This window comes from Pholcus phalangioides, unplaced genomic scaffold (assembly GCF_987345545.1).
Source record: "Pholcus phalangioides strain wild (caught in Gottingen) unplaced genomic scaffold, Ppha-v1.0 ptg000010l_1, whole genome shotgun sequence".
Classification (NCBI taxonomy): domain Eukaryota; kingdom Metazoa; phylum Arthropoda; class Arachnida; order Araneae; family Pholcidae; genus Pholcus; species Pholcus phalangioides.
In genome coordinates, this window is record NW_028301603.1 from 10343962 (window position 1) to 10416050 (window position 72089).

General features: G+C 40.6%; 2 protein-coding genes across 3 annotated transcripts; one reads left to right on the plus strand and one right to left on the minus strand.

Annotated features, from left to right (window-relative positions):
• Nucleotides 1-12410: 12410 nt before the first annotated feature.
• LOC149080900 (potassium channel subfamily K member 1-like) lies at nucleotides 12411-30097 on the plus strand. Its single transcript, XM_089237572.1, has 5 exons — nucleotides 12411-13430; nucleotides 26145-26282; nucleotides 27541-27752; nucleotides 27848-28034; nucleotides 29656-30097. The coding sequence occupies exons 1-5, from the start codon at nucleotides 13103-13105 to the stop codon at nucleotides 29865-29867; spliced, it is 1077 nt and encodes a 358-aa protein (XP_089093698.1). The 5' UTR covers nucleotides 12411-13102; the 3' UTR covers nucleotides 29868-30097.
• Nucleotides 30098-30466: 369 nt separating this feature from the next.
• On the minus strand, nucleotides 30467-42111 carry LOC149080901 (translin-like). 2 transcript variants are annotated; one of them, XM_089237573.1, is made up of 7 exons: nucleotides 41976-42111; nucleotides 39154-39230; nucleotides 37375-37468; nucleotides 34514-34610; nucleotides 33743-33858; nucleotides 31598-31671; nucleotides 30467-30784 (listed from the first exon to the last, which is right to left on the minus strand). In XM_089237573.1, coding segments are annotated over exons 1-7 (681 nt in total). In that variant the 5' UTR covers nucleotides 41977-42111; the 3' UTR covers nucleotides 30467-30562. The 2 variants fall into 2 exon arrangements, with proteins under 2 accessions (XP_089093699.1, XP_089093700.1); XM_089237574.1 differs by lacking the exon at nucleotides 41976-42111 and adding an exon at nucleotides 41587-41671.
• Between the last annotated feature and the right edge of the window lie 29978 nt (nucleotides 42112-72089).

A 72089-nucleotide genomic window follows, 5' to 3' on the forward strand; every position in this document is an offset into this window, starting at 1 on the left:
AAGGAGGCTTGGGTAGACAACATCTTTGTGTCAGACCGAAAAGTGTTTATTGTTAATGTAATTGTAATGTGTGTTATTGTAATGAAAAAAATTTTCATGCCGATCCTCAAGATTTCCTTTAGGATTTAGATTGCAGAATCTCCAAAAATAACGGTAAGCAAAACTAAAAATATATAAATTATCTGATAAATTTTTATTTGAGCATTTCAATTCAACTACAGTAGTCTCTCGAGAATTCGGTCGTGCTCTAATCCAGCACGTCCAGTAGTCCAGGATATTTAGGTGGTGTGGTGTCACTTTTCTCCTGATGCCCTAACCCCCTTAACACGTTCTAATATTTCTTAATTGCTGATCAAGTCCTGACTATGTCTTTGCACGAAATTTCATATATTATTTCAATGGGTTTCTTCAAAGTTAATCCAGCAATTTTGGTAAAATCTGGCACACCGTGGTGTAATACGTACCGGATTAGCGAGAGTCTACTGCAGGGGTCTTCAACCTTTGAGGCATAGCAGGCCATATTGAAACATTTTATAAAGTACGCGGGCCACAATGTTATACAGTGGCATTTTTCGTTATTAAACGAAACGGGGGGGGGGCATAATATAGAAGATTTTTATTCACTCTGAATACAAATAATGCAAAGGCAAAGGCCACAACAGGCAGAGTGCCCAACGAGGTGGCTGAAAGAGAAAATAATAATAATCAATATAATAATAGTAAAAATAAAATAGAATATACAAGTACAACGCCACAACAGGCAAATTGCCCAACGAGGCGGCTGACTTAAGAACATCATGAATCCCCGAGCCATTTTTTGGAGGCCCTACCTATTACTGCTACACCCCAAATGCACCCCCCCACCCCACCCCACGGAACCCCCCAATGAATCGGTACATGCGGGAATGTGCGTGTACGTGTAGTGCAACCTGACGTAAAGTTTGTTTCTGTGTAATGTTTGTTATGTGTAGTGCTGCCATCTGCCACCAGTTTTTTTTTCTAACTATGAGTGAAGTGTTATGATTGAATGATTTATCATTGTAGGACTGTTGCTCTCTGTGGCGAGACTTTTTAACAGGGAGATCGGCTCGCATTTGCGCCTTGAAGTTGGGAACCACAGAAAACCAACTTCAGCCGACCACCACTGTGGGGTTCGAACCCGGATCCTCGCATCGCGAGTCCGTCACTATAACCACTCGACCACCACAGCGAATAAACAAATAAAAATAATAATTTCTAAAAAATTTTTTTTTAATAATTTCTTTCATTGACAATAATTTTAATTCATTCTGAAATAATTTCTTCCATTAAAAATATAATTCTTATATTTACTCCGATATAATTTCTTCCCTCTATTGAAGAAATGTTTTTCTATTAAATATTATCAGTATCTTTATATCAAATCAAATATATTATATTTGAGATATTATCAAATCTTTATTAATCAGTAATATTAAATTACTAAAACTATGACGGATCTCCATTTTTGCCGTGTGGCTGAAGGCACCAGGACGGACATCTTAGATTACTAAAAATATGATGCAGAATTTTACTGTGATTTTTTTTTTTTTAATGGGAGTGTGATTATTTTTCATCTAGTACCAGAGAATATCCTTATATTTCCTTATATTATTTTTGTGTTTATGGTTTTGGTGATGCAAAAATAAAAAAAAAAGTTATGATTTTTCATAATATTGTTCATTTTAGTGAACCATCTCGTTCTTATTAGGGCCAAAAGGGTGCAGTGGTGGATAAACGCAAATTTGTGGGTGGGGGCGGTGGTTGTGACCATGTGTTCAATTTTTCAGGACGGTTCTGATTTCTTTTGGAAAAAATTCTGAATTTTCCCCTTTTTTTAAGCAAATTTATTTTCTTGGTTTGTTATTCAGTCAAAAACGTAGAAAACATTTTTCTTTCCATTTAATTTTTCTGATCTCGGGGGGGGGGGGGGTGACAGCCCCTACCTTTAATCCGTCCCTGATAGGGGGGCCTCCAGATCAGGTTGCGCCTGGGGCCTCCCAAAATCATGATCCGCCACTGGCTATGACGGTCTCTGATCAAGTTATTGCGTTCATTGTGCAAAACTAGGTGACTGACACGTGACACACAGGATAAGTCGCTGACAATTGCGTGATAATGCAGACATTGAGCCCTTCTAACAGGAGGATATACTCATGTTGCTATGGCCCACACATCCTGAAGCAGGGCCCCTGGGATGGAAGCATTGGCGAGCCCCTAAGCCAGATTTTTCACGGAGCCCTTCTATAGTAAATTTATACCATGAAAAAAAAAAAATGATGGTAATTGTCCGGCCAAAGAAATACATATGTTGGGTCACCATTGAATACTTTGTCTTTCTGTAATCCAGGCAACACATCAGTTTCTCCGACTGAGGAGGGCCTTGGAGACACCTACAAATACAAATACAAATACAAATACAACGCCACAACAGGCAAAATGCCCAACGAGGTAGCTGAGAAAAAGATGCCCATAAAAATATGGATGTCATATATTTCAAAAATAAGTCTATGTCCCTCTGTAGGTATGGTCTCCAAAACCTTACAGCATACTCCAGTCCAGGACGAACTAAGCCTCGAAAAAGCGGAAGAATGACTTTAGGAGAACGCGAAGAGACCTTTTTGAAAATGAGACCAAGCATTCTATTCGATTTTTTGACCACCGCTGAACAATGTTCAGAAAACCTAAGCCGCCCGTCAATGAGAATTTCCAAATCGGTGACCCTAGTTGCATCCGGGATAGTGACACCATTCAACTCGTAAGAGAACCGTGGGTTGTTCGAACCAAAATGAGCGACCGTACACTTATCAACGCTAAACGTCATGCTCCATTCATTTGCCCATGCTGCAATCCTGTTCAAGTTGTTCTGGAGCAACTCCCTATCGCATTGATTCCCGATTACCCCCATTAGCTTCACATCATCTGCGAATTTGTTTCAACCAAATCTACGACTAGGGTCAACCCAAAATTATGGGATTTTGGACATAGACCACGCGGAAATCTGGCTCAGCACATGACTGTTTTCTCCTTCGATGATTTTGTGAAAAAAAAAAATTAAGGTTTCTCTCTCTGATGCTGCTATTCGTGCAGACCGCAATGGAAAATCATCATTTGTTCCGAACTTTAATTATTTCTTAAAATTTTAACAACTTTCGGACGCACGCGCTGCACGCTCAACCCCAACACATACCTGATATATTTTATATATCTGACTGGTCTTCGAACACTCGAACCTATTGTGGTGGGGAGGGGGGGGGCGGGGTTATACCGAACACCGTTGTTTTCGGTCACTGTTTGAATCTAGAGGAGGGGGGGGGGGGTCTGATTAGTGTTGCAGACTGACGGCGTCCACCGTAAAACTCATTGAGCGGGCAAAATGCCTTTCTAGCTGTGTTATTGCGAGTGGTGTGTAAAAAACAGGTTTTTTTTCGGAACTTTCGTTAGTAAATAGGTACTAATTTGGACAAGAGATAAGTAAAATACATTCGCGTTTAGAATAGTGAGAGCTTGGCAAGGGCGTAGCGGGGAGGGGAGATCTGGTTCCCCCCCCCCCCTCGAAATGTGAGAAAATGACCGAAGAAAGGGAAAAAGATGGCCAAATCCATTGTTCTGTAACTTTGGCTCCTGGGGCGCGGTAGCCCGGTCGATAAAATACTCACCTAAAGTACCGAAGGATGTTTAGAGGTGTCGCGAGTTCGATACCCGGTTCGTCCTTGTCAGGAAACTTTCCTGTTGTCAGGAAACTTTCCTGACACAGGGTACAACAAAAAACGGCGACTTGACCGCAGCAAAAAATTGCTACCGCAGGGAGTTCCCCCCCCCCATCGAGGAGTATAAAAACAAGCCTGCCGTTCGGAATCGGCAATAAATTGTAGGTCCCGGTCTAATTAGCCCTCGTGTGCAGAAAATGACCGTGGTGCGACAAAAATGATCAAATGAACTTTGGTTCCCCCCCCCCCCCCGAACGAAATTTCTGGCTACGCCCCTGGCGCTTGGTACCATTAGATTCTTCTTTAGCTATTTGTTAAGGAGGAAGAAAGTTTGGTTGCTGTGTACTAGGCTGACCATATTTTCTCGAGAGAAATACGGGAAATTGAGATTCCAAATACGGGACATCACTAATTACTGCCAAAAATGACGCCAAAACCAAACAAAGTTGCCAAATATTGTTGAAATTACGGAAAAATCACAATGGCGGGAAATGATGCATTACTAGAAATTGCAGTGGATTAAAATGTATTCCACGAAAAAAACGTTCACCAAGACAAATGTGTGGGAGATTATGTTCTTATTTATAGTTGCGTCACGAATCTATTTTTCCAGTATGGACATTTTTACTAACTCTCTGTGGCCTAACAGCACATAATGCGCTTTGTTTGTTTATACGTGGTTAAAAGAAGGTGAGAAGAGAAAATCTATCTTCCAAGAGAAGAGAACGTGAGTTGGAATGTGGCTTCCGTTCTGTAAGGTTGTCTGTTTTGAGTGTGCTTCGAAATAAAGGCTTCTTCGTTAAGCTCCGTAGTTTCGTGTATAAATTGGACACCCCTCCAATATCAAGAGTCTGGGGATATTCCGCCACCTCACGGAAAAGAGACGCACCTCCGACGCGACGTCCCCTTGTAGTTGTAATTATCATAAAATAATTTATGAGTTGAATAATAATGTCAATCTTTGACTTCAATTGAGAATAAGAATTCAAGTAGGCTTCGTGGGAAATACGGGAAAAAACCGGGACACTTAAGCTAAAAAGTCTGGTATTTTCAAACTAAAAATCTGAAAATACCGGGACTGTCCCGGGAAATACGGGACTTATGGCCACTCTACTGTGTACACATTTTGAGGTTAGATTGAGAAATTGCCACGAGGTGTCGTTCGGGGCAATTTCGAACACTTTGTTCGGTGGATGCACTCGGTGGAGTGCAGAGACTGCAGAAAATTTTATTTGCGATTTTTGTAGGCAGCGTTAGGTTCTAAGCCGGTTCCAACTCTGCTGTGGTCAGGGGCGTAGCCAGAAATTTCGTTCGGGGTGGGGGGCACTTTCATTTTGGGGGGGGGGGGGACCAAAGTGACAGAACAATGGATTTGGCCATCTTTTTCCCTTTTTTCGGTCATTTTCTCACATTTCGGGGGGGGGGGGGGGGACCAGACCCCCAAGTCCCCCCCCCCCTCGCTACGCCCTTGGCTGTGGTGATGATATTTTTTCGCTATTTTTTAAGAACATTGATGCAAATATGTTACCTTAAATTTTTAGAACATGAAAAAGTATTGATATCGATTAAAAATAATTACTAGCTTTATGTTTTGAGCTTATAGTTGCATATTTTCACAGGAACAATTCATTCAAGAGTTGATTATGTCTCATTTAAGTAATCAAATTAATTAATTTCATAAAAAAAGTAAGGGAAGCTACATTCCTTACTTAGCTGACCCCATTCGGAATTGCCCCGACCCACGGGGCACAGTGTAAGGGAAATGCGATATCTCTTTACCTTTTTTTTTTGCAGTATATCCAATGATAGATTGTTGAGGTTATATTAGGTGAAATAGGTGAAATAACTTCTTCAGTGACGTCACGAGCTTCGCGCGGAGGCTTTCTACTATAGATGATGTTGCCCGGGAGGGGGGGGGCTCTCTTATAACAACAAAAAAAAATCCATGAAAACTATAAAGTCAAATGTTTTGGGGTTTTTTAGTAGGCAATGAAGCAGGGTCTATAATCTGGCTCTATAACCTATATTAAATTTTTTCATGCAAATAATTGAGTAATTAGTGTTCGGCATTAGCCCGCTCTCCCCCCTATTCCATGATAATGAGATCTGGTATCAAGACAGACTTTCCGGAGTTTGCTAGGTAAATTCGAACGGTCGTTACTCCCAGATAGTTAGGAGAGAGGTTCTCAGAACATCAACTTTTGCCAGGGGGCAGGGCAACACCATCTATAGTAGACAGATGGTGTTGAGACTGGGTCGCAACCAGCAAGGAGGGGGGTGAAGCAGGCGAGTCTGGTGCTTCTGGTAATGGACTAGAAAGAGCGCACCCTTTAATTGCTCTTTCTACATTTACGGGGATGCCGAAATGCGTGCTCGCCCACGACCTCCTATATAACCAGGTTATCTAGGTGGTCGTGGCTCGCCCCGGTTGACAATTGACAAAGTATCTAGTTGCGACCCTGCTCGGGGCAACACTATCGTGACGTCACTAAAGAAGTTATTTCACCTTCATCCATTGGTTACAGAGGGCCGACGCATGCGATCTCTTTACTTTTTTTGCAGTATATCCAATGATAGATTGTTGAGGTTACATTAGGTGAAATATCTTCTTCAGTGACGTCGCGAGCTTCGCCACGACCTCCTATATAACCTGGTTATTATCTGGTGGTTATCTAGTTGGTGTTGGCTTCGCGCGGAGGCTTTCTACTATAGATGATGTTGCCCGGGGGAGGGCGGCAATGATGCAGTTGAGATAGCACTGGTAGACAGCACCGCAACTGGGGGGGGGGGCAGGCGGGTCTCGTGCCCCGGGCGCTGGTCCTGAGGGGGCGCAAATTTCATTCAGAAACCTCTCCTTCAGCATTACAAGGGGAGGCGTCAAAATGTGCGCTTGCCCTGGGTCACCAAGCATCTAGTTGCGGCCCTGCTGGTAGAAGCAAGAGAGCAATATGCTATCCTCTATCCAGCTGGAAGTAACAGCCTACCAATTTACATAATTACCCTGGAAAATTCATGGGAACAGATCTCATTCTCATGGAGACCTCCCCGGGTGGGCCCATGCGTTACGGCGGCCATGGGGGTCCGAGAACACGTAGTGTGGACCCGACTTTTACATGTACCCACGATAGGGAGGACAGGGCGTGGTGGTTTCATTTTGACCCTGAAGCCTTCGAGCACCAGATAATGTGATTTCTATTCCTGTCGGAATCTATCCTATCTCTCTCTCTCTCTCTCTCTGTTTTATCTCTCTCGGGCGCCCCTTTCTCCCGCACAATCTCGTTTTTTTTGTATATCATTATTATGTGTATTATATTACCCATTATCTCTCAGAGTGGAATCAGCGTCTTTTTTGCAAGCATCGGTCGGAAGAAAACATCTACACCGACATGTCCTCTTCATGTGGATATGTTACAATTTGATGTCGTCAATTCTAAAGACGTCAATTCTAAAGAAATTGCCTAATAAGAGTTGTTGTTGCTGTCGTTCGAGTAACAACCCTGGTGGTAAATATACAAAGGCCGAAAGCGTATCTGTCTGTCATCGATATTGACAAATCGATGAAAATATGGCTGCAGACGCTTTTTGGAATTGAACTGAAAGTGCTCTCTCGACACGAGTGTCATCTCCAGAGATCTCAATAAAACCCCACTGCAACGACCCCAGACAGTTGATAACGTATCTATTTTAGGATGTCGGGAGGGGGAGGGAGGGGGTGTAGGGGCTTCTCGAGAGAAAATCTCAATCCGCGCGGGACCTATTTTGGCCCCCACCCCCGACCACATTTTTTTTGGTCAGCAAAATTTTCTTTGCTTTTTTCAACTCGGATTTGGCACCTCTTCTAGAACAGTGCCCCGTGTAGCCCCGGCCAAACAGCCGCCATTGGATGGGGGTGGGAGCGGTCTTAAGATACCATGGGTCCCCGAGCCAAGTGGTTTTTCTGAGGCCCTACCAGGTATAATTATAGGTAATTTTAACCAAATCTCATTTTTGTGATTCCCCGGGCCGTGACCGAGTAGGCCCATGCGTTAAGACGGCACTGGGTCGGGGATGAGGCATATGAATCAGTATTGATACTAATGAACAACATCTCTGTTCGCACTTTGTTCTGAAATTCTTAAGGGTAGGAACTTTCGACGTGTTCCCCCCAACAGATCGATTACCCTCAGAATAAAAGAAAAGAGTTTACTTGTAGTTGTTAAAAACTTGGGGTAAGGGCAATTGACCTGCACCCGTTCACACGACGCGTGAAAAAAATGACTGCAAGGCTTTGAAACAGCAGCATGCTCTCCCCCGGGCAAATTGATGTTCTAACTCGCCCCCCTTCCCCTTTTCACACCTCTAAACTGTGCTACATACCCCAGGTTTTACACGATTACGGCCAATTTACTGCCGTTTTCAGAAGCCATGTAGTGTCGGAGATATGTGTACCTGACAAATGGGCGGAGATACGGGGGGGGGGCATTGCCCCCACGCCCTGATCTGGAGAAGGTGGAGTCGACTGATCTAATGTAAATATGTATTTATGAATTGACATCATCATCATGCCCCCCAGACTTCCAAGTCTATCTCCGTCTATGAACTGACAGTGTGAGTGCATGTAAAGTAAGGTGCTGTCATCTAACCATCAAATTGTGATTGAAGTGCAATGATTCTCATTTTTCGCACGTGGGTGGTTTTCTTATATGGAAGCTACTATAGGATTTGACGATATAAGAAGATGGTTCATCAAATATTCATTAGTCGCTAGTTTTATGCAAAGGGACGCCAGTTCGCAAGGAAAACAATTAAATTATATTTAATCTGCATACAGTTATGGCTACTTGCACTACTCGCTACGCAGATGGCGAAAAAAAGATGAAGGGGGTATGGGCCGCTACCGCAGAGGCCTCCGGGACCCCATTCGAAAGGTTATTTCAATGTCAATGTCAATGTCTTCCTTTTATGCCTGGCTTCTTGTGCCCCCTCTTCCGTCGACTGTCCCGCGGGAAGTAACAAATTCTGTATAACATCTGCACCATGAACCAAAACTCTGTGTACAGTAACTGGCATGTAAAACCAATTGTAAAGTTTCACATAAAGCTTCACAGTGAGTGTTAGCGAACTCTCTAAACTTCTCGACGTCTATTTCGTATCCACTCGAAGTAGCTTTTGAAATGACGGAAAAACGTTTTATGATGTCCTCGTTGATGCCAGTAATATTCGAAGATACTGCACGACGGTTTTTCGAACAACCTGATGTATTTCCATCGATTGTGGATTCTCAACCCTTGCTTTAGGACAGTGGTTCTCAACCTTTTTTAGCTTATGGCCCACTTTGAACAACATTTTACTTCTCGTGGCACCCTCGTCTTACCTAGGGCTCCCCCCCCCTACCCTCATGAAGGAGCGGAAATGCTTTCTACTTACTGAATTTAGTTTAATCCAAACTAAATTTATAATGGAAAAAAAAATGTATAGATAAGATCAATCAAAGTTGGAAGGAGAGATTGCCACCTTTCTTAAGGGAAAAATTATATGAGAATAATAGGTATGTGCGAAATGCTGGACCATCCAACGAACCTACACAATAAATCGCCCCTACCGACACATCATTGTGGGTCTGCACCTTACCGTGGGCTGGAGCTCAGTGAACTTCCTTCTTTTGTGGGTTCTATGCTTGGCCGTCTCACTATCATGGTTTCCCCCGGGCAAAATTCTGGGGTGTCCCTTTACGTAATCGAAACAGATTATACATATTTACACTCAAAAGTTATAGTAACACATGTGACCATGAAGGACCTCCATGAGCATCATGCCCACATAGGTTTAGATGGCTCCTGTGCTTCATGGACAGCTCTGCTGGATTCTAAAAGTTTGGTCACACTTTTTCCCCCCAACATATTTCACTTGAAAACTTAATTTCTTCATATCTCTCTGCGGGACCCTCTTCGCCACTTGTCATGACTCCCCTTTCATTTGATTTTCATTCGTGCCCCCCCTCCCAGAATATCCCAGGGCCGTAAGGGAGGGAGGCCATATGGCCCCAGGTTGAGAAACACTGCTTTAGGATGTCAATCAACAATCTAGTTTCCTTTCGGAAATGTTCGATTATTTTTGTTTTTCTTCCTTCACGTTCTCTCTCTCTTTTTTGGTACGAGCTTACCGAGCTTTTACCGAGCTCATATTGCTTGGAAGTACAGTCATCTGCCACTCAAACATCTCTACAACCCCTGATAATTAATTGCTCAAAAGAAAATATTGAGGTTGATGAGCTTTGCCTCATTTAATGAGCACACGGCTCCTCTTTTTTTAATCTCTGGCGAACTCTTCCGTTAGATAGCTTGGTAAAATATCGATTTAGCTATAACTATGTATGAATCACTACATAACCCAACACATATTCCCTCTTTTCCTATCCCTGAACACGGATATCCAACAAGACTCTCCTCCAGAAACCAAGGGCGTAGCGGGGGGGGGGGGGGGGGCTTGGGGGTCTGGTCCCCCCCCCGAAATGTGAGAAAATTACCGAAAAAAGGGAAAAAGATGGCCAAATCCATTGTTCTGTCACTTTGGTTCCCCCCCCCCCGAACGAAATTTCTGGCTACGCCCCTGCCAGAAACTATATCCCGACCCCTACAGCGAGAACAAATTTCAAGGAAAAATACGGTTTATACTTCCGGGGCGTTCACATTTGGAATTCTCTGCCATTGAGTGTTCGGAATAAATCCTTAGCGTTGCTCAAAATGACTGTATTTAACCATCTTCTGGATGAAAATCCCTTGGAATGAACAGTGCGCGCCCGCTCGTATGTACTTATGTACAAAAGCACTTGTTGTTATGAGCACCGTGTTAAGGCATGGGCCCACCCGGGCACGGCCCGGGGGCATCAAGAGAAAAAGGGCCTCACAGAAACGAAATATGGTTTAAATTTTCAAGAATTTGCCTGGTAGGACCTCAGAATAATCACTTGGCCCGGGGGCCCATGATGCTCTTAAGACGGCCTTGGTTGTTATCACTGATAAAGGGTTTTATTTCCTCTTCTCTCTCGCCAAAAAACTATTTTCTTTAAATCCTATCTTTTTGTAAATGTTTCTCCCTTTATACCTTCTGTTTTTTTTTTTTTTTACACCTGTTCTCCATAACTAAACTGTTGAAGGGACATTACCGGATTTTCTAATCGGCATGGGGTCTTCCATTCATGTCCTTATCAGTATTCCCTACTTTATCAGTACCTATACTCGTTCCTCTCGCTATCCATGCCGATACCACCACGGCTATACCGCCACACTACAGAACTACAGAAGATTTCCCCTTCCTTAGTGCATATAAACGCTGAACGGGACTGCACAATAGACTCTCAGTCTGACCTAATAGCTCATGATCATTGACATTGGCCACCACATAGTGACGTACCGATGAAGATGATGTCACTCTCCACCATTCAGAAGTATTAAAAAAAACCACCCAGCTGAAAATGCTCCATTTCGAAGACTTTCATCTCACCGAGCATCACGAATCTGCAACCCTCAAGCATTCAACAGGAATTACATCACCTCAACAATGCTATACCAATACCTTCTAGAGCAGAATACTACCAATACCTTCTGCTCTAGAAGGTATTGGCTCTACTCACCGACTGTTCACACAACCAATAGGCCTACCCAACAAGCAGTGAAAGAATCCATGAAATCACAGATCATACAGAAAGGATTCTAAAACGCTAAAACGGATTTTTAAACGTACCCATCAACTAAACCAGGTGACTACTACGAAACCGTACATGCACTTCTTACACATTCCTCAGTGGAATTTCTAACGAATTGGTACATGTATGTATGCGTGGCTTTAACGTATTCATGTTGTCAGAGTTGCGCTTATTTCATGTTCTCACTAGTACTCCCATCTGCCTTCCATATTTTGAACTAAAGCCGGTAAGCGTTTGAATTTTTCGTTATATAAGTATCGTGTTCAAGGTCTGACTGCTCTCTGAGGAGACCTTTTATCAAAATGATATCCCGGCTCGTATTCGCTCCTCGAAGTTGGAAAACCGTAGAAAGTCAACTTCAATCTGCCACCAACGTGGCTCGAACCTGGATCCTGACGATGAACTCAATGTCCAACGCAATGTTCACGCGATCAGCAAAGCCATACGCTACACTCCTCCAAATGTTTTTGTTGCCGCCTATAGAATATCGCACTGTTGTTTAGGCTTCGTTTGCATCTCAACCCCTCGTCTCTGGACAACTAATGTGATTGCGCTCTTATTGAAGATGTCAACCGCGGGTGTGGACGAAACGTCTGGAAGTTCTCTGGACTACGGCACTATTGCCCGGGACCATCTTTTGAGCATGACACCAGCCGTGTGTAAACCTCCATTCTTCTAAATCAAGAATGCAGTATTAATGATTGTAGAATCAGTACTGTATGAACATAGGGGTTGTAAAAGTACCGTATTTCAACCGCCATTTTCACCTTATCAGGATTTCAGCCAATTTAATAATGACCTACCCCCTCTGTCCTTATCAGTATTACGAATCTCAGAGCCGACTCTGACCTAAAAAAAAGAGAAAAGGGTGAAGGAGGAAGGAAAGGACATTTCCAAAATGGCGCCCTCAGAGAGGACAATAAACAGGATCGAAGTTTACGGCTGTTAAAATCCAAATGGCTGCAGATAAAGGTTTCCGAAAAAGAAAGAAGAAAACTATATAATCTTCCGTCACAGCAATCTATGATCACGTGACTCGATTCCCAGCAAGACAGATAGAAGTGGGGAGGAGTCACATCAGTGACGTCACTACACAGCGTGGGGTTTTTAAAAACGACCAGAGTTCGGAGTTTTTAATCTTTTTCTTTTTCGTCAGAACGATTTGCAGAACTCAGAGCCAGTTGTCTACCATTAAGTGGAGTTTTTAATGGTTGTATGTTACTGAAAGATTAACTGCTGTTTGTTCTGCGTTGGCGATTCTCAGACCTGGTAGAAGAATAAAATCTCCTAAAGAGTAACATTTTAACCGTAATAATCCTAAGCACATTCGAGTTCTCTCCTGGAAATGCATAAAGCACCAGATAGAGCTCAATCCTGCCGCGAGTGATATAGCCCTACCAAAACGTAGTCACCACCAATAACAGGAGTTTTCGTGTCTCTTGTATTTGGCAACCACTGGAAAAAGTCAGCACATAAACTGTCAAAGTCTTCTGCAAGGAAAAAGGAAACAACTAAAATTCTAGATGAACTCCCCGTTCACGATGATCATATTGTTCTCGAAATCTGTTTGTTCCAAGCAGCTGCATTGGATATATGGTCAAGTTAGGTGACGAATAACCAGAACAATCCCACAGCTGTTGTTTCTTGACGATATATTGTCGAGTCCTGTTATTTTTTTTACTTTTTTTCCATGATGAATAATTCGCGATATTATCGTTTGTTTGAGAGACAATATTCGGAAGAGAAAAAGAAAACCATGAAGAATTTCGGGACTTTTGTCAATACGGTTGGTGTCGTTGAGGACGAGAAGAAAGGACTGTTAGACTTCTTTTGGAAATGGAATTTCGAGACCTGCAACTGCATGGTCTTCGCCGGCTATACGGTGTGCTACATCGCCTACGTGGCGATCGGCGGGCTGGTCTTCATGTACCTCGAAGGCGGGGTCGAGGAACAGAGCGCCTTCAAGAAGGTCCAGGCTGCGAGGGACAACGTCCTGAAGAAGTTTCCGAATGCCAGCGGTGAGTACCCGTGCATGCATTTCACTGTTATTTTCTGTGTTTTCTGATTCGGAATCAAAGGATCGAATTATGTACACATAGGTTAACCTATTTGGTTGGAAAAGGCACTTAATATTCGAATAACAAATTCGAATAAATTTGCATTTGGTGGCGCTCATCCATCTTGGACGACAGAGGAAATATCTAACGTCAAACTAGGAGACATAAGTTTCGCTGGGTGTCGTTGTTTCTTTGGAAGATACGGAAATGAGAGTTTTTGGATCACGTGATATCCCCCCCCCCCACGCTAAAGGTTTGAGGGATATACCTTTATCCAAGTAACCAACATGGCTACTTACTATGAAGTTCATGGAGGAAACAAATCTAGATTAAAGAAATGAATCAATTTCCTTTTTTTCAAGATGGATGCTAGATATTTAATTTTGTTTCCCTTCAAGTTCAAAATATCGATCTGTTTGCTTTTGAGCTGAAGTAATGCTTCAATTAAATCCGCACAATTTCTACAATGTAATTAATCTATAGGCCATTATGAATGTTGAACAATCCTAAACTATATATCAACTTATTATCCAGTTGAATATGAAAACATTACAGACGTATAAATTTTCATTTTCAACTTGATGAAATATAAATAAATACTTGAAATCAGGAGGGGGAGATGCCACGTGAAGAAAACGTTGAAGGGGGACTGAAAGCATGGCCCCCACAAGGGGGAGGCTGACAGGGCTGCAGCCCTGGGGCCCGGGACTCAAAAATTCTCATAATTTTTTTATTTTTTCACGCCATAAATTACATATAAAGGGGCCCCGTGGAAAGTCTGGTCTGGGGGCCCGCCAAAGGAGTCATCCTAGGGGCCCTGTTCCAGGATGTTGGGACCATGGCTGAAAGCTATATTATACCGGACTATATTATATATTATATATTATACCGGACAACTAGATATGGATGTCAAATTTACATATCTAAAAACTATATCAAAAATACAACAACCCAATATAAAATCATATATCACGAAAGAAAAAAGTACACGTGTTACTAGACGATCATAACAAGATTATGATCGTCTTAAATCTAAATATATATAGACAGCTTCTCGATTTATGTCAATATGTTTATATCGTACTTCTTTTTTGAACACGTGTTAGAATTGATTGATTTCTATAGGGAGCCTCCTGCGCCCGTTTCTCAAAGTGATGCTGATGGTGATTATGACGTCTATGCGGAAAGCCTCATATCTAACACCAAATTAGGGAGCATAAGGTTCGTTAGACTAAGTCGTTGTGTTCCGGTCATTTCGAAAGCCAGGTGGAATACCCAACACAAGAGGGAACATGAGCTTCCTTTGGAGTCGTTGCCTCCTGGCTAGTTCAGAAACCAGTGGCGTCGGAGCCGGGGATGCTGTGGGTGCTCGAGCACCCACGGCAATTTGTGGCTCGGTCTGAGCACCCCCAGAATTGATTGAGTAATCGTAATTTCCAATATAAAGCTCAAGACGATCACCCACAGGTTCGAAACATTTCCTACGCCCCTGTCAGAAACCACAGGAAATATCTAACGCTACACCAGGGGACATAAGTTTTGTCAAGAGGCGAAAACAAGGGAAATAATAAACACCACACTCCAGGTGACATAACTTCTGTTAGAAGTCGTTGTTTCTTGGTCTCTACTGAGAGGGGACCACGGTAAAAATATCAAACGCCACGTGCAATAAAGACACATGAGTTTCGTTAGGAGTCGTTGTCTTGCAGACATTCTCCGAAGCCGGGGGAAATATCTAATGCCACACAGGAGGGAAGGATGATTTTCGTTAGGAGTCGTTGTCGCGGGGCAAGGGCGTAGAGAGGGGGTCCCCCCCGAAATGTGAGAAAATCACTGAAAAAATAGAAAAGATGGCCAAATCTTTTTCTATCACTTTGGTCCGCCCCCCCCCGAAATGAAAGTGGTTCCCCCGGAACGAAATTTCTGGCTACGACCCTGTCTCTGGGCCATCTCGGGACACTAGGAGCAATATCTGGTGCCATTATTAGGGGCATGAGTCAGGAGTCGTTACCTCATCAGCTATCTTAAGCAGGGCCAGATTGACCCATATGAAGGCTTTGAGCACTCAAGTGATTTTGGTGTCCTCCCCGCACTCGTCCCCTTTGCTTTTAACCTTGACCCGGGGTCTTATGACAATTATTAGATCTGTTTAAAATTTTCGAGCTGGTAAGCAGGTATTTTCAAGTGTTGTGGGGAGGTGTTCAGAAAAATCATTTTGCTTGTGTCCTAGGATGAGACGGCTCGGGAGCCCCAAGTGCAGGTGAAGCCTCATGACAATTTTATATGGTTAAAAATTTTGGAAAACGTAAGCATGCAACTTTGTAGGCAGATATTTATAGCTAGATGGAGCCTCTCGGAAAACTTTGTTTAGCCCGAGGGACCTATGATGCTGTTAAGACGGCTCTGGGCTTACTTTATGGAAATTCAGTGAAATCTCAATACAAAAACTGAGCATTAACACGAGTTGTTCGAAATTAGTTTCTCTGCTTTTGTGCCATTTTTTGTGGTACCCCCTTTCTTGCAGCCCTGAGCACGTACTTATTTTGCTTAATGGTAAATCCGGTCCTTTATCTAAGAATTCCTTTGATGTAGATGAGAATGTTTGGCCGCAAAATACGATATTCGTCGCAGGTCAATGGTGGTCATTCTTCCCAGAATTGGTGGCATTGACGAAACGTGGACAACTATAACCAAACCGGTTCTGTGGACATTAATCGATCCTGCAACCTCTACTTCCGTCCATGACGCAACTTGCAGTTGCGTAAGAGAGATGAAATGCAACGTAACCAGCAGATAAATAAATAAATATTACATAGGCCGCTCTTTCTTTCTCTCTCAAAAAAAGTAAACACTTGTTATCTCTTTTTTTTCCGCCATTGACAAGAAGATAGATATGAAATATGTGACACAGATTCCTTCTTTTACGGCCCATGAGCCGTCCGTGAATGGAGGTCCAAGCATATAATAATATTATTTGTGTACACGAGTCATGGCCCTCAACATCCTGGAACGGGGTCCCCCCCCCCACAGGCTGAGAAGTTTAGCGAATCCCCAGACTCTCACGAGCCCTTTTATAGCGGGGGGAAAAAAATATCATGGTAATTGTCCCGGGCTCAAGGGCTGGAGCCCCGTCGGCCCCACCCTTGTGGGGGCCATGACATACGGAAGTTTTTTTGAATTAAAAATCTGAAATATCTGAAAATCTGAAATCTACCGGGTCCAGCGCCCAGGACACGAGACCCACCTGCACCCCCCCCCCCCCGTCAGTTGTGGCCCTGGCCCCATTGGCTCAATTACCAACAGTTACCCAACCTGGGGTTCGTGGTAAAGGGTCGTTCAAGTATTACGTCAGCAAGTTTTTTTAGTCATTTTTGACCCCCCCCCCCCTTGCCGGCACAAGTCAGCAAAACTCTGGTAGAAGAATAACTGACAGAGTGGGGACCATGTTTGGTGTTGGGTAGAAAGAATAACACCCGGGCATCCCAGAACCCAAAAACAATTTAAAGTTCGCTATATAACCACTGTAAGGAAGTCAACCATGATTTTGTGAGTGTTGGCATCATTTTTTGCCCGTGTCAGCAAAATTTCGTCACCAGCTCTGCCCCCCTCCGCCTCCTAACGCATATTGGTGGGATCAGAGACGTACGCAAGGGAGGGGGTATAGAGTATCTCGTGCCCTTCCCCCGATGATAAAATTTTTTTTTTAATTAAAATTTCGGAAGAAAATACCTTTATATGTTACTAGCTATAATACCCGGCGCTGCCCGGGTTTCCTTTAATGAGGCTTTTTGGATCACGTGATATCTCCCTCTTTCTTTGAGGGACATGCAAACCGTATCTAAGTTAACCAATATGGCGACTTCCTGCGCGACTTCATGAAATAAACAAATCTAGATTTGAAGAAACATTGAAACGAATATTTTTTCCCCCTTTTTAAGGGGCGCTAGGTACTTCGATCCCCCCCCCCCCGAACCGTTGCCTGTTTCTGCTTCAAGAAATGCTTAATTAAAGCTTTGGAATTTTTTCGATGTACTTTTTACCGGCCCATAATTAATTTTAAAATATCCTAACCTACATGGACTTATGCAGTTGAATATCAAAAGACAATACGAAGACATTAATTTTCATGCTTGAAAAGATGTAAATAAAAAGTTGAAATCAATGTTATTGCATGAATATCCAACTCAAAAGTACTTCATATTTAATATATCTCTTGGGCTTCGTATATCTCTAAGCGAACTCAATATTTCAAAAATCGAGATTTCAATACAATTTTTAAAATTATTGATGTGACAGAAAACCCCACTAAATTTCCGCATTTCTACAGTAAAATCGGCAATTTTAACACTGATTTCTATGAGGATCACCCTTTTCCTGACCCTCAAACAGATGCTGATGATGATTATGACGTCTATTCAAAAAGCCTCATTACTGGGAGTATTGAAAATGTGGCAAACCATTATAAACCATAAACTGTTATACATATATACATATGCTAACAGGATTAGAGAAGTGACAAACCATTGTAAAGTCATGAAACACGTCTGAAACGCATTGCTAGAGAACCACGGTAACCAAAGTAAACGTTCGGAAAGTGATTGTTGATGCCCAAAAACCATTGTTGCCCTACGGTTTTTTGCCCGTTTGGGGCATTTGCCCTGCTCTGACGAAATTTTAAAGTAGCCTATCGTTCAAGTCGCGTACCATTTGGTATATATGCAAAATTTGGCGACGATCGATCTAAAATTGTAGATTTTTATAGAGAACACACACATACACACAGACAGACAGAAAATCAATTTTATATTTATCATCCGAAAGTCAGATAATCGGAACCCCCCCCCCCTTTTCCCCATCGATGCTGAATACTTGAAAGGTCCCAAACGGAATACCGATGAGAACAGACATACATCTCTCCAATCCTCAGGGTCAGGGTTTTGCTGACTTTAGCTGACAAGGATGGGGGAGGGGTCAAAAATGGCTGAAAACCTGCTTTGGCTCCTAAGGGGTCATCCAAGTATTACATCATCATCGATGGGGGGGGGGGGTTTCGGATTTGCTGACTTTTGATGACAAGGGGGGAAGGTTGCTTACGTCATCAACCACCCTTTTTAAAGATATGAAATGTTCTAAGCTGCTGACGAAATTTTGCTGACAAGGGGGGTGGGGGTCAAAAATGGCTAAAAATCTGCTCTTACGTAATACTCGAATGGCCCCTAAGGAAAACATCTGCGCGATGAATCATTATAATCGAGGGAATAATAACAGTGGGAGAAGCCGACATTCCCCGCCAAGCTTTTATCGTTTGTCGAAGGTTATTTTCGGTGCAGCGGACCTTGTCCGCCACCCGAGGGATCCTTGAACCTCGATAATAATATCGGGGAGGATTCGAGGTGACAGTGCAGGCCAATGTCTGATATGGCCTTTTTCTGTTTGAAAGACAATCGTAAAATGCCCTCACACCTCCATCCGTATTGCCTTAATGGGCTTGGTCGTGGGGTTACATCGTAAACACACATACTAGTTTAAACTCAGTAATCATGAACATCTTCTGCCTCTATATTCAGGATCCCCCCCCACCCTCCTTGTTTGGACTTATTTTATTGTCACTGACCTAATACCGTTTCGTTGAGCTGTGACGCATGTTATTGGTACACCCTATTCTTCGTTGCCAACGCGGAAGATGTCCCATGGGCGGCCCCCAAGCTCAATGACGGAGCCGACTGATCTAATGTATATTGTACATACTTGTATATGAATTCGCATTACCGTTATCATCATACTCTCCAGCTTCCGTGTCTATCTCCGCCTATGGTGGTGAGCATGCATCTACTAACGCCTAGGCACGGCCGTCTTAAGAGTATCAGGGGGCCCCCGGGCCAATTGATTTTTCACACAGAGGCCCTACCAAACAAATTCTCGAATATTTCAACCAGATTTCATTTTTTGTGAGGCCCCTCATCGCTTGAGGCCCCCGGGCCGTGCCTGGATGGGGGCCCATGCCTTAAGACGGCACTGCACCTCAAGAAGCCGATAGGCTCATTAGACTCGGAAAAAAGCTGATTCCAGTGACTGAACCGATGAGCAGATGTCGTCCTAGATTGGGTTAATTCTACTCTACTACTAAACCAGGCATGAACCTCGTCCACATTCCTCTGCGGAATTCCTAACGAATCAGCACACGTTGGGATGTACGTGTTGTGAATATGAAGTGAAGTTCGTTATACTGGGTAATGCTTGTTATATACGTAGTGCTGCCATCTGCCGCCAACTTTTCTAACTATGAGTGAAGTGCAATGATTGAGTAATTGAATCACCGTAGGCCCGTTGTTGTCTATGACGAGGGAGATCGGACTCAAAGTCGGGAACCACAGAAAACCAAATTTCAGCCGACCACCACTGTGCGCGACGGTTGGGGGGGGGAGGGTTCGAACCCCGGTCCTCACGATGCGAGTTCATCACTATGAACACCAGGTTGACACTGCCGATTATGGCAAATTATTTGTCATCGATCATGTCTTATTTGATCTCTCTCTCATGCGAGGTAAATAATTAGCCAATTCACCAAAAAACAACAACAACAACAACTGCAACTTGCGGCTTGTTTACCAAAGCTGGTGTCTCTTCACGTGTGAAATGCATGCAGTGACGTCGGCACCGGGATGGTAGGTGATCGAGCGGTAACTTTTACGGCTTGGGTCTGAGCACCCAGTGAATTTCATTCAGAAAAAAAAAAATCAAAATTTTCTAAGATTACACTATAAAAGTTTTATAAAAGTTCGTTCATAAAACTTGAAAAATGCAACCAATAGGCCGATCAGTTAAGTTCGCTCGAAAGCAACAGATGTGTTTATTGGTTACATTTTTCAAGTTTTATAAAAGAATTTTTATCAAAGTTTTATAGTGTAATACCAGCCTAAGTAAAAATCAAGACGAGCAAACACTTCCGACGAACCCTGTGTATGAATGCATAGCCCAACATCTTTCATGGCACCCCTCCCCCCCCCCCACTCCCCATAGTGAATTAGTAGTGTTAAAAACAAAAAATGATAAGAATCGTATCAGGCTGGAGTCCTGTCAGCCCTCCCCCCTGCCCTGTGGGGGGGGGGGGGCATAGTGCGAAGGAATAATGTTCGATTAATTTAGAAGAATGTTAAGGTTGGATGACGGTAGTATAGGCAGGTTGACGCATGCGTATTATGCTCATATGTCCGGTGATCGGATTCGAATATTAGCAACGCAACTTTTGATGGACGTAACTTTTCTTTCCGAAGTTCATTTCGAAACTCATGTCCAGAAAATATCTTTTTTGATATGTTGCTTGCCGAGAGAAATAACATATTTTCCCGTGAACACTGAGCTACGTAGTAAGCACGGATCCGGGGTGGGGGGGGGGGGGGGTGATTGTGGACTTTCGGACAACAACCGGATAATATGGGGGGGGGGAAATTTGTCTGCCCCGTAAAATACGGGATAACCCGATGCTCCTACACAATAAGTCGCTTCTCCGACCCATTTTGCCATGGATCCTCCCGCCTCCACTCTATTCGCAGCTGAAGATATGTGCCACGGCTTCATTCACTGCTGAATATGCCTGGCTCCACTCCATTGGAAGCTTGAACATGCCTACCTCGGTTTCATTCGTAGCTGAAGAAATCTACTTCGGCTTCTCGTTTACAGCTGAAGATATTTGCATCCACTCATTTCCAGCTGAAGATGCCTGCACTTCACTCCATTCGTAGCTGAAGATATCTGCCTTCGCTCAGGCGTGGATCTAGCGGGGGGGGGGGGGAGCGAAATAACTCACACAATTTGCCATCACATCGTCCTAGATTCTCAACTGCTATGTAAGCTCCTAATTTAGAGAGAGCCATATGGTTGAATGTTCCCTTTTAAAAACAGGTTCGTCATGTTCGACAAAAACTAGCTGTCGGCAGTCTTAACGGCATTGCGGGCAGTCAGGTAAAGCTACGTCTGTTAGGACAGCGTTTCTCAACTACCGGGGCCACGACCTGGTACCGGGCACTGGCATCAGCAAAACTGGGCCGTGAGTGATTCATCGTTTCATTTTTATTCATTTGTTTCCCCTTAGTAGTGTTAATGACTGGGCCTTCTACTCAAAAACGAAAGAAAAGAAAAGAATTCGACCGGGCCGCGGGCTTCCAAAGGTTGAGAACCACCATCCTAGGAGATTTGGGGGTAAAGACGCATCTTCAGCTACGAATGAAGTGAAGTGTAGGCATCTTTAGCTGGAAATTAGTCGATCTAGATATCTTCAGCTGGAAACGGCAAACCGAGGTAGATTTCTTCAGCTACGAATGAAGCCGAGGTAGACATGTTCAGCTTCCAATGGAGTGGACGCAAGCATATTCAGCAGTCAATGAAGCCGAGGCACATATATATATACTCTATTCAGCTGCGAATAGAGTGGAGGCGGGCGGATCTAGGGCAATGTTTCGGAGAAGCGAATTATTGTGTAGGGGTATCGAGACTTGGGTAATCACTTAATCTTTCGAGGTAACAACAATATTTCCTCGGAATCGTCCCAAGTCGGGCAATACAAGAACCGGGATCCAGTCCGAGACAGATTGGGTTGCGTTTTGTTACTATTATTGTTTGTATTTAATGTTTGTTTGTAATACAAACTTGGGCAAACAAACGTTATAAAACACAACACACACTCACTTTGTATCAATGAAAAGACACAATAACTAATAGGTGCTCATGTGGTTATCGGAAACAGATACTTGAAAAATTCTCTGATGCCGCTTCACTTTCAAGTGGGGATGCCGATAACGACAAGAGAGAGAATAAGCAAGCGCATCAAAGCAATGATAATGATAACGTATGTTGAATTTTCCGAACTTTGAATTTGATCCGGTCCGGTCGAGTCGGGTTGGATCCAGTTCTCCACTCCAAGAGTCACCTTTGTTGGCGAGGCATTGTTATCAGATAAAGGGTATTTTCAGTCCTTTCCGATAATCGAAACCAGAAAAATTTATTGAACAATCGGAAGCGACAGAAAGATTTATTTATTTTATTTTTTTCAAGTGCCTTTCTGTCTCGGATGAGCGTCGTGTAACGCATGACATCACCGCGACGCTCAAGGTTAGTGTCAATCAAAGAGATAGGATAGGACACAGGACGTGTCGATCAAATGATCCGTCCGTCAGTGCGTGGTCTTGATTATCTAATATGGCAGGATCGTTGGATGCGAGAGAATTGACATCGCGCGGGGCAACTGCGATGATATTAACGTTTCTTCCCCCACGATCACGTTGATGGAATGTGAGTGTTGTGACGTGTATAGACCATAGGCGGAGATAGACTTGGAAGTCTGGGGAGGGGGGGGGGGGCAAGATGATGATGATGATGTCAATTCGCATATACAGTCAAACCTCGTTAGTGCGACACCCGGTTAACACGTCACTCCGCTTACCAGGTCACTTTTTGGAAGTCCCGATTGTCCTCAGGTAGGAATTGGCACAGCTATGGCTTACTCCGTTTAACGAGTCACTCCGCTTACTAAGTCATATTTTTGCCCTCCCAAGAGTGACTCATTAACGAGGTTTGACTGTACATATATAGATTAGATCAGTCGACTTCACCTTTGACGCTGGGCCCCCCCCCCACATCACCGCCCATGGTATAGACTCTCTGTCTCTTGATATTCCAATGCCAATGCTTCCCCCAAAGTCTTGTCGTTGACCTTGACCGTCTTCACTTAAATTGGCACATCCTACATCAAAGTGATGTCCAATATGGAACGATGAAGTTAATTCTAAGACTATTTCAAGGGGATTATAATATTAGTTTAACGCTCTTCACCAGTATCCTTCAACCTTTTTACAGCTTTTGGGCCGGTGAAAGTAATTGAAAAATCTGTTGATTCAACAGTAGTTGAAAATCAGCGGAAATATGAGAAATAATTTTTTGTGGGCCGGAAAAAATAAACAAATGGGAGAAGTAATTTCAGGACCGATAAAAAATATAAGCAGACATGCCAACATTGGCTTAGAGCCTCTCAGTATTGATGAAAGTTCGTTTAAATACACCACTTCATACAGAACCTGGATGCTTAGGCCACGTGAGGCCCCGGGGGGAGGGAGGCCTCAGAAGAAGGGGAACCTCAGAAAAATTAGTAGTAGTTGAATTTTTCGATAATTTAACAGGTATAGCCTCAGTAAAATCTCTCGGCCCGGGGGACCACGATGCTCTTAAGACGGCCCTGACGCCGAAATCACTTTTTAACTGCTTCTTCTACATCACACGGGTTTGCAAAATATGTGCTGATCCAGCTAACAAAGTAGCTAGTTGACGAGTCTCACGAGGAAAGGGTTCGAAGGTGATGTCTTCAAAAAGTTTTTAAAAAGAATTATCACCGATTCTACTCATTCAAATTTGCACGAAAATATAAAGGAACAAATCCGGCGGAATTGTTATGGGTTACTCAAAAAAGGGGGAAGCCTAAATATTGATATTTTGAGTGCCAATAGTGGCCAAGAAGGAATTTAAAAATCTCGCAACCCTAGAGTGTTCGAGTGACGTCATTCATACAACACATGAACAGGTAATCGAATTTTTTCATAATTTTTTGAGGACGACACCTTAGGACCCCTCTTCTTGCCAGTAATTTATGAATATGGCCAATGTAATGGATTCAATTCAATGCTTTTCTAAATACGCTCCTGTGAGTCGCACGTACGGACGTTTGATAACATTGCCCCGCCCCGAAGTTTTTTATGCATCAGAGCTCCTGCGACTATTGCCTCTTGAATCGACTATAGCCTTTTATCAAGGCACCTTACCTGCGACTATACAAAAAATAATTCAAAAGCTGATTCTCAACCACCAGAGTCTTGTGTAGGCTGACCATATTTTCTATTGAGATTCCAAATACGGGACATCGCTAATTATCGCCAAAAATGACGCCAAAACCGAACAAAGTTGCCAAATGTTGTTGAAATTACTGAAAAATCACAATGGCGGGAAATGAAGCGTTACTGCAAATTGCAGTGGATTAAACTGAATTCCACGAAAAAAAACGTTCTCCAAGACAAATGTGGGAGATTAATATTCTCATTTATAGTTGTAATTATCATAATGTAATTTATGAGTTGAAAAATAATTTCAATCTTTGACTTCGATAAAGAATAAAAATTCAAGTAGGCTTCGTGTGAAATACGGGAAAAACCGAGACACTTTTGCCAAAAAGTCGGGACGGCCAAAAATACAGGGACTGTCACGGGAAATACGGGACGTATGGTCACTCTAGTCTTGTGCGAACCTCTCGTTTGATCGTTTGAAAAGGGTTTCCAGTGTTCGATCTTTTTTCATAACTGTTGGCTGTTGGTGCTGCCATCTAATCTCAAACTCAGAGATGACTCAAGCGGTGATGATAAATACCCCTTTGAACGAGATAACCCATTTTCCCAGAACATGGAAACCCATTTTCCTAAATTAGTCTTGATGGGGAGTAAGGGGGGGGGGGGAGCAAGTAGACGACAAGTAGCAGACATTTCCAGAGTGGATACAAATTTGGCACATGAAAGTGAAAGCTAATATTAAGAACTTTCTTAACGCGTGTGCTCATTCAAGCCCAGCCTGGAGAATCTGAGGTACAGCCATAGGCGAACGAGGGGGGGCGATGCAACCTCCCGTTCAGTAAAAAAAAATGTACTATTGTCATAGGCGTGTACTATAATTGGGCGGAGGTGCAGGGCCATAGTGTGCCTTTTCGGGACTCCGGGGCAGACTTTTCCTTGGAGGCCCTTCTTGAAAAAATCATTATTATGCACAATAAGTGTACATTTTTGGGGGGGGGCCTCTATTCGCTCGGGGCTCGGGGGTCCTGGAGCAGTGCCCCGGTTGCCCCAGCCTAGTTACGGCCCTGCGGGGGGTGAATATTCATCCCTCCGTTCACTACACACACACACCTCAGTGATTCACCCCCCGTTCGCAAAATCTGGATCTGTTTGTGGGTACAGCATAGTTGTTATTCATGTTCATTTCTTCATTCAAAAATAGCGTATGTGCACTACAATTTATATAGAAAATATTAGCGATGAATGTGTCTGTGTGTGCCAAACCTATTATTTTGTTTAATCCCCCCCCCCACATTCCCTTCATTTAGACATTATCAACGTTTTATAGCTTTCTGATCAATAGCTACGGCTGCCGACAATTTATTATGCGCACCCTGTAAATAAAATACACAGGGTGTCCCAGAATTCTACCACCAAAATTAGAGGAATGATCGTAAACGTCAAGACAAACAATTTTTGCAATGGAATCCAGGGTCGCAATCGATAAGTGCATTAACTTTTTTCAGAAGTCGCCAAAATATGGCAACCATGATCACATCACGAGGAGCGTCAGGAGAGTTCCTCCCTCCAATCAACGGACGACAGTGGGGGGGGGGGATCTTTTTTTTCCCTCTCACTCCTAGGGTTACTTCAGAATTCTTTTTTTCCAATCCTTTTTTTCTGGCGCCAGTGGCTTATATGTTGACATGAGCTGACAAAAAACGTAAATTGCGATCTTAGAAAAATTGTCTTGACATGTACTATTATTTCCTCTTATTTTGAAGGTACAGGTCTGGGACATCCTGTGTCATAGATATTCATGTATACTTTGTTCATGACGTGTCATTAAGTGTGTGATTTTTCTCTGAAGGTGAAGCGCTAGACGACTTCCTGTCTGAGTTGTCATCGATCGGCGTAGGTGGTTTGCAACCGGTCGACGACACGGCGGAAGCCAAATGGACCTTCAGCCAGGCCGTTTTCTTCTGCATCACTTTACTTACGACCATAGGTATGGTATTACTGTGTACTACACGTGTATATTCAATACATTCTAATTCAACCTGCCAATTCACCTCCGGAAATAAATAAAAGCTGCTTCTCAGGATGCCCTGGGTGGGGCACTCCTGTGCCTAGCACTCCGTAGTAGGGCCGTCTTAAGAGCAGCATGGACCCCCGGACCAAGGGATTTTTCTGATGCCCTACACTTGACAAATTCTCGAAAAATTAACTACTTCTCATTTTGCTGAGGCCCCCGGGCCGTGCCCGTGTGGGCCCATGCGTTAAGACGGCACTGCTCCGTAGAACCTACGGTGTTTGCATCATGAATGACCTCAAAGCATTATTGCCAGTCGAATGTCCGTTGGGGGCGGGGACTTGGCCTCGCACCTTATACTGTGTGCTTGTCATTCCAATAAATGCGCTTTTTTACCATTCCTGCCCTTTTTTTCTGAATTTCTGTCCCTTTTCTTTTGCCTTGCTTCGAATTCCCCCCTTTCACCCCGATTTCTACGCTCATTGCCCTTTTCATCAATTTCTTTCGCCCTTTTCTGAATTTCTGCCTCTTGCTAATTTGCCCTCCTAATTTGCTTCATTCCTTGCCCTTATGTAAATTTCTGCTCCCTTTTCAGGCATCTGGTGTCCATGATTGGAGCGCATTTAAATTTCTGCTCCCTGTGCCCTTTCGAGCTTCTGTGTCTCTGCTTGGAGCTTGTTCAAATTTCTGCTTACTTTGCCATTTCAGGCATACAGCGTTCCCTGCTTTGAAGCTCATTTAAATTTCTGCTGCCCTTTCGACATCCCTCTGCTACCCATGGCCTTTCGAGCTTCCGGTATACCAGGCTGGAGCTTGTCTGAATTTTTGCTCCCCCCTGCCTTTTCGGGCTTCGGCTTCCTACTTGAAGTACTTTTAGGCAAAGTACAACCTTTCCGGTAGGATGGAATGGTTTTACCCTTCGCTGGATATCCTGTATTCAACTATTATACTTTAGGAGATACTTGTATGCATAAGATGAATAGAATTAACGTAGCCAACGTCCGAACGAAGCCTGATAAGTGAAATGACCAGCGAATTTTCGAACTGGCTAGACTTCAGACATTGGCCGCACGTAATATAAGAGAATGGTCTTGAACTTCGGTGCATACCACAAAAAGGGAATCTTATCAAAGATTGGGCGTTCCATACTTAAGTCGGACACTATGTTAAGCCTATTTCAGTGTACGAAATGTCTTCGCCAATGTCTTCTTAAGTGTATCGATTTTTTTCGAAGGTTACGGCCACGTGGCTCCAGTTTCGCAGGTCGGCAAAGCCGTGTGCATGATCTACACGGCTTTCGGCATCCCGTTCACCCTGGTGCTTCTAGCCGGCCTGGTGCAGAGGATGATGGGCGTCGCCGACATGGTGCAGAGGACGATGTCTTCGTGCATGGACAACATCTTGAAGCCGCTGAGAATCCGACTGCTGTTCCTCACGATGGCTTCGGTACGTTGTGACATTTTCCCATATCTCACGACTGATTGGACGTTGAAAAATACTTATATGAAATCGATTGTAATTGTAGGTTTATTTACTTCCAGGTGACGGTCGGCGTTTTGTTCTTCTTCATACCGGCGTTTTTGTTCAGTTGCGTTGAAGACGGTTGGACTTACCTGGACGGCTTATACTTCTGTTTCATCTCGTTGACTACTGTGGGATTGGGTGATCTGGTTCCTGGAAGAAATACTCGAGTCCATCACATTGGGCTGTATCGCTTTGGGGTGTCCTGTAAGTTGTCCTTTTATTCTTTTCCTAATTGCTGCCACATTTTATTTTCTTTTACACTCGTGAAGGAATGTACGCAGGATCGACCTTTAGGGGGAATGCACGAAAATTTTCTTTCCGAAAAATTCTGAGTTAACACCCTTCAAAAAGCACTTAAATTACACAGAAATTGGTGAATATGATATATAAAAGGGTATTTTCTTTCGATATTTCAATCTTTTCACCATAATATTAATTTTTTTTCTAATTTTTTGTCGGTTTGGGGAGCACCCTACCCTGCGTGCGCCTCTACGCGTATGTACGCTTTAATTCCAAAGTTGAAACAAATGGGCTACATACCATAGGCGGAGATAGACTTGGAAGTCTGGGGGGGGGGGGGGAGGGGGACAAGATGATGATGTCAATTCATATATATACATATATACATTAGATCAGTCGACTCCACCTTTGATGCCCCCCCCCCACATATCTCCGCCCATGCTACATACGGAAGAGAGAAAAAACAGTGGTATGAGTAACACTTGCAGAACTCGCGAGTAACGCTAACACAAACGAAGCAGAAATTAGAGCGAAAAGCCCTGTGGGTGCTCGAGCACCAACTGAATTGATTCAGAAATCAAAATTTCTTACGGAAAGATCAAGACAAGCACCCCCAAGTTCAAAACACTTCCAACGCCCCTGAGAGGAGGAGGAAGAGGACATCGGTTCCTTCCTGTGTCTGCAGGCGCGCATCTAAGGCAATATTTCTGGGAGCACGGTGAATACAAGTCCCGTATTTTCCGGGACAGAACCATCACTTTCTATGGTATTTCTGGCTTTTATGGGGAAGCTGTGATTCCCCCCATATCTGAATTCGGTTGTTTGAGCAAGTGGTATTCGTTTAAATGTGTGTGTCTTAAAAGAGGGGGGGGGGCGATGGAATGTACCGGGTATGATAATAGCTAGAGAAAAAAACAATAAAGGATTCTATCGGTTCACTCAAGAAGGCGCAGGGGCCTTAACAGCATCATGGGCCTGTTCCCCCATCAGTTCGGGCCCAGGGAAGATACGAATTTTTGGGGGGCCCCTGTATGTGGTCTTCTTTGAGGCATAAGCGTACGCAGGGGAAGAAGGTCACGTGGACTGTGCCCGAAATACAAAAGGTAGCCAAATTTGGGGAACTAAAAATCTTTGTGCCCCGTTTGCCTGTGCGAGAAACAGGTCCTGCCCGAGCAAAGTGATATTCTGAGTTCCCTAATTAGCTGAAAGCTTATTAATTTCTATACTTGGTCTTGAAAATCATAGAACAAAATCTCATTATTGAAGCCTCCCCCAGGTCATGCTGAACGGTACTGAAAGGGGGGAGCGATGAGATGTTTTTGTTCTAAGAAGGGGGGGGGGGGCAGTAAAACAAAAACGTTAAGGAGCCTAAATGGTAGTTGAAAAGTGATAGAGGTGACAGTATCAGACATAGCTTCGACATCCCGGCGGATGGTGGAGGAGTCCATTTACAGTGTAAACAAATGATTGTTCCCCAGGCTACCTCTTGTGGGATTGGGGGGTCTTCGGATCCAATTCAAGACTTTCATTATTCAAAGACACAATACAAGACACGCATTGATTGATTTCATTGTTTTCGATACAGGTTACTTGCTGGTTGGAGTGACAGCGCTGATGTTCCTGATGGCGCTGCTGACCCAGCTTCAGGAATGCGTCTTCAGGCGCCAGAGGAAAGTGAAGAGAGCACCTTATGCTTGGAGGCCACAAAACTACGGGTCCATATTACCAGAGCAGACGGTGCTCATCACTGAAATGGCGCCTTCCAAAATACAGAGAGGAACTCGCCAATATAAATAACATACATCTCTCATAAGTAATTAATTAATATCTGAGAGCAGTAATTGATATTTTTTCAAGTATTATCATGTTCATTTCATTCATTTAATTCCGTAACAATATATTTCATGCATGATTTTTGTGATACATCGTTTGTGAATCAAGTATGTAATTGTATTCGTGGCCGTTCCTCTCCGTCTGTTAATAAAATATGTAGAAATGAATGAATAAAAAAATTTTTATATAAATTTTTTTCCGTTTATTTCTCTTCCATGCACAATGCATTTTCGGGGAAAAATAACAATTTTAGTCATCCAAGCATGACCGGATATTGGAATCAAAGTAACAGCTCTCTAGAAAGCGTATACATCTTCTGTAGTGTGGCTGAAGCAGCTGCGCCTTCAATTTTTTTGAGCAATGAGCACTTTTTACAAGGTTTCTTGGCATGTATAAATCCTTTTTACGCGCAAACTTGGAGAATGAGCACCCATATTGCTATTTGATGCTTCCCTCACAAAGTTTTGACACTCTCTGGATATACAGACAGAAATGACCACCCATACAGGCCATCTTGTAAAGGTGGACACATAACATCTCAGTCAATTTGAAACACCAACATGTAAGAAATTAATCTTAATTTAATGTAATATCAAATCCATTATAAACACAAAAATTTGTTTGAATACATAAAAGATTTCTGGAATCGAAGTAAGTAACTATATGCAGGCATTTTGTGGTTTGAGCCCTCGGATAGACAAATCGTAAACCACGTCCATGACTCGTTTCGTACTCGACCTAAGGTACTCCGTTTTTTTACGCATAGACTCAGACCTGCTGCAGAACGACAGGAAGTGACTCTGGAGTTTGTTCATGAACCGTGAGATCTCGAAGGGTTTCTCATAATCACCGAAGGTGGCGCAGCACACTGCAAGGCGAGGCTGCAACAAGAAAATGTATAAATAACAGTCAATACAAAAAGTTTCATAATTTTTATTACTTAGAGATAGACAATGATATGCAGGGCAGAATTATGACATGAGGGGAGGAGCCCCTGGGCAAAACAAATGCCAGAGAGTCTCAACAGACTTTCGATTTTTTGGTTATTCAGCGAATATATTCTATTTAATTTATTATTCCATGGCCAAATGCTCCACTCATTCATGAAGAAATTCCATGGCCCTGATGTATAAAAATTTTGTACCCTATTCTCTCTCTCTCACTCATGTCTGCCCATGTGGGAGCTGTCGTAAATGAAAAAAAAGGGTAGTGTTGTCATCATGAACCTATCAAGAGATGCCCAGACCAGTAGGTCTTCGCCTGAGTGGGCGTGGTGATAAGATGCTCGGCTACCTACCATCCTGAAGGTTGCTCAAGGAAAGAATATAGATAAGGTATTTTCTCTAAAGAGGTTGAGATGACTACCGATAGATGATGCTTCACATTCCTCCCAAGTCATAAATGGTGTAGCATAATGGCATTTTGAGAAATTGCGTTCTCATATGTCTGACATATACTGCGTTTGATTAAAATTCAAGCTGTGTCTGGCTGTACAATCTATTTTAGTCATCACCTCACTCATTTGAATTTAGTGTGCGCATTGAGAAACTCGAATAGTGAAAATGGTGCAGCAATAAAAAAAAAGTGACAATTGACAAAGAATACTACATGCGGTTAAAGCAAACAAATCATCCCATTTTACTGATGAGCCAAAAGATTTTCTTCGTTAAAATTAACATAAATAAAATACTTACCATCTCTTCGGCCAACTGAAACCACCCAAATAGAAGGTCCTCCACATCCAGATGGAAATTCTCCATCTCATTTACTGTAAAACAGAAAACAAGTGACTTTTGTGCAACATCACAATGGTTTGATAAAAAAATATCTTGCGATTTGACCATCTTAACACATAATTAGTAAGTCGTGGAGCTTATATCAGCCCCGAATGAAGTCATATGGAATTAACTGAATATGCTGCTGCAACTGCAGGCCTGTACTCAACAATAGTAATCTTAGAATTGTAATTTAAATGAATAATTGATGTCTAGTCTCACACTTTAAATGAAAACAAAATTCTTGAAATTATGCAAACAATATTCGCAATTTTGATTTCGACACATTTCTTCATGTTTTGAAATATAATTTATGTAAATACAGTAGAACCTTGACATGCAAGTAACTTAACTACCCTGATAACTTCATATTTATTTTCAAGGTTGGCATAATACCAAATTCAATGGGGAGAAACCTCTTTAACTCGACAGTAGATAGCTAAACCCTGCTTAAATAGACTATGATTTACATCTCGTGTTATCACAAATAATTTTTCATAATTGCCCATGGACAATTGCCCATGGTTAATAAATTTTCATGACATTTCTCTCATATTTTAATAATTCTTCATTCTTTTTTTTGTCATTTATTGGCCGAAAATACTTCCTCATATATTGATGGAAGGAGGTAATTTTCAACTTTTTAGAGTCTGGAAAATCAACCTGTGGACTACGAAAGCACAGATAAACGCGAGTGTAAAATTTTTTAGCGAGAGATGATTGAATAGGCTAAAAAATAGATGGTTTTCTAGATCAATATTTTTTAGTTTAAAAAAAATGAAAGTTTTCCAAACTTTCAGCAGTTGCATTGGTAATTCGCAAATAACAGATATTTTGATACACTTATGCTTTTTTCACCATAATTCGAGATTATTTGGAACCTTCTATAGAAAATTGTAGTTAATTTTTTTTGTTAATTTTTGATGAAGGAAAATGTGTAATTCTTCAACTCTATTGATATATATATATAAGTACATGACAGAAATGATTGAAAATTGAAAGGGTGAGAATGAAACCTTGCTAACTTGATATTCACTTAAGTCGATATGTTGATTGATACTTTTGGGCAGTTGAGTTAGAGATTCACTGTATAGCTATTTGTCGCTTTTCCCACAACTTCTGTGATAAATTGTTTTATTTCTCTTCAATTAAGCCAAAATTTGTGCACACCTGGTGTAAAAAGTGCTTGTCTTTGCCGATTCCAATATGAACATAAGTATAAGTAGTGTTTAGATTCAACATAACACATCTGGCAGAATACATAGGAATTATCCCTCTTATGTTACCATCCCTGATAATATGGCATAGCGCCATGGTCTGTCAACATCTGATTAATGTGAAAATCTGCACATAAGGTGTAGTAGTTTTAGTGACAGTAAGAGATATTCCCTCATTCTACCAATAACGTTTTATTTTACATATTGTGTGATTGGACTCGCTCCCTAGCTTTTTTTATGACCCTAAAGACTTCTCTTATAGTGGCATGAGTGAATACGGGCTCCTCAAACGGGTGGGGGGGGGGGGGGGCAGCAAACAACAGAGAGTATGCATAGTGAATGGAGGGGGGGGGGACAATCACCCCCTATCACCAAGTAGAGAATTTTTGTGCCTCCACTGGTTTTTAAAAAGCTTGTCTCTGTTTCGATTTCACCAGTGATCTTATACATATGAGGGTTAATCAGACCAGAACTGTTACAGTTTCAAAGAGATAATGCGCTCTCTCTCTCTCTGTTAAGGGCTTTCTTTTAATGTCTCTCACGGAGAAGTTTTGGCAACTTAATGTGATGGCAACGTGCTGTGCAATCACCTTGGTGCCACCTCTCAGACAGATCACAGGTAACACATCTGAACATCTTCTAGCACAGTAAGGTGTCATTCATCAGGTCAGCTAAACTCAAATTCTAAGTGAAACATTTCTATTCTTGTGTCTGAGAAATACCATTGATTTGAAAGTTTTATGATTTTGATGTCATCGTCGATATCATCCTTATTATCAAATATTTAGTGGGGGTAATCAATGACATACTTAAAAAAATTAAATTAAGTAAAACAAACGCAACTAACTTCCTAAAAACTCTGTTGCTTCTTCTTTGCTGAGAATGTCGCCAGATTCTAAGAAAATTATGTATGAAGCGAGAAATATGATGCGATGAATCGAGAACTTCCACAGGTCATTGTACCTGTAGATGATAATATTAATAGAATTATTTTCACTACGTCAAGACACAAAGAACAACATTGTTAAAAAAGAAAACTAATTTAATGTTGAAACTAGGCAGGTGCTCTGAGCTGCATGAAACCCAGGTGCAGGTTGACACTCCTGGAGCCTAGAGCTAACCTTTCCACAAATGAAGTACCCACCAAGGGTCTCCTTAAACTCGTGCATCTGTGTAGTGAGAGCCCTAGCTGAAACCATTTTAAAATTGTGTCTATGCACACACATGTGGAATGCTTTGTCATAGAATGATTTGCTAAGATTTTGCATAATGTGAATGAAATGAAAGGATATTCATGAGACAAGAAACAACTATTCATGAGGATTTGAATGCAATCGGTAGACTTATGTTAAATAACTTCAAGACATGCCTCCAGGATGGTGTACGTGGGAAAGCTGCGATGATACTGTCGCAATCATTATGAACCCCAACTCTTTGTATTGCAAGTACTTCTTTCAATATTATATATACACACAAGTAGTATCAAAGTTCAGAAATTTGGTCCATTGAGATGCCAATAATATATGGTGTTGACAGACTCATTAAATATCAAAATAGAAATTATGTTAATATCACAACTGTCTTGAACTAGACAAATGCTTAAAATAGAGAAACTCACCTGTAGTATTCCCCAGAAGGAATCTGTTCTGATAAGGTGCGTATCTGTTCGCAAATCGTGGGAAACATACTTCTTGCTTTCAGGCATACTTCTGGTACTACAAAGACAAAAAGGTGAAGAATAATGCTGTGAAATTGACAAAACAACAAAAATGTATTCAATTCATTTAATATCAATTCATCCTTAGCACTTACAAGAGAAACTTGCACACTAGTAACTAATATACTGCATTTAAACCTTTAAGCGGCAAGATATCTCGCCTCCATAAAAACCTCTTATTTTAGTATTGACAAGTCCAGATATTTTGTAAAAATGATTTCTCAATGGAATACATTTTTCCATCCCCTTTACTTTGCACCTGCAGAAAATTGGAAGAAAGCCTACTTAATTGAAGCATTTATTTCAGAAACCCCATAAGTGCAGAACTTCTAATTTTGAGATAATCAAGGAAAATATTCTAACTTGACTAACAAGCAGGTATGTTTTTACGAAAAAATTCCTGAATGTTCCTGAAGGAAATATTTTTGAATGAAATGAGGATGGTTCTATACATATAATGGAAACGTGATATATTCATTAAGGTTAAAAAGGGGGGGGGGGGTAAAAAAAATTGTAGCCTCTGCAGTTATGGGATTTCTGAAATAAAATAAATTTGCATCACGTTTTTTACCATTTTTATTAATGAGTCCAGTTAGGGGTAAAAATCAAAAAAGCTGACTTTTTAATAACATTCAATTTTATTTTGGTGAATCACAGATTTTTGTAGAAATAAAATAATCATGTGTATAATATCATTCTGCATAGTCGGAATCTTCTCTTATTTCAACTTCAGATGTCCGCCAACTCAAAATCACATGGCAGAATTTAGCATAGTTTGTGGTATATTCAACAAGCTTTGCAGATTATCTTTTTTTTCCTTTGTTGATTGAGGTTTTTCCAGCCGGGTAGGCTTTCGTAGCTGGCAGTTCTAGAAGGCGAGTCTTTCTTCAAATAAATGTTGATGTGGTCAAGCCATTAATGAACGTCTTGGCCTTTACATTGCCCATAGTACTCCATGAACGTCCCCAAGAACTTCTTGGGTGCCAAGTTTGAAACACTCGACGGAACATTTGCAATTGATTTTGTGAGAAAGAGTTTTTCCGAGTGATTGTCTTACCTTTGTAAGTGGCACATTCTTTGCCCTAAACTCGTGATTTGTATATGATATCACATTCGTAAGTGCCTGGATTAATGATACCTTTTCTTCTTTTCATCAGAGTTTCAATGTCTGAACAAAATATAAGATCAATGTGCCCCCAGAGTCTTGTCAGCCTTTCCCATGAGTGGGGTTGGGCATGGTTTTAAAAGCACCATGATCCTGCGGGAAAAAAGATTCTCCGGGCATGTCTATCTATTAGACTTGAAGTGAAGTCAACCCCAATTCAAAATCTTATTTCATGTATTGGACCTTATTTTATTTTGCATTTCTCATTAATGTAATGCTCCTTATCCACCTGCACTACCCAGTATTCCGATGTATTAAGATGGCCCTGCTTTCTAGAACCTATTCAGGAAGGTTTTTTATTGGCAGATAAGAATTCCAAGACTTTTATGTGCGAGCTCTCTAAACTCAATTTCGGCGGATGTATAGAGAAAAACTGAGTAAATATTTGGGCCTAACCCCAATCACATCTCTCTCATAATATTATAGAGGGCCCCAAAATTGTTTTTGCACCGGGCCGCTAAATGACTACGTCTGGCCCTGGTTCTTTCTTTGAAAGAGATATCCAAAAATCAATGAACCATACAGCACATATAAGCATTCAAGTGTTTGCTTGTTTTTTTTTTTAATCAGCAAAATTGATGAAAACTTCCATTTCACAAAGGTAGGTGGATGCCAATGGTAGAATTGTTTGCAAAGCTGTCTTTACTAGTTTTGGAAATGGTCCTAGTTCTATGAATGATAATTGAATGAAAATATTATCTTTTTGAAGTGCATTTATTCAAATGGAATCTCAAAATTCCTGATTTACAAGAATTCTGAAGTGCTTGGTTTTCCAACAAAAACAAATTAATTTAGAACTGCTAACCAAAAACGAAACCTTTACGTTTAAAATAGCATATAACAGATAGAAATTGTGATCTCTTAATACAAGGTACATACAAAAATTTCAAGTGACACATTTCTGTGGGCAAAAACTTGAAAAATTAAGTATCAAAATATAGCTATGAATCATATTTTTTTACATCACTGAAAAATTCAATTTCTCTCATCATTTCAATCTTCCTGAACAATTACCAAAAAGTTAAGTTTTTTTTCCCATCTCGCACCTTGGTAATAATCAAGGTTGGCTCTAAATCAGAGGGGGTGAGGCTTTAGTAAAAGAGTGAAGAGTAAGGAAAAAATTGAAGCACTCTAGATATATTTGCATTATGACAGCACAGCCAATTAGGAGCTGGTACTGTGACATCATAAAACTTGCATTCACGTGCGAAATTTACTCTAGTGTGACCAAGGGGGGTGTGGCATTGTGAGGGGTAGGGAAAGGTAGTAAACTTTGTCAGACACAAACTGTCCAAACCACCCCCACCCAACTTCTTTTTCTTACATGGCAGAATGTCTATTGACACACTCTCCCCACCAACACAACCCATCTGCTTCTAATAACTTCATCACACGATTAGTTATACTATGGATTGGGTTGTAGGGAAAAATAAAGTGTATTTCTTTTCGTGATGAATTTCCTTTCCTTTACGAAAATTCACTCCCGTGGCTAAAGAAGTTTTATTTCAAAAAACAGAGTCGGTCTGTCAGAGGTCATATCAGTTTTGACAATACTACATTTCCGGAATGTGTTGTTGAGGGTTAATAAACAACTCACTTGTTTTTAAGCCTTCTTCCGTGTATATTCCTTGCAATACTACATGCACTTCTCGCATAGAATCCTCAATTCCAGATACTATATTCTTAATGCTCTGAAAGGAAACATAGAAGCTATAAAAATGGCCTGAGTGATGCGGTATAATGATACATAGTATCAAAACAATAATAAAAATTTTGTTTAAAAAAATTGTATTTTTTATATATTTTTATGCATTGAGATTCATTTACAGTATAGGTGTGCAAACTGCGACAATTATGCCACTAAGTGACTCCTTCTTTCCACTACTGACCTATTCATTCACATTCCTCAGCGACAGTTCAGAATTCAATTCTATGCAGTGTATCAAAGAATTTTCAAGACGCTAGATCTCAGTCTACAGTGGTGCCATCAATGTAATCGAGCACGAGTGATAAACCTCAACTGTCTGTTGGCGCAGTGCCAAAACTTCTGAGCATTTTTTAAACCAACTCAAATGATACTGATGTTCATTGAAGAAGTATAATTTCTTCATATTGGGTTATTAAGATGGAACAAAGAGCTGTCGTGTTAATTTAATGTAAAACCTGGTAAAAAAAAAAACCTACTAATTAATGAAAAAAGATTACGGCTAGTTTTGTTGAAGTAGATCAAATGTTTTTCAGTGGCACAAAGGTTTTTTTTGGACGAAAGAGATATGCTAGAAGATATCATACTTCTGGTATGATAAACACACCAGAAGTTTATCTAGAACATCTGAGATTATTGAAAAAGTCAGCGATTTCATGGCAAACAATCACTGTGTGTCACTGAGAATGATGGAGGAGTCGTTAAACATTAACAAATAAACAATTTCAACTGAAGATCTTTTAGGGAAAACAAAAGTCTGCATTAAATTTCTCTACACCTTTTAACCAGTCAGCTGGTTACGACGGCATATGATGTCATGCCAATTTTTAATGTAATTATTTCAATTTTTAAAAACTTAGTAACTATTTCAATTATATTTTTTCTTTTTTGATGATTTAAAAATACAGTTAAGAACACGAGAGTCCGTTTCAATGTTTTCATAAAAAATTTCAATCAAGAAAATATATTTTATTAGCTTCAAACTTTTAAAAAAAGGGGGGGGGGGTAAGAAATTAATTGGCCAGCTGACTAGCTATCCAATGAATATGAATCAATGAGAAGTGCACATTGCAGCGACATCATTTCAGCTGCTGAAAATGATCCAAGCTTCTTGAAATTGATTGTTACAGCTCATGAAACATGGCGTTTTGAGTATGATCCTAAAACAACCCTACAAAGTGCGGAAAGGAAGTCAAGAAAACCTTACCACACAAGCCAAAAAAAACAAGCTTAGAAATGTGCTTTGGAGGCGCAAAGTGAACTGGAACAGGCATCCTCGAATCATTATTAAATTGCTGTAACGAGTTTATTGAAGCAGGAGGAGCTTATTTTGAATAAAAAAACCCAAAACAAATAATGATTTCTTGTTTCTATATTCCATTTTACAGACAATCTTAAAAATTCTTTGACACACCTGCGCAATTTGTTCCAGAGAGATGCGATGAATCTTCCGGAATGGAAATGGGCTGTGACTATTGAGTGCGAGAAAGGACATTTAAATGAAAATTTTTGGAAACATTGTTCCATATTTTGAAAAAAAACACAAAGAACTATTTTGCTTATTGCAATTGGACGAGACATCTCGTCCGTGATCTGCAAGGTGCTTTTAAAAATTTCTACACTCCTCTCGAGTCTGAAACAGCAAAAGTGAAATAAAGATTGAATGCATACTTCTCGCAACTGATAATGCTTCATTACATCTTCCTTTGTTTCCAAAAAAACCTTTGAGAGCTTTTCCAACGAAGCCACTAGAAATACACAAAAGACAAAAAAAAAACTTTATTCAGGAAAACGTCAGAATTAAAAGTTGAATCAATAGATTGGTTGGTACTTATTGGTTTTCCTCAGTAAACGTTCTCTTGGCGGCATAAAATTAACCTCGTAGTGACAAAAGTTAAAACGGGGCTACTGTGTTTATTTTTTCATAGCCAAGAATAAGTTAACCAGCATATTAAATAGTGTTTGAGCCTCCGGCGACAGGACCCCCAGGTTGGGATCTTTGCTTTGACACCCCCCCCCCACCCCCCCAAGTAGTGAGATTCTTCACTGGCCTTTTAATAGGGAATTTATAATGTGAAAAAACTTTGTTGTTTTATTTTTTGGTTGAATGTGAATAAAGTAAGAATCATCTCAGGCTGGAGTCCTGTCAGACTCCACCTTCACGGGAACCATGTCTAAATGTAACAACTGTGGCAATTAATGCATAATTATATTTGTGCCTTAAGCTACCATCAGCAATATGAATATTACTATTTCCTCTCTGCCAGATACTTAGCTTGTACTTAGGTGGAACGCCCAGTAGAGCGAGAACAATTTCTATGACAAAAGATTGTCCTGTATGATATGACTTAGCCACGTCTCATCTTATGGTTAGAAGACTATACCTAACAGTCTGAGTTTATCATTTAGTCTCTAGAATTATGTATGAATTTTTTAGTACTGCCATCTATATTCAAAATTTTGTGCACCCGAGTGCTTGTCTACAACTGTGAAGGTTACCACCAGGTCCAGTCCAGAATATAATACAGATAAAACATTTTTCCTTAACAAGCTTCAGGTGACTACTAATAGATGATGCCTTCATTTCCAACCCTAACTCGTTAACAGCAATAAATTTCACATAAGGATATGGTTGGGGTTAATATATGGTGAAGTATATTTGTAAGTTCGCTGTGATGGTAGTCATGGTGACAGACTCGCATCTTAAGGACCCGGGTCGGAACACCACCAGTATCACAGTGGTGGTAGACTGAAGTTGGGTTTCCTATGGTTCTCAAATTTGAGCCACAAATGAGAGCCAATCTCCCCATTAAAAAGTCTCGCTAAAGAGCAACAGGTCTACAACGTTACAAATATTCAATCATTACACTTCACTCATAGTTCAAAAAACAGATGGTAGATGTCAGCCCTATAACAAGCATTACACAGAAACAAGCTTCACGTTAGGTCATCGATAATTTTTATCGCACCATGGTCATTTTCTGCACACAAGGGCTAATTAGACCGGGACCTACCATTTATTACCCATTCCGAACAGCAGGCTAGTTTTATACTCATCGAGAGGTTGGTGCGCTAACCCCTCGATGGGGGACTCCCTGCAGTAGTAATTTTTTCTGTGATCATGTCACCATTTTTTGTTGTACCCGTGTCCATTTACCATTTTTGTCACACCACTGTCATTTTCTACACCCACCCGTGTCAGGAAAGTTTTCTGACAAAGACGAACTGGGTATCAAACTCGCGACACCTCTAAACATCCTTTGGTACTTTAGGCGAGTATCTTACAGACTGGGCTACCACACTCCGTTTCACGTTAGGTTCATGACACGTACAGGCACATTCCAACATGACTCATTCATTTGAAATTCCACAGAGGAATATGGACAAGTTGTCTGTGCAGGTGTGGATCTAAAGGTTAACTTTTTTGAAAGTGTAATGATTTAATATTTGTACCATTGCAGATCTGTAGAAATCCATAGTAACTGCTTAACTGGCCCTAATTTCCATGTGTAGAGGCGAGTTATTTCCTCAGGGCCTCCCAAATTGGAACAATACATATTTTCAGTATTAGTTATAATAATTTATAACACATTTGGTTAGTTGTATAGACAAATACATTTCAATCTAGCCTCACGATGGGGGAGGGGGTGCTAATCCTTGCTTTGCGCCAGGTTCCCCCCGTCGAAGTCGATATCGTCATATAAGAACTGACCACGTTCCTTGTTTATATCGCAGGGGTTCTTAAGCATTTGTGGTTCATAGGTGCCTTGTGCCAATAAGATTGAGTCCACGGACACTCAATACTAATTAATTGAATGCCACCGACCCCTTTACAGCTAATAATATTCAGCATGCAACATAAACAAGATTATGTACATTATTACTTTCTCATCGCGAAGCTCATGGATTTTCCCTGGAATCTCTATAAGGGCCCCAGGGGTCCGCGGTTAAGAGCCCCTGATCGTCACAGTGAAAGTGAGAATTCAGCTGCATGAGACGAGACTAAAATCATAACTTGGAAATGCTAAAGTAATATTTTTCTTAAGCCGGGTTTTCCTAGGAGTAGGTTTCCTGTGCCGCGCGCAACGTGATTCGTCCACTCACCAGTAAGAAAAGCAGCATGACTGTTTTCCTACAGAGCGCAATACGCCTGACGACAGCGCTTTACGTCGAGCGTTATTGGCCGACTGCTTCTGGAGGAGTCAAATGCGTCGTGCTCCGCGCGTTTTGCCGATATTCTCTCCACTCTTGTGTGCTTTCTTTTCCTTCCCTTCAAACCGGAGCATGCAGACGACAGAGTAGCTGATGCCAAAGCCATATACTTTATATAGCCGCCCTGATCTGATGCGCCTCGCTAGGAAAACACAAACGCTTAGCGTGATTATGTAACACGTTTCTCTCGGCGCGAAATAGTCTATTCCGGTTCACGCTGCTCAACAAACCTATTCCTAGGAAAACCCGGGTTTATATTTATATTATTATCCATAACGTACTCTCTTTCGGGTTCGGGTCTTAAAGATAAAATGGCCAAAACATAAAAGCAATTTCGCCCCCTTCAGTCAAGAAACGGCAACAACAACTGCCTGCAATGTTTGTAAACAATGATTGGAAGTGACTTCCGTAGCGTCTTACGCCTTCGACTTTCCAGCACCTCCAGTGGGAAGTTTTTTTTTTTTTTTGATTGAACTTGAAAATGCGACTATTTGGTTAATTTCTAAAGTCATCAGTGTGAATTCTAGTTGGAACATGAATATTTCTGTTCGGCTGTTTGAAGCTGGCTGTCAAGCATTTTATGCTAAAAGTCTCTGGCAGCAAAAGATGACTATGGCTCATAAGTCACAAAAAGTGGCGTGACTCGATTCAAGGCCAACGAAGCTAGAGATCACGTGACTTTATCCGTTCGATCTTAGGGTATGGCCGAATCAGGGCCGCAACTAGGGGGAGATGGCAGGCGGATCTCCTGTCCCGGGCGCTAGACCCGAGAGGGCGCGAATTTCATTCTGAAACCTTTCTTACATCATTACAAGGGGACGTCAAAATGCGTGCTCGCCCCGTTTGACCAAGCAAATACTGTAGTTGCGGCCCTGTATAGCATAGTTTCCCAACCTTTTTCGTCCCATCGGCCCCTTCTTCGGAAATTTTTTCTCCCATCGCTCCCTAACGCAATCTAACCCATAGGATCCTATGTTATACCCGTAGCTTCAACCGCCTCCCTGGAACTTTCCATCTCCCCCCCCCCAAGGGGGCGTTAACGCCCACGTTGGGAATCATTGGTCTATAGCCATTACCTCATAGAGATACATTTGTATCTCTAGGAGGTAATGCTATAGCCCAGTAGTTCTCAGCCATGGGCGGAGATACAGCGTCAAAAGTGGAGTGGGCAGATCTAATGTATATGTGTGTATATGAATTGACATCATCATCATCGTGCCCCCCAGCAATTTGAGTCGAAGGCCCGGTCAAACACACGATCAACGGAAAATGAATGAGGAAAAATGAAACGGCTAATCACTCGCCTCCCGGCATTAATGATATCAGGACCTGGTACCGGGTTGCGGCACAGTGGTTGAGAAACACTGCTATAGCCGACTTGGTGTCTTTGATCACGTGACACATTCTGTCTGACGCGCAGGTAATGAACGTAGGGAATATATTTATATTCGTAGGAGATAGACTCATATCCAGGGACATAACTAGGCTGGTGCAACAGGGGCACTTCCCCAGTGTTCCCCAGTCGAATAGGGGGCAAAAAAAATTTGACAAAATCACGTTTGCCCCCCGTGGCAAAAATTCTAGTTAAAAACTTTTTAGGGTCCTGCATTAAGGCACCATCCGCTGTAAACATGTGTAAATGACGTTTCCAAGGGTGCGAGCTCAACACATAGAAGCGTATTTACAAGGGGTGAGGGGGCTAGCGTGCTTATCGCCCAAAGCGGCAAGATTCGCAAAGGCGGCAGATTTGAGGATGAGCAAAATTAGGAGAATGGAAGACCAGTGGCAAAATCTGTATAGCCCCCGTAGGCCTTAAAAGTCATAAATCCAATTCTGCTTACGTCCAGCGAGGGGCTTGTTCAGTGATAAGTGTGAGTAAAAAGGGTGACCTACGGTGCAAGCATGTGAGTCATAGACGTACTCAAGGGCACGTGAGGCCCATTACCCTCCCCAGGGAGGGGTGCAAACCAAAAATTAGGGAGAAATTAATATTTTGGTGGAAAAATTAAAATATCGGATGGAGAGAAATACACTTTATATGCTACATTAACCGATTTTTGTTAATGTAAATGCTTTTTTGAGGGGTGGTAACTCAAAATTTCTCGGGAAGAAAATTTTTCTGCCTCCCCCCCCCCCACCCCATCCCAAGGTTTTTGTGCTTCATCCAAAGGTCGATTCTGCGTACGCCCCTGATGTGAGTGAGTGACCAAAAGAGTGACCTAGAGAGCAGGAGAACAGGTCAGTGAAAAGAGTGACCTACAACGTATACAAGCATGCGAGTGACCAAGGGGTTTGTGTGCAAGCATGTGCGAAAGACCAAAAGAATGTCCTACAATAAGTGCAAACATGTGAGTGACCAAAACAGTGTACAATGACCAAAAGAATGACCTAGATGACAAGGGAAAAGACCAGTGAGAGATTAAAATAGTGACCTGGTAAGTGTGTAAACATGGGAGTGACTTAGAGAGAGCAAGGGACCAGGTAAGTGAGCAAACAAAATAGTGTCCAAGAGTGATATAGTGACCGAAAGACCAGATCACTGAGCTACCAAAACAGTGACCTAGAGTGAGTAAGCATGAGAATGAGCAAAAACAGTGTGCAAGCATGTGAGTGACCAAAAGAGTAGTCCAGACAGCGAGGGACCAGGTCAGTGAGCAACGTAAAGACAGTGGTTTCCAAACTGGGGCAATATGGCTTGCTTGTGGTCCTGGGATATTCGAAGGGGGCGACGGATGAAAATCAGATAAAAGGTGACCACAGAGAGCGGTGAAGAAATAAAAACATTAATTAAAATGTAAAGAACGGGAATGTTGAAAAATATCCACAGTCGATTCCCGTTTAAACGAATAACATTACAGCGAAAAATCTCGTTTTAACGAAGACTTTTCTAATTACTGCAGATAAGTTTATATAGAAACAATGTAAAAATCTGGAATTCCTTTATAACGAAATTTCGTTATTACGAAGTGGTTTCTCCGGTCTCTTGGAGTTCGTTATAATGGGACGACTGTATTAAAATTCCATATATAAAAACGTGAACACACAAAGAAAAATAATGAAAGAATCATTATTGATGGCAATTTGAAATTAATGAACAATTGAAAAACGATTGGAAATTCAGATTTTTCTGATAAATTATTCATTGATTGATGATAATTAATGACAATTCAGAAGTAAAGGGAAACTATTCCGTAATTAAAAAGAAACTAAGAGATGGATTTACATAAATTAATCAAAATTGAAGATGAGTAAAAATTAATCAAAATTCAGAAATAATGATAATTAAAAGTTTCTAAAACAATCACACAATTAGTGAAAATTCGGTTTATCAATGAAAACTCCGGAACCAACGAATCCTGTAATGAATTCCGAAATTAAAATAATTCCATAATGAATGAAAATTTGGATCTGATGAAAAAAAAAATCAAAACTAATGAAAAAACATTAATGTTTAATAAAAATTGAAAAAGAATTGAAATAATTCAGGAATTGATTAAAGCAATAAGTGATAATATATCGTGTTTATAATGAACAATATTTCATAAGAGAAATACGAACTTCATCAAAATGACTGTTTTTGAAAAATCCCCTATCGCAGCGGTTCTCAACAGGTGCTCCGTGCGCACTTCCCAGGGGCTCCGCGGCCACTCGAGAATAATAAAATAAATCAATAAATTTGATAAACAAACACAAAAAAGAGGCCTAAAGGGTACCGCCTCATAAATAATAGTCAAACCTCGTTAATGAGTCACTCTTGGGAGCTCAAAAATATGACTTAGCAAGCGGAGTGACTCGTTAAGCGGAGTAAGACATAGCTGTGCCAATTCCTGCCTGAGAATAATTGGGACTTCCAAAAAGTGATCCGGTAAGCGGAGTGACGTGTTAACCGGGTGACGCACTATGTATACTAAAAAGCAGGCCCGTCATTTAGGGGGGGGGGGTCAGGGGGGCCCTCCTGGCTTTTGAAAATACACTAAAAATGGTGTGTGTGTATATATATATATATATATACGCATACATTGAGTACATGTTCTTTGCGCCCCCCCCCCCGGAAAAAGTTGAAATGACGGCCCTGCGAGTGAAACAGGGCTCCGCGAGTCAGAAAAGGTTGAGAACCGCTGCCCTACCGAATACGTAGAATCGTCACGTGGGACAAGAAAATCTGCGGCTCAGCAGCAGCGCCAACGAGTGCGCGTGTACACGCGATTAGCGAAGTGTTGCCTCCTGTTCAATGTCCCGATTTGCGCTGTCCTTTGGCGGCTCAATTTGCGCTTATGGCCGTACACACACAGCCATTGTTTCAGAAAATACTATGAAATCAACAGAGTATTTACAGGAGGTGGTGCTTCAATGGGCTATAGCCCAATGCAGCGAATTCGAGGAATGAGGTTTGTCAAGAAAATTATTAGAATGTGAGAAGGGCGTAAAGTTTGTTTTGCCCACAGGCAGCAAAACCATATATACGCCTCTGCCTAGAGAGTGGGGGGGGGGGGGGATTGGTTAGTGAGGTGAGTGACCAAACAAGTGATCTTTGCAAGCATGTGAGTGACCAAAAGAGTGAGTCAGTGTGCAAACATGGGAATTAAGTGTGAACACAAAACAGTATGAAAACATGTTTTAATAACTAAAAGAGTGACCTAGAGTGAGTAAACATCGGTCTGACTAAAAAGAGTGAGTGATCTAGAGAGCGAGGTACCAGGCTAGTGAACGACTAAAAGAGTGAACAAGAGAGTGTGTAACTATGAAAATGACCAAAAGATTGACTTATTAGAGTGGCAGAGTTGTACAGTCGAATCCCGTTATAACGAACGCCAAGAGACCTAAGGAATCACTTCGTTACAACGAAATTTCGTTATAAATTAATTCTAGGTTACCTAGCATTGTTCCCATGTAAACTTATTTCCGAACACTTATTTCCGAATAAGTTTAAGGGGGATTAGAAAAGTGTTCGTTAAAACGAGATTTTCGCTATAACGGTATTCGACTGTATTTACAGAGGGGGAGGGGGGGGGGGCAATAGCCTATTACTGTAAATTTGTGGAAGGAGTGGTCAAGAAAATTAGACTTGAATGGGAGGAGGGCGGCAAAATTTGTGTAGCCCACAGGTGGCTAAATTCATAAATCCGCTTCTGACTATGATGAGAGAAATTAAGTATTTAATTAACATTATATAGCTGATCCCTTTTCAAACACTGCAACAGTAATACAGAACTGAAGATTGTCTTTATAAGAATGAGAATTTAGCAATAATGTTAAAGTGCTACTATGTTTAATAGATAAATATCAAAATCATGTGTAAGTGCATTTAAAAAAATTTCATGATAGTGACATGATACATTAATGCACATAAAAATAATTTCTTATGTGAAGCGAGTCATAATTCGGTAAAGTTCGTACAGAATAAGACAAGGTGCTCGGAGGTCTTGTGCTATAAGTGGTGTTGACAAGGGTGTGGGCAAAGTTGCATTAAAGCCCCGTTCACATGGCAAATGTGCAAATATTGCGATAGCATTGGGAGTTCTAGCACCAGCTTGACTTTTTTCCTTCGCAAGGAAAGAAATGGAGGGCAGTCATTGGTGAAAATTCTTGAAGCGGGTTTGGGTGTGGATGACAGGGCTCGGGTACGATTTACATCATCTTTTTTTTTTTCACGCTATAAATTATATATACAACTACACAAAGGAATCTCGAAAAATCCTTCCAGGGACACGCCAAAGATCCCATCTTAGGGCTACACATGGTCCCTCATCCTGCTGTAAGGCCCCCTTGGCTGGGTATTTGGCGATTCCCCCCCCCCCCCCAGACCAGATTTTCACGGGCCTTCCTATAAGTAAATTTGTAGCGAGAAAAACAATAAAGAAAATAAGAATCAGGTGTCCCCGGGCTGGAACCCTGCCAGCCCCCTCTTGTGGGAATTATGATCACACAGTCAAGTATCTTCAGTTAAAAATGTATGGCCGATAGCTCGGCAAACTGGTACACGCCAGCTGGGATTGTACGTGAACAAACCCGTCAACAGCTCGATGTCGTTGGAGTCGAGCACCGGCAGCTTCTCGTGCATATCTTGAGGTCTCCACTTCGGGAAGTCCTTGCTGTTTTACTTCAATGAAAAGACACCGGGCCACGCTTCATCTTCCGGAGTGCCCAACACGCAAAAGATCACGTAAAACTGAGCGATATCGGAGTCCCCGGCGAACAGAGGCGCCTTGGTCAACATTTCGGCGAAGATGCACCCAAAGCTCTACACATCCACGTTCGTGCCGTACATGGGCGGTCTCCAGCAGGTTCTTCAGGATTCAGGACCTTGTCCATGTATTCGAAGACGAGGTAGAGCTTGTGGTTGCCGAAGATGACGTCGTTCAGCCGGACGATGTTCGGGTGGTCGAACTCCCGGAGAAGAGATATCTCGCGGATGGTAGTACTCGGCAAGCCCTTGTTCGGGTAATCGAGCTTGATGCTCTTAAGGGCGACGGTCTCGCCGCTGCTTTTCTCCAAGGCCTTGTAGACTACTCCGTTCGCCGATTTTCGAGATCTTCTTGTAGAAGTTGATGTCTCTCAAAGGGGCGGTCTTCTTTCGAGATCTGTTATAATCCATCTCCACTTGATAATTAATGATAATTATATCTAATTATTATCATTTAACCTTCGAGTTATCTGTGAAAAATGAGAAGACAAATAATCAAGTCGCACACGACTTACGAGCGAACGTTAAACTGGATGATTAATGGATCTTCCCGTTTAAAACTACGTATACATTTGTACAAAAAAAGCAGACGACACTAGATTTTCCCGCCAAAAATAATTGAAAATAAAGGATAGGCAAGTTTTTTTTAACTTTACTTCTGATGCTTGTTTTGAATAATTCCAATAATTTTTTGTTTTTATACTTACAAAAAATAAAAATTAAAAATGATTTCGATTGATCAAACAAAATTTATCAATTTCTGTCAAATTTTATTCTGTGATTCTAGTACTCAATAATAACGTTTGTTGCTAGTATTTTGTTTTGATCTTCCTCCTTCCTGTATTGTGTACAAGTTGTCATCTGGATGGTGAAAGTGTTATCTATTCTAATGAGGTAATAAATTACTGTATTAGGATTCGCGTCATGGTCTTGAATAGGCTGACCATATTTTTTCGGGAAATTGCCAATTATCGCCGAAAATGATATCAAAGGTGAAATTAGTACTCAAATCACAGGAAAATCGCCGATCGCGAGAAATGAAGGGCAACTGCAAATCCAAGCATTGGATTTGAATGAATTAAGGGAATAGGATTTAAATGTACTTTACTCCCCGTTAGCGGACACTCTCGATAGCGGGCAGTAAAATCAGACAAACTTCAATTTTATTTAAAACTCTAATTTATTAATTTTAGTTCATAAATCGAGAATTTATCATATTGAACGGTGACTATATGTATAATCCCAAGCTTGTGTTGGTAAATATGATTATTCGGCTATCAATTACTTTATTAACTGAACCAGGAACTATGGTTCAGGATGGTGATTCCGAATGACAATGTAGTTTTGCTTGCACATGTTAATATATGTGGAGAAAGCCAACATTACAAGACTGATAATGTTGTAACGAATATTTTTATCTTCTTCCTTCTTATTTTAATTTAACTTAATTTTTATTGCAAAATACGTGTAGTGCACGTATCATGTACGGGTAAATATGATTAATTGGTTTAATGAAGGGAAGGAAGGTTAAAAAATTTTTCCATATGTATCAGACTTTCCAACTTTATTTGGGAATTATGCATAATCGCAGATGAAAGTGATAAAAAAAAAAAATGCAGTGAAATTTCAAATCAAACTTTTTTTATTGAGACAATTAGTAATTTATATTGTATAATTGGTAATATCATATTGTATAATTGGTAATATCATATTGTATAATTGGTAATATCATATTGTATAATTGGTAATATCATATTGTATAATTGGTAATATCATATTGTATAATTGGTAATATCATATTGTATAATTGGTAATACCATATTGTATAATTGGTAATATCATATTGTATAATCACCGCACCGGTGTTCACTTTTACACACACACACTGTAACATATACATTTTAACATTAAACATTTATAGGAACTAATTGCGACCAAAGCATAAAGGTCGTACAAATGTGAAAGTTGTATAAACGAGGTTTCACTGCACATCACACATTCCCATTAGCGGACACTTCCCGTTAGCGGTCAAAATTTTTGGTCCCATCGGTGTCCGTTATCGAGAGGTTCTACTGTATTGCTAAAATCCCTGTAAAAGTGATCAATTAACCAGATTAATGAGCAGCCAAAAGGATAACCTGGATATAGTTTGTGCAGAATTAATGTGCAAGCATGTGAGTGGCCATAAAAGTTCGTAAGCACGAGGCCGAACACATAGTGAGGTGTTCACGAGGTACAGGAGTGCATGGTAGATGCTAACGACGAAAACAATTGTATTGTTTTGTTCTACACCGCACATACTCGAAAAGCGAAGAAAGATGCCACTAACGAGGTGGGCAGTCGAACAAACATATTGTGTCACTTGGATGTGCTGACTTTCGCTAACTGCTGATTGGCCCGTTTCTCCCTTTTTCTCTCTCCCTCTTCTGAGGAGGAATCGTCATCATCATCACTCCCTTACATTTCAGAACCCCTCCGTCCATTTTCCTCCGTGTTCCTCCTCTTTTGCTATGAACGGATGTCTCTTCCTTTACCCCAACGTGCATTTTTTTCTTCTTTTAGTCGAAATTCTCGTACCTCTTAGCTCTATTATAACCGCAACTCGAGAATGACCTAAAGAACAAGTGAGCAGATCGATCATCATAGATAGAAAAAGCTACCTGAAACCATGGTGTGGGGGCTGAAAATATTTGGGAGGAAGGGGAGGTCAGAACGCCATATTATTGGCGTAGGATCCTATGGAGATGGTGGCAAATATATAATTGAGGGGGGGGGGTGGTGGTTCTGTGGGTGGATACAAGTTTTTACTAGTGGCGATCAAAAGTGACCCAAAGTTTGCAAGCATGTGAGTGACCTTATGAGCGTGGTACCAGGTCGGTGATCTGTTATCATTGCGAAAATTCCAGATTTTTACATTGTTCCTACGTACACTTGTGGGGATTAAAAAATGTTTCGTTAAAATGGAATTTTCGACATAACGGTATTTGTTAAAACGGGAACCGACTGTATATGAAAATGTGACACCCCCCCCCCTCCCACACATGATTTTTTTTATTTCGAAAATGTTCCGAGATTAATTTACACGTACATCAGGCCTACGTGATTTCCAATTTAAATAAAATGAAAATGCCGCTGCTGCTATCTGGTGATGAAAATTAAAACTCGGGTCCAATGGCTGGGAACAAGTTTGACTTAATATCGGCTTGTATGAGACCTGATGGTATGTGTACAGCCGTCTAGCGATGAGTTGGTGAAACTGCAGACGAGTTTCCAAATATGACAAATGTGAAAAAAAAATGGACACACAATATACAATAATACAGGACTTTTGGCTAATGCGAATGGACGATAGGTTCTTTGTTTTTGACGTCTCTTCATGCCCCGACGGAAGAACTGAACTTTCTATCAGGTTCAGTGCGTGGACTTTGCACGTAGGGAACTGTACAGAATGAAAATTTCTGCTGTCGTCTACTTTATCCTTGGTTCTTTGTGTTGAACCTTTCCTTATGCCCCGAAGAAAGAACTGAACTCACCCTTCAGTTCAGTTGTGGGTTTTGCTCGTAGGGAATGAAAATTTCTGCTTCTTGATCCGAATTTTATTATCACCGCTTGAGTCGTGTTTTTAATTTCAAGAGTAGATGGCAGCACAAATATAGTCAAAAACCTCTCTTTCTCAAAAAACTCGATACCTCGACAAATGAAAATTTTTTTTTAAATTTCTGTACTAAATCAATGCATTTTTACCTCTTTGTGTCGAAGTAATTTTCGAAAAACTCTCTACCTCTCGAAGGCCAAGCCAAATGATGTAAAAAGAAAACACGTAAATTCCCCTTTCTTTCGCGCAAATAAGGCTTTTCTCCGGAGGTGAAAGAAACTGATAAGAAAAGGAAGAAAAAAGAAACTTTTTCTCTTTCAAAAACGCGATCCTCACGTATTCCCAAGAGATCCGTATGATCTGTAAACGGAATTTGTTAGTGTCAGTAGACATCCATGCCCGAACCGGGATTCGGACCCAGACCTGCACAATCAGAAGGTGGCTCCGTAATCACTACTGTCAGGTGGTGAACTTTGAAGAAAATCTTAATGAAGAGATGGGGGAAAAAAAATTTATAATGCAATGAGCACAGTTTCCATCGAAAAGGGACATTTTTTGAGTTTTTATTTTCTTGCTTTAAGAGTTTAATTATGTGACAAACTTTAATTTCCCAGTCTATTCTTCCCAGTATGTTGGCAATAAATTCTTCTCTGCTCCGTGTGTAAAGGTAAAGTACTGAAGAAATGTTAGATAGGTTTTTAATGGCATAGCTTTTCTTTTTTACACAGCTTCGAGCATAGGTGTACGCAGAATTTTCTCGAGCGGGGGGGGGGGTTACTCTTTTCCTGCAAAATAACACTATAATCTTAGCTTAAGGAGAGAGGGGGGGGGGTTAGAACCCCAAACTCCCCCGCCCCCCAATTTGCGTACGCCAATGGCTTCGAGTATGATTTCCTTTTTTCAAGAGTGAAGCTGACGGACAAGCACCCGTAATATATCTTAAATGCAAGAATTAATCACTGTACGTACAGCTGTGGATAATTAGAGCCGTGGTGCTCATTGAGAACAGTTCTGCCTGACGAAAAAAGCGAGAAAAATAGATATAAAATTAAATGAAAATGGACTATAAAAAATTGTTTATAGGATCAGTGATGAAAATGTCTCGAAGTAGAAATTAAGCTTTCAAAATAGATGGAACATGGTGCAAATGTCAAGCATAAATATCAAGTTAGAATAAGCAAAATGACACTTGAATTTGCCTACCTCTTAACATGGCTAAATTTAAATTAATTGTTCTCACTATAAATTTGGGCCAAACTCCTCTGCCGACTTTACAGCGGATAAAGACGCGTACCTTAAAAAAAAAATTTCGGATTTTTCATCTGAAAATTATCTTTATAATATAGGTATTTTCTGTAAATATAAACTTTTACAATAAAGGAAAAAATTTTTTGTTCTAAACTTGATAGTTATATGAACAGTGTTTCATTAAATAATGATGCAATTTTTATACAAGTGTTCAAATATGATCACGGCTGCACATTTCAGTATCAGAAAATGGCGATTCGAAAAAAATTTCAGTTGATAAAAATACTGCATAGATAAAAAACAAAAGATAAATTAATGTAACAAATAAAATTATCACTTTTTTGTTTGTAATGAAAAGCTGCACCTATCGAGAATTGCTTCCTTGATATTTCTTTTCGGTCATGGTACTGTTTGAGAAGATTTTTAATTAATACTTTCCATTTCTTATATTTTTGTAAACCTTTTGCTAATTTTCCCACCGTTTTTCAAAACATGAATTTCTATAAAATGAATATCTGTAATAACCTTAAGAAAACAGAATATATACAAATACAAATACATACAAATACAAATACAACGCTACAACAGGCAAAATGCCCAACGAGGTGGCTGAGAAAAAGATGCCCATAACAAATATGGATGTTATATATTGGTACATTTGGATTGAGATGAAAAAAAAAAAACTCATTATACCGTGAATGTAACGATTCTTCAGAACGCACCACCAATGAATGGTGGTGCGTTCTGAAGACGCACGGGGAGTTGCCCATAATGCTAGTGAAAATCTAGAGTCCTCTGCTATGTTATCGACCACCGTACGGTCTGAAAATTTCTCAATATTTTTTTCCTGTGGGTTGGTCCGACATAAGGTCTTCTGCGAACGCGTCAGGAACATCATCTTTCGAGAATGGGCAAGCCGAAACACAAGTGAAGCCACTGAGACTTCTCAGAATTACCATCTTTATAATCCACACTAAGTACACATTCTTAAATTTTTCGGTACCACGCTTGGATGAGATGAAACATACAATTAGTGATGCTACAGTTGGGGCCACACTTCCCTCGCAGCTTTGTGTACAGAAGTTTCAAGAACAGCGTCAACTTCAGGGGGGGCATGAAATGGTTTCTGAATAACTCAGTTATCATTTTGAAGCCATTCACATAAGTTAGACTCATTTTATCTGGAAGCAGAAAAAATAGTAATGGTGTATAACGGTTATATATTCTCAACAACATGGACAGTGAATGGCTGACTAAAAAAATTTTGGGCAATAAGCAAAAGTACTGTCAACCAAAATTTTACTTTGTTTGCTAAAAGCAGTTCAAACTTGAATTTGCGGGAAGACAAATAATGTGACGATCTCTCGGTCATTGATCTGCAGCAAAGTTTCACCTTGAAATGATGTTACGTCAAGATTTTCTAATGCACTGCATTTCATCTAAGCTTTTCTACAACGTGGGTAGATTTTCTTCGCCTTGTCTCTCGATATAGATATATATTTTGATTATACAATATACTCCATCTTTCACGTTGATATTTTCGGAAGGGCGAGAAGCACTAATTTCTTTGATGATTCGTGATGGTTTTTCAAAGAGATTTCCCTCCACTTTTCTTTTGACCGCATTCGATATTATTTACCTCTGAAGATGATTTTCGGGTTCAAGTTGTGAGTCAATTTTGAGTTGAAAATTATTGTACCATTTTCATCGTGTACAGCTTTGCAGCGCACTCCTTATTTGTGCATCTCCATTTGATGCCTTCATTCGTCATTTTGTGACCTTTATGAAACTTAAAGTTTGAATAGGAAATTATTTTTTCCCTTGTTTGCTGTGGAAATGAACTTCATATATTCACTAAAAATAAGAGCAGTAAAATCACAAACTTAATTACGTACATCTATGGGCAGTGTTTCTCAACCTTTTCTGAAGACAAGGACCAGTAAAATGTCTGAAAAAAATTTGACGGACTACTTTTGTCCCGTATTACGGGACATTCCTGTAATTTTCGTTGTTAAGATTTTTTTTTTTATGCATTCGTCCCCAGCGATAGTTATTTCAGTTTTCGATATTTTAAAATCGTGAATATACACACTACATTTTCATAATATAAATTATATTATGATAATTTTATGTCATAAGTTATAAACTTCACGTCACATATTTGTCAGGTTTAACGTTTTCAACGAAATTTTTTTTGGAATTTTAATTTCGATTATGCCTACTTCTGATACCGTTTTTGATGATAATTGGTGATGCCATGTATTATAAGGATTTTTATTTATGAAATATCAGTAGCCAATATTATCAAAATTAGTGCTTCTCGCCCTTATCAAATGTCACATATTATAAATAGGAGAATGAGGGATTAATGACGCCCGCGTCCAAATAAAGATAATCTGACTTAACAATGATTTAGATAAAGGGTTTACCCTGTAATTCTTAGAAGTCGGGGGTGAGCGCAATCTACCTGTCGTTTGGAAATTGGGGTGAGCACAATCGACCTACACCCGGTGGGATATTAAAATAAGAAGCAAACCTTTGCTGCATTTATTTACTGTTTCCTCTGAAATACTTGATCATGTGTAGTGGGGACCGACCTTGCATTCGGGGGGGGGGGGAGAGGACTGGTAATCATTGGCTAGCCAAGACACTACCACAGTCCATGAATTGCATCGATAACTAAATAGAAAGGAATTATTTAGAAGAGTTGATCAACTTTGCCCAAGAATCCACTAGTCTCGCTGACCGAGTTTCCCACTTGGGTTGAATACCAAATCTTAACGCTCGGTTGCTCAGCGGAAGAAGTACGTCTGTTCACTTCAAACGTCGTGGTCAGAATGAAGCTGTGAGCCTGCGTGAGATACTAATCTCAAAAAAAGGAATTATTACTTGAATTTACTCAAATGGTTGTTTTTAAGCAACCATCTTGCCATTGGCTGATCAACATTTCTGGAATTTAGAGAAACCATGATGAAGAAGACGAGAGCTCAATATACTCAGTACTTCTCACCAACTAGCAACAGCGATCTACAGCACTCAATTAATTAATGCTTAACTTGAACCAGTAATTAGAAATAAGCTTGAAACCCAAGCTATCACTAATTACTGGAATTCAGTGTATGTAATCATGCGAAAAATAATCCCCACGCGTACATAGCAGAGTTCACTACAGCAGTGTCAGAATGGCGGTGATCAAACTCCCCCCTTGTATATTGTCGAAAGGCATTCCAATCAGAGGCGTGCGCAGGCTCGACATTTGGAAAGGGTGCAAAAGGCTTGCTTTGTAGGTGGGTCGCAATGGATTTTTTAAAGAGAAATTTTGATTTATTAGCCTTAAGATGTCACTAAAATTAACAAAAATCGATTGCAATAACATATATTGAGGTATTTTCTTCCGATATTTTAATTTTTTTTTAATATTTCTCGTATCAAAAGCCATTGATCGTCTGGGAAGGGGAGGTGCATGGGGGCTCGTACTACCCTCCGTACGGCTTTGATTCCAATATGCGTTAGGAGAGGGGGTAGAGATAAGGAAAATTTTCAAAACTTCTGTGATTTCATGCTCATTCATATATACATTCACTATAAAAAGTGGTAAAATATGCACTTATGCACTTGCATATAAGCTGGGCTCTAGTAATAATATACGGTTCACATAATAAAAATGTTTCTCAATATGGAAATTTAGTTGGTGGACTCCATTCCCTTGAACTCAGACAGGACTTAGAACCAGGGGAATATCTCAAGCAGTGCGCACCACTGCGAGAATTCCACATCTCCCTAGATGTGAGCGTCGATCTCCTCTGGAAAAGCAAGTCATCCACTGGAAAAATGTACTCACCTTCTAAGGCATCACCGCCCGAGGGGTACCGCGATTCCGGACAACTCGCTCCCCAGTCTGGTCCATCGCTATAAAACCCTGTGTCTCCTCCGCTAGTGTAAAATAAATCGCGTGGCAATTAGCTTATAGAACTTCTTGACACTTTACACTAACATCCTTGAGAGTTCTCGACTTGCAATGGCTATCACATGTGGCGTGGTGGTGGTTGTATGCGTTATATATGTGCAAGTGAGTGTATGTGTGAGCGCGCGCTTTTCATGTGTGCATGTTTTTATGTGACTAGACCAAATACACGAATTCCACCAAGGTTAAATGAAAGTCTGCAACGAACGCTCACTGCTCTCGTCTTTTATGGGCAATTACGCCCATTGTTGGTAAATTGGAAAGATAGCTTTCATTGTTAGCACTTAGACAGACCACCTCCTATATTCTTAATAGTTCATTGTCACTTTTTCCTACTCTGTCGACGGAAAATTCATCTTTAGGGAATTTTGGCGAATTCCTTGCATTCAATTCGGATAGTGATAGTAATAGTGATAGGAACCGAGAGACACCTAGGCTCTGCCACACTCGGTGATATAAGCACATTTTCCCTGGAGACTCGGGTGCCTCCGGGCAACCAAACCATTTATTGAGCTTGAGAAAAATATATTACAAACATGGGCAGGTACCATTGCGTACATCGCCGGTGAACAAGTATAAAATTTATGATCGAAAAATGGTGATTCACGCAAATAAATCACAATTATAAATCACAGGTTATAATAAATCACGAAATCGTCGTAATAATCGTCATAATCGAGAATAGTTCTTGATAAAATTTGATCTTCTTCTCTTCAGGGATTTTCATTGAATTAGTTACTGTCACAAAACGGTCAATCTGCTGCTGGGTTGATCTAATCAGTGCCGCCTTAACGCATGGGCCCACCCGGGCACAGCCCGAGGGCCTCACAAAAATGAGATTTGGTTGAAATTTACTAGAATTTACCTGGTAGCCTTTGGTTTAAATTTTCTAGAATTTACCTGGTAGGGCCTTTGGTTTAAATTTTTTAGAATTTACCTGGTAGGGCCTTTGGTTTAAATTTTCTAGAGTTTACCTGGTAGGGCCTTTGGTTTAAATTTTCTAGAATTTACCTGGTAATTTTAGCACCGTGTGGTTTGATTTCCAAAGACATTCGTCAGCAATTGCTGACTGTATCCAGCTTCTCGATAAGTCCGCATGGATCATACTATTCTCAACTACTCTGGCTCCTCTTCTTCTTCCTCTTCTGTATGATATCTCTGATGTATGATATCGGTCTCTGGGTGTATTTGATGTCTTATTCTAGTATATCTCCTAACAGGCATAGATGGCTCTCTATCTGGTTCTGGTTCAGGGGTTGTAACTCTGATATCTTCAGGGTGCTGCTCTAGAAAGCGGACTAGTCTACGTATTTTACTTTTCGAATCATCCCGCTTCAGAATGCACTCAAGCCAAGGTATTCGCAGATGTTCAGCTGGCTCTCTAAAGTGGAAAGCCGTTGTCTTAGGGCATAGAGTTGAGTAGTGAAGAGGCGTGCCTATAGCCGCACATGCACATTTATCACTGAGGATTGATTTTGAACTTATGAAGGTTAGCTGGAAAGGGACGATGGCCCGTTACGAACATTATCATCTCACGTGACCATTTATGGTTCCGAGGCATTACATGTCACAGGATGCTGTAGGTTGATCGACCGGACTCTGTGTGGTCATCCCACCTCTGTTGTCATTTATTCATTAGATCCTGCCATAGAATTGCTTTGGCGTGTGATGCGGGAAGCAGCAAATAACCTCTAATGATTCCAGCTTCGGTAGCTTCTAAGTGGTATCCACCAATGCATTGCCCCATTGGCCTATATGTGCTTTTACCCAGGAGAGGCTTATTCTGGTATGCAGGGAAGCTTTCTTATTGTCCTAGCCATTTTATGACGACTGAGGATTAGAGACCGCCTGTATGCTGGAGTGACTGTCAGATCTAGTTAGGGCAGCTTCATCATGTAAAGAAGCATCTAAAAGACGTTGTAAATGTCAAAAAGCTCAACCTAAACACCGAGTTATCACACTTTAGCTTGACCGACCATCGGGCTATTACTTGTTTACCTTTAGTCTAAACATATGCAGCTCCAGTCCCTTTCTCCGACTTTGATCCATCCGTGTAGTATGTAAGTGTGGATATCGGGTCTATTTGAAAGCTGTACCCGAGGCGATGCATACCAAATTGACGCTCCGTAAGCCATAGTTCGCTCTGCCACCGCCATATAGAGGATTCTGTGCATTTCTTGATTAATGCCCCCACTTTGCTCCGACCATAAGTCGCATCCTCTGCAAGGTAGTAGCAACTTTATCCTTCATTTTCTGGATATGGGCTCCCATTTAAGGTCTAGATTAATTAATTAATCCCTTAATTTCAATGCTATTTGAAAGCTAACAACTCGAAATTTATTTTTTTAAATATTCATTGCGACCCCAGCCTTTAAGCCATATATGGAAATCCCTTGGCCGCGCACCAAATGTGGCCCACAGGAGGGGGGGGGGCATCTAATGTGGCCTGCCCCCAAACCTAATTTTGTAAAAATAAACTGAGCGTTACATTTACAGCGGTACGCTTAAGTGGCCCATGGCCCAATTCCAGAGCATTTAAGCGGTCCGTGGCACATTTTCAGATGACTCAAGTAGACCGGTGGCGCATTTAATTTAAATATAGCTTAAGTAGGCCCGTGGCACATTCACTGAATAGTTAAGCGATCCGTGGAACATTTAAAGATCCCTTGAATCATGTGGTTTAGACCACTTAAGCGGCCCCCCCCCCCAGTGCGGTTCTACGTCACTCATGTAAAACGCGGCACATTCCCAAATTACTTAAGTGATCCGCAGCATAATTACGGATCACTTGAGTTATGTGCGGCATTGTTCTAGAGCACTTAAGCGGCTCGGACGTATTTTCAAATCACTTGGATCCGCTAAACATTTAGAGATCACCAAGGTGGCCCTCTTGGGGACTTATCAATAGGTAGAATGTTAGTTCAGGTGTCCACAAACTAGTGAAAGGTTTTCCTCGTTTTTAGCGCGTTGAGTTAGATACCATTAAGAATATTTCATGTTTTTATAAATGGTGGTTGATGACGTATAAGCATCATACAAATCCTTCCCCGTCGGAACCCCCGACCCCACCGATGCTGACGTAATACTTGAATGACACCAAATGAAAATGCACTTTTATATTCACCCTGGGTGACGGAGCAGAACTCGCGAGTGGAATATATAAGTTTCCGTATCATAAATGTTTTATTTTTTAAGGTGAAGCTCAGACACCATATTTGGAGACCGAGAAAGGAGGACGTCTGTGCGCGCATCCTTAGTGACGACGTTAATGGCGCCACTATTCCGACCAATGTGAAAATGACCGCAACACAATAATTTTTCACAACTCTAAAACAGAACCACTAAAAAAAAAGCAGAAACAAAACAAAAAATTTTGGGAATTTCAACGGCTATTTGTGAATGCGTGTGGGGCAAAAAAACACAAGAACACTCATATCAATGAAGAAATAAATGTTCCAAGGTGGAGAAAAGAAAAATTTCCACCGAAAGAATGAAAACATGACAATTTTCCGGAAACCTGAAAAGGAGGACAAACACTTGAATTTTAAGAAACGTAGGGAGATGCTTGAAATGACATAAAAAACAAGGACATCCTCCATGGTTAGTAACCCTAATTGAATGGGAATTCCCATTCATATAGTTGGTGCTGCCACCTACGCTCAAAATTAGAGGTAACTACTTTGATCAGTTCAAAGAGCAGAATTTTTCACTCAGTAGGGTTTCTTATGAGCAAAAACTCGCAAGCTGAGCTGGGTAAAAAATTAACTTTTTTTTTTTTTTTTGTTTGCACCAAAATCAAAGAACCAGGGGAAGAACAGAACACAATTGAAGTATAAATTTCCACTTTTTGATTCATACCATTTGTGCTGACATCTACTGCCTAAATTAAAGACGATGAAAGCGGTGAAAATGAAATTCGGATCGAGGAGCAGAAATTTTCATTCAGTGAGGTTCCCTACGAGCATAGCCCACAAGCTCAACTGAATGGCAAGTCCAGTTCTTTTTTCGGGGAATAAGGAAACCTCCAAAATAACGAACATAGGATAAAGCAGACGACTGCAGAAATTTTCATTCTGCACAGTTCCCCACGAGCAAATCCCACAAACTGAACGGAATGGCAAGTTCAGTTTTAGGGGCACCCATCTTTAGCAGACGACAGCAGAAATTTTCATTCAATACGGTTTCCTACGAGCAAAGCCCATAAATTGAACCGAATCGCAGGTTCAGTTCTTTCCTCGGGACATAAGAAGACGTCAAAAACGAAGAACCTCTCCATTAAAGTGACCATACATCCCGTATCTCCCGGGACAGTCCAGGGCCGTCTCTATTCTGCCGGTGGAATAGAAACGGCCTAGAGTCATTTCGCTCGCCAATCCCAATATGACGAAGGAATTCCGTTACGTTAGACCACATTCATCTCATTTGTTGAGCGGACAGTCAATCCATGAGCTTCTGCTTATTATAAAGAGCTCACACCATCGAGCTTATATTATTGGAGCGAGCAACCAGCCGCCGCGACGGCAGAGAAAACGAATGCAAGGAAATCACGTGACTCGTTGAATAATACAGTTCCTGCCTGACGATTTCCCCATTGAAATGTACAGTTCGGTCTCTAAATATACCGTTTTAAAAATTAAAAAAAAAAAAAAATAGAGATATTATCTATTTTTCATTCATACTGGAATAATTTCTTTCATCAATTCTGGAATTTTCTTTCATCAATTCTGGAATTTTCTTTCAATAATTCTGGAATTATCTCCTTTACTAATTAACATTTTCTTCATTAATTATTTATTAATGCTGAAATTATTTCTTTTATTAATGCTGGAATAATTTCTTTCATAAATGCTGGAATTATTTATTTCATTAATTCCGGTATTATTTATTTCATTAATTCCGGTATTATTTATTTCATTAATTCCGGTATTATTTATTTCATTAATTCCGGTATTATTTATTTCATTAATTCCGGTATTATCTCTTTCATTGAGTCTTGAATTATCTCTTTCATTGAGTCTTGAATTATCTCTTTCATTAATTCTGGAATTATCACTTTCATTAGTTTGTGGCGATGCTGTCGGCAAGAGTGTGTAGGTGTTGGTTTCGAATAGCATAAATCTGCCAACACCTCGTTATGTGCGCGCGCCTTTTCTTAGCCTCTCTTCCGCTTTTTGGCAGAGAAGGCTTTGGTTTCTTGCAGAGTAGAGATGTCTTTTGACTGTGTGTCCGTGTATTATTATTTCGTATATATGTGTTAACGTGCCGTGTGTTTCTTCTAATTAATAAACCGTATATTTAACCGTATCTAGAATTGAACAGTCTTAGTGGAGTCAAATAAAATTTAACTATGGATAAATAGCTACTTCAATTTAAATGTCATTATCACCTCCGGCAACTACATATGGTGTCCACAAACTGGTGACTCAGGACTATCGGATTCGTTACAACGAATCATGAATACCTCTCTGCAATGTGGATTTTAATTTCAGTTTCGTGGTGAGTGAATATTTCTCTCTTTCGTAGGACTATTGCCGTCTTCATTCTTTCGCTATGGCAAATCCGCAAGCAACTGCTAGTCAGACTGAACTTTCCCTTTCGGGAACCGAAGTCTCACGTGTTTCATTCCGTGCGCCTCCATTTTGGGAAGCCGACGTTGATTTATGGTTCCTTCAAGTGGAATCCCAGTTTATCACGGCAGGCATTACCGCGGATAAGACGAAGTTTCATTCGGTGATTTCCGTTCTCGACACAAAAATCTTGTCTTACGTGAGTGATTTAGTACGTAATCCTCCCTCACACGATTTATATGAGACTCTAAAGAAACGTATTCTTTCCCGATTTGCTCAATCTGAAACTGCTCGCTTGAAATCTCTTTTTCATGAGTGCGAGCTAGGCGACAAAAAACCGTCCCAGCTACTTTGTGAGATGCGAAACTTGTCGAATAACACAATCAGTGATGATGTTTTGAGCACATTATGGCAGCAAAGATTACCCGTCAGTGTTCAACAAATTTTGTCGATTTGTCGGGATCCTCTTGACTCTTTAGCTCAGATAGCTGATCGCATATTAGAAGCTTCGAGTTTCAACGCTGTCGTTTCTCAGGTGTCTCAACCTCCTCTGCCTTCTTCAGAGTTGCATGAGCTTAAAAAAGAAATTGCATCGCTCGCTACACGAGTCGAAGAGCTCTCTCGTTCTCGAAACCAATACAGAGGTCGGTCGCGAAACAATTCGAAAACTCGTGAGCGGAAAAAATCTTCAGATCGCTCCGATCGACGCAAATTGTGCTGGTATCATGCTCGATATGGTGAAAAAGCACATCGTTGCATTTCACCTTGCCAACACTCGGAAAACTAGTGGGCAATCCTGTTACAGCGGCGGCCGGAGATTGCCACTTTCAAAGTCGCTTATTCATTTGTGATAGAAAATCGAAAATTCGTTTTCTTGTTGACAGTGGTGCAGCTGTGAGCTGTTTTCCTAAATCACTTGCCAAAGTTTCCAAGCCTGACGACCTTTCGTTATATGCGGCTAATGGCACTAAAATTCACACATATGGAACTAAGCATTTTGAACTTGATCTCGGACTGAGGAGAATATTCTCATTCAATTTCTTAGTGGCCGACGTCACAAGTCCTATTTTGGGTGCCGATTTCTTGGAGAGATTCGGTTTACTTGTTGATGTCAAGAATCGCCGGTTGGTTGATAATTTGACAACTCTATACTCTCTTGGTGTCGTTACCACTGGTCCTTCTCTCGGTCTAACTACAGTTTCTGGTGCCACTACATACCATAAAATTTTGACCAAGTTCCCAAATCTCACTGGTTCGGTCTTAAATTCTCAACCCAAACCACATGCCATTATCCACTTCATCGAAACATCAGGGCCTCCCGTCTTCGCAAAGGCTAGACGTCTTTCTCCTGAAAAACTTTTTGCCGTCAAGAAAGAATTTAACTTGCTTTTGAAGCAAGGCATCATTCGTCCTAGCAAAAGCCCTTGGGCTAGTCCTATCCACCTAGTCCCAAAAAAGACAGGTGGTTGGCGCATATGTTGTGATTTTCGTCGGTTGAATGCCGTAACTACTCCTGATCGTTATCCTATTCCCAATATTCAAGACTTTTCTTTCGGTCTGGCTGGAAAAAGAATATTTTCTAAACTCGATCTTGTAAAGGCATACCACCAGATTCCTGTGAAAGAAAGTGATATTCCCAAGACGGCTGTGATTACACCGCACGGTCTCTTTGAGTATGTTTTCATGACCTTTGGGCTCAGGAACGCCGCACAAACATTTCAACGATTCGTTGACAGCATCCTCTCGGATCTCGACTTCTGCTATGTTTACTTAGACGACATTCTTGTTGCGTCAGCTGATGAGAAGTCGCATGAACAAGATCTCGATGTGTTGTTCAAGAGACTAAGCGAATACGGTTTAGTTCTCAATCCTGACAAATGCCAATTTGGACTCAAAGAAATTCAGTTTTTAGGTCATCTTGTGTCAGAAAAGGGCATTTCCCCGTTGCCGGATCGTGTTACCGCACTTTTGGACTATCCATTGCCCAACACAATCGATGAGCTGCGACGTTTTCTGGCACTAATAAATTTTTATCATCGTTTCATGAAAAACGCTGCCTCTACGCAAGCATGTTTACATGATCTAGTTAAAGGCAAACAAAAACGGGATAAAACAAAAATCGTCTGGTCTGAGGAAGCAAAATCTGCATTCGAGTCATGCAAGGAAATGATTTCCAATGCTGCTCTATTGGCTCATCCTATTTCAAGTGCGCATCTCCTTCTAGCTGTCGACGCGTCTGATTTCGCGATTGGCGGAGTTTTGAATCAAGCAGTTAATGATCAAACTCAGCCATTAGGATTCTTCTCGCGTAAGCTAACTTCAGCTGAACGCAGATACAGTGCGTACGATCGAGAATTGCTAGCGATATATTCAGCAATTAAATATTTTCGACATATGCTGGAGGGATCTGACTTCGAAATTCTCACAGACCACAAACCATTGGTCTATGCATTTTCCCAAAAAAGTGAAAAATGTTCACCTAGGCAGATTCGTCATCTAGAATTCATTAGTCAATTTTCAACCCGTATCAAGCACATTTCAGGCGATCGAAATGCAGTAGCCGATGCATTTTCAAGAATATCGGAAATTGAAATACCTCCTAGTATCGATTTCGCCGAGATGGCTCGCGCTCAGGATGAGGAAGAATTGCGATTACTTCGTGAAATGGACTCAGGTCTCGAGTTAAAACCAATGACTTTCGGTTCTCCTGAAGCCACTCTACAGTGTGATGTTTCCACTGGTTCAATTAGACCTTACGTACCGTCAACGTTTCGCCGCGCTATTTTTGATGCAGTGCACAACCTCTCCCACCCTGGTGCCAAAGCTACTACTGAAATGGTTCGCAGACGATTCATCTGGAAATTTTTAGAAAGGGACTGCAAAGAGTGGTGCAAAACTTGCATCCATTGCCAGCGATCCAAAGTTGGTCGTCACACACATTCTCCTATTGGTGCATTCGGATTACCTTCCGCAAGGTTCTCGCATGTCCATATTGACATCGTGGGTCCACTTCCACCAAGTAAAGGAAATCGCTACGTTGTGACTTGCAGTGACCGATTCACCAGATGGCCGGAAGCTATTCCTGTACCCGATCAGACTGCTGAAACTGTGGCATTCGCTTTCCTGTCGAATTGGATCTCCCGTTTTGGCGTTCCAGAACGCATTACTACGGACAGGGGTTCTCAGTTTGAATCTGAACTCTTCCGATCTCTTGCGAAGTTGCTGGGTGTGGACAGGGTGCGTACTACCGCTTACCACCCACAAAGCAATGGAGCCATCGAGAGATTCCACAGGGACTTGAAAGCTGCCATCATGTGTCACGCCACTGAAAGATGGGTTGACGTTCTTCCTACCATTCTACTCGGGATACGCTCAAGTTTCAAACCTGATTTTGGTGCTACGCCGGCGGACATGGTCTACGGAACATCTCTGAGGTTACCAGGAGACTTCTTCAAAGATTCCGGTAAGCACACCTCAAAATCTGATTATGTCACGAACTTGCGTATGACTATGTCAAAGCTTCGTCCTTCGCCTTTGTCCAATCATTCCTCAAAAAACATTTTTGTGCACAAGGACTTGGCCAGATCCACACACGTTTTTGTGAGGGTTGACACTGTAAGGCGTTCGCTACAGCAGCCTTACCAAGGACCTTATGAAGTTTTGAATAGGACTGATAAATTTTTTACTTTGCGTATCAATAATGAATCTAAGTGTATTTCTATTGATCGTTTAAAACCTGCATTTTTGTTTAATTCTCTCGAATGCAAAGAATCTAATGTTCGCAAATCATCTATATGTAATGCCCCAGCCTCGCCACAGGGCTTCGTCACGAGGTCCGGACGGAAAGTCCGTTTTGTAACACCTTATCAAGCTTAACGTCCTTCGGACTCGTGGGGGAGTACTGTGGCGATGCTGTCGGCAAGAGTGTGTAGGTGTTGGTTTCGAATAGCATAAATCTGCCAACACCTCGTTATGTGCGCGCGCCTTTTCTTAGCCTCTCTTCCGCTTTTTGGCAGAGAAGGCTTTGGTTTCTTGCAGAGTAGAGATGTCTTTTGACTGTGTGTCCGTGTATTATTATTTCGTATATATGTGTTAACGTGCCGTGTGTTTCTTCTAATTAATAAACCGTATATTTAACCGTATCTAGAATTGAACAGTCTTAGTGGAGTCAAATAAAATTTAACTATGGATAAATAGCTACTTCAATTTAAATGTCATTATCACCTCCGGCAACTACATATGGTGTCCACAAGTTCTGGAATTATCACTTTTTCCTCAATGCTGATATTATCTTTTTCATTAATGCTGGAATTATCTTTCATTAATGCTGGAATTATATTTCATTAATGGGGGAATTATCACTTTCATTTATTTTGGAACTGAAATTATCTTTCATTAATTCCGAATTATCTTTCATTAATGGCAGAATTATCTCTTTCATTAATTCTGGAATTGTGTTTCATTAATTCCGAATTATCTTTCATTAATGGTAGAATTATCTCTTTCATTAATTCTGGAATTGTGTTTCATTAATTCTGGAATTATCTTTCATTAATGGTATACTTGTAGAATTATCTTTCATTAATGGTATACTTGTAGAATTATCTTTCATTAATGGTATACTTGTAGAATTATCTTTCATTAATGGTAGAATTATCACTTTCATTTATTTTGAATCTGAAATTATCTCTTTCATTAATTCTAGAATTTTTCTTTTATTAATTCTGGGATTATCTCTTTCATTAATTTTAGAATTATCTTTCATTAACGCTGGAATTATCACTTTCATTAATTCTGGAATTATCTTTCTTTAATTCTGAAATTATGTTTCTTTAATTCTGAAATTATCTTTCTTTAATTCTGGAATTATCTTTCCTTAATTCTGGAATTATCTTTCCTTAATTCTGGAATTATCTTTCCTTAATTCTGGAATTATCTTTCGTTAATGCTGGAATTACCGCTTTCATTAATTGTGGAATTATCAATTTTTTTCACTCATTTTGGAATTATCTCTTTTTCCTTAATTCTGGAATTATCTCTTTCCGTAATTCTGGAATTATCTCTTTCCTTAATTCTGGAATTATTTCTTTCCTTAATTCTGGAATTATTTCTTTCCTTAATTCTGGAATAATCTTTCATTAATGCTAAGATTATCTCTTTCATTAATTCTGGAATTATCTCAACGATGCTGAAATTATTTCTTCCATTTATTGTTTTAAAATCCTATTTATGCCATAAGATATAATAACTGGGGGAGGGAATTGTATGTGTTTTCACCGAGTCACGTGATCTTCCGACGAATGATGTTGCGGATGACGTTCTCAGCACTACCAGGGCGAAGACCACAAACGCCACACTCCCTCCCTCCAGTAATGTAAGCTCGATGGTTCACACCGATCCGCAGCGCCTGCGACATCAAGTTTCGTCAATCGTGGAATTTACCTTAAAGTGAGTATACATTCGATTATATCACTCTTTTGTTTTTCAATGGTTGTTTACGCCACTGATTGATTAAATCTCATATGAAGTGGGTGAAAACACATACAATTCCCTCCCCCCCACCCCAGTTATTTTCTTATGGCATAAATAGGATTTTAAAACAATAAATGGAAGAAATAATTTCAGCATCGTTGAGATAATTCCAGAATTAATGAAAGAGATAATTCCAGAATTAAGGAAAAAGAGATAATTCCAGAATTAATGAAAGAGATAATTCCAGAATTAATGAAAGAGATAATTCCAGAATTAAGGAAAAAGAGATAATTCCAGAATTAAGGAAAAAGAGATTATTCCACAATTAATGAAAGCGGTAATTCCAGCATTAACGAAAGATAATTTTAGCATTAACGAAAGATAAGTTTAGCATTAATGAAAGACAATTCCAGAATTAAGGACAAACAATTCCAGAATTAAGGAAAGACATAATTCCAAGATTAATGAGGAGATAATTCCAAGATTAATGAGGAGATAATTCCAGCATTAACGAAAGATAATTCCAGAATTAATGAAAGTGATAATTCCATCGTTAATAAAAGTGATAATTCCAGAATTAATGAAAGTGATAATTCCATCGTTAATAAAAGTGATAATTCCAGAATTAATGAAAGTGATAATTCCATCGTTAATAAAAGTGATAATTCCATCGTTAATGAAAGTGATAATTCCATCGTTAATGAAAGTGATAATTCCATCGTAAATGAAAGTGATAATTCCTTCGTAAATGAAAGTGATAATTCCATCGTAAATGAAAGTGATAATTCCATCGTAAATGAAAGATAATTCTAAAATTAATGAAAGATAATTCTAAAATTAATGAAAGATAATTCTAAAATTAATGAAAGATAATTCTAAAATTAATGAAAGATAATTCTAAAATTAATGAAAGATAATTCTAAAATTAATGAAAGATAATTCTAAAATTAATGAAAGATAATTCTAAAATTAATGAAAGATAATTCTAAAATTAATGAAAGATAATTCTAAAATTAATGAAAGATAATTCTAAAATTAATGAAAGATAATTCTAAAATTAATGAAAGATAATTCTAAAATTAATGAAAGAGATAATTTCAGATTCAAAATAAATCAAAGTGATAATTTCAGATTCAAAATAAATCAAAGTGATAATTTCAGATTGAAAATAAATACACTATTGTAAGAGATGAAAAAAAATGAAAAGTTTCTGAAATAACGTGGGGGGGGGGGGGGGAGGCAACTTTTGAACAGGGACAACCAAATTTCTGGAGATTTTCATCAACACTTATACAAATACAAATACAAATACAACGCCACAACAGGCAAAATGCCCAACGAGGTGGCTGATAAAAAGATGCCCATAAAAATATGGTTGTCATATGTTTCAAAAATACAGCAACCCAATTAAAAATGCAATTAACACAAATTACAAACAATATATACACAAATATATACACAAATATATACACACAATATATACACTTATTTAAAGATTTTTAAAAAGTAGGTCCCTCCCAAACTAGGGTCTTCCACCCCCAAGGCATCCCCCCAAAAATTATTTTGGCTTCAAGAACCCGTAATCTGAGTCAACTCTGAACGGGTCAAATTTCACAAGCATAAGAAATGACATCCAGACGTGTCATTTTTTGAAAATTTGGGTTGAGCTGTGCCATCAATAGGGATACGCTAATTTCGTTTTCGTATTTACGAAATTTACGAAATAAATGCGAGATTTGTCAACTTTGACGAATAAATGCTGAAATTGATTTTTTTACTACTTTTTCGCGAAATACAAGTAATTTACACTTTCTCAAGTGGAAAATCGTAATTTTGCTCAGTACTTGTGAGCGTGCTTGAAAGGGAAACCACAAGCACTTTCCCCTTTGACGTTGTGTAATAAATATAGTCGAGTTCGGTTATAACATATCCCCTAGGTGATTCGAGAAGTGTATGTAATAACCGACGTGTATGTTATAGGGAGGTGTTGAAATTAGATTACGTAGCAATGACATATATATGCACTATTGAGATTGTCTTGGACAAAATAAGCTTATGCAACACATAATTGAAATATAATATAGCATGAATATAGTTTTTGATTGGTATCTGGAAATTTTGGAAATTTATTTAATAAACGAGATAATACACTGAAGAGCCAAAAAAACTGGTTTACCTGCCTAATATCGTGTAAGGCCCCCGCGAGCACGCAGAAGTGCCGCAACACGACGTGGCATGGACTCGACTAATGTCTGAAGTAGTGCTGGAGGTAATTGACACCATGAATCCTGCAGGGTCAGAAGAGTGTTCCTGGAGCAACTTTGTAGCAATTCTGGACGTGCAGGGTGTCGCATTGTCCTGCTGAAATTGTCCAAATCCGTCGGAATGCACAATGGACATGAATGGGCGCAGGTGATCAGACAGGATGCTTACGTACCTGTCACCTGTCAGAGTCGTATCTAGACGTATAAAGGGGTCCCATATCACGCCAACTGCACACGCCTCATACCATCACAGAGCCTCCACCAGCTTGAACAGTCCCCCGTTGACATGTAGGGTCCACGGATTCATGAGGTTGTCTCCATACCCGTACACGTCCATCAGCTCGAAGCGATTGCAACCGAGACTCGTCAGACCAGGCAACGTGTTTCCAGTCCTCAACAGTCCGACAAGTGTCGGTGTTGTCGGGCCCAGGCGAGGCGTAAAGCTTTGTGTCGTGCAGTCATCAAGGATACACGAGTGGGCCTTCGGCTCCGAAAGCCCATATCGATGATGTTTCGTTGAATGGTTCGCACGCTGACACTTGTTGATGGCCCAGCATTGAAATCTGCAGCAATTTGCGGAAGGGTTGTACGTCTGTCCCGTTCTTGCATGATCTTTTTCCGGCCGCAGCGATGTCGTAGATTCAATTTTTTACCGGATTCCCGATATTCACGGTACACTCGTGAAATGGTCGTACGTGAAAATCCAAATTTCATCGCTACCTCGGAGATGCTATGTCCCATCTCTCGTGCGCCGACTATAACACCACGTTCAAACTCACTTAAATCTCGATAACCTGCCATTGTAGCAGTAGTAACCGATCTAACAACTATGCTAGACACTTGTTGTGTTATATAGGCGTTGCCGACCGCAGCGCCGTACTCCGATTGGTTCCATATCTCTTTATTTGCATACGCATGCCTGTACCAGTCTTTTTGGCTCTTCAGTTTATCATACAACAACATGCAGATATTTTTTGAAATGTTAATGAGATTTTTTTGAGTTTATGCTAATAGTTTTTCCCTTTGAAGAATTGTATTGTACAATTAAAAAATTCAGAAAAAATTGTTCTACTGATGTTCATGAATTCACCAATCAATAATACACTTGAATTAGCCACCAATCTCAACTTGAACTGAGACTACCAATAAAAAGATCACAAAGTTATAAAAACGAGTAAAAATTCCATAATTCGAAAAGCATAAGACGATGCAGTTCTGCACAGGAACACAGGATTTTATTAAATGTCAAAAAATTTTATTGCAAAATAGTTACATTTATTATCGGCAGGTCGCGCTAAAGTTTGTTAATTATAATACTCACTGCTATCTGTTGATTAGTAAGTGTAACTATTCCATCCGTGTATTTTCGCGTTTGTTGAAAAAATTTAGGTCTAAGATATCACCCGTATATACAAAGAATGTTGTCCATAAAAGGCTGTTTTTGACTATATTTTCCTGTTTTTTTTTTTTTTTTTTGCAGTATTATACAGTCGAATCCCGTTATAACGAACGCCAAGAGACCGGAGGAATCACTTCGTTAAAACGAAATTTCGTTATAAAGGAATTCCAGGTTACCTAGCATTGTTCCTATGTAAACTTATTTGGGGAATTAGAAAAGTGTTCGTTAAAACGAGATTTTTTCGCTATAACGGTATTCGTTAAAACGGGATTCGACTGTATCTGGATTATTTTTTTTTTTGGTTAAGCCCATTTTTTTTTTTTTTTTGGTTTGTTATATCCACAGCGTATGTTTTAAGCAGGGTATGTTATAACAGAGATAAAAATGTATAGACGTGAGAATGGGCCAAATTTTAAGGATTTCACAACCGTGTTTCTTGTCCACCGGTTATGTTATAAGTGTATTCGATTGTATATGCAATGCATGAGTTGTTTTTCGTGTGTGTGTGTGTGAACGAAAGTGAAATTTTTCATTTGGAAGTCGTTATTGGAAGTCGCAAGACTGCGAGATGTGTCACGCCCCCCCCCCACCACCACCACCAATGTTTATTCATATCGTGTACACCGTTGAATCATTACACTATGACCAACCGGCTGACACGCTGGTCTTTGTCCAAGATGGTCCATAAGCGCAAGTTTCTAC

What these genes read in the sequence shown, in the direction of transcription:
- LOC149080900 (XM_089237572.1), top strand. Translation starts at nt 13,103, where the DNA reads ATGATGAATAATTCGCGATATTATCGTTTGTTTGAGAGACAATATTCG. An exon ending in GAAGTTTCCGAATGCCAGCG is followed by an intron (nt 13,431 to 26,144) that starts GTGAGTACCCGT and finishes TTTTCTCTGAAG; the next exon opens with GTGAAGCGCTAGACGACTTC. An exon ending in GTATCGCTTTGGGGTGTCCT is followed by an intron (nt 28,035 to 29,655) that starts GTAAGTTGTCCT and finishes TTTTCGATACAG; the next exon opens with GTTACTTGCTGGTTGGAGTG.
- LOC149080901 (XM_089237573.1), bottom strand. An exon ending in CCTTCTGGGGAATACTACAG is followed by an intron (nt 33,859 to 34,513) that starts GTGAGTTTCTCT and finishes TATCATCTACAG; the next exon opens with GTACAATGACCTGTGGAAGT. An exon ending in AGCAACAGAGTTTTTAGGAA is followed by an intron (nt 31,672 to 33,742) that starts GTTAGTTGCGTT and finishes TCTGTTTTACAG; the next exon opens with TAAATGAGATGGAGAATTTC.